At 40.2% G+C, this 61,137-nt stretch overlaps 3 protein-coding genes across 10 annotated transcripts in view; 1 reads left to right on the top strand and 2 right to left on the bottom strand.

The window, feature by feature from the left end:
* Nucleotides 1–408: 408 nt before the first annotated feature.
* LOC136675551 (protein strawberry notch homolog 2-like) lies at nucleotides 409–30,467 on the bottom strand. 8 transcript variants are annotated; one of them, XM_066652150.1, is made up of 32 exons: nucleotides 29,794–30,467; nucleotides 28,376–28,612; nucleotides 27,110–27,195; nucleotides 25,737–25,827; nucleotides 20,165–20,341; nucleotides 19,369–19,458; nucleotides 19,097–19,229; nucleotides 18,543–18,703; nucleotides 17,432–17,565; nucleotides 16,859–16,949; nucleotides 16,463–16,606; nucleotides 16,210–16,327; nucleotides 15,876–15,981; nucleotides 15,526–15,679; nucleotides 14,994–15,170; nucleotides 14,203–14,300; nucleotides 12,764–12,846; nucleotides 12,456–12,638; nucleotides 11,845–11,966; nucleotides 11,517–11,648; nucleotides 11,195–11,330; nucleotides 10,935–11,047; nucleotides 10,764–10,835; nucleotides 9,939–10,047; nucleotides 9,771–9,842; nucleotides 8,354–8,497; nucleotides 7,871–7,965; nucleotides 7,663–7,755; nucleotides 7,408–7,539; nucleotides 6,620–6,696; nucleotides 5,427–5,617; nucleotides 409–4,563 (listed from the first exon to the last, which is right to left on the bottom strand). In XM_066652150.1, exons 2-32 carry the CDS (start codon nucleotides 28,493–28,495, stop codon nucleotides 3,218–3,220), a joined length of 4,980 nt encoding a protein of 1,659 aa, XP_066508247.1. In that variant the 5' UTR covers nucleotides 28,496–28,612; nucleotides 29,794–30,467; the 3' UTR covers nucleotides 409–3,217. The 8 variants fall into 8 exon arrangements, with proteins under 8 accessions (XP_066508247.1, XP_066508251.1, XP_066508248.1 ...); XM_066652154.1 differs by having other exon boundaries at nucleotides 25,737–25,788; XM_066652151.1 differs by lacking the exon at nucleotides 29,794–30,467 and adding an exon at nucleotides 29,513–29,700.
* A 1,203-nt stretch (nucleotides 30,468–31,670) lies between these two features.
* LOC136676018 (transmembrane 6 superfamily member 2-like) lies at nucleotides 31,671–39,525 on the top strand. The gene is made up of 10 exons (XM_066652867.1): nucleotides 31,671–31,768; nucleotides 32,679–32,782; nucleotides 33,957–34,054; nucleotides 35,141–35,244; nucleotides 35,785–35,867; nucleotides 36,082–36,206; nucleotides 36,659–36,760; nucleotides 36,954–37,046; nucleotides 38,132–38,251; nucleotides 38,650–39,525. The coding sequence occupies exons 1-10, from the start codon at nucleotides 31,677–31,679 to the stop codon at nucleotides 38,857–38,859; spliced, it is 1,131 nt and encodes a 376-aa protein (XP_066508964.1). The 5' UTR covers nucleotides 31,671–31,676; the 3' UTR covers nucleotides 38,860–39,525.
* A 12,482-nt stretch (nucleotides 39,526–52,007) lies between these two features.
* The window catches only part of ncana (neurocan a), a 102,470-nt gene continuing 93,340 nt past the window's right edge, over nucleotides 52,008–61,137 (bottom strand). The window contains exons 11-15 of the mRNA XM_066652502.1: nucleotides 59,099–59,257; nucleotides 58,341–58,423; nucleotides 57,355–57,499; nucleotides 53,788–53,970; nucleotides 52,008–52,683 (exon numbers count right to left, since the gene is read on the bottom strand). Of these exons, the coding sequence (XP_066508599.1) occupies nucleotides 52,586–52,683; nucleotides 53,788–53,970; nucleotides 57,355–57,499; nucleotides 58,341–58,423; nucleotides 59,099–59,257 (668 nt within the window). The 3' untranslated portion in view covers nucleotides 52,008–52,585. The remainder of the gene's footprint in view (nucleotides 52,684–53,787; nucleotides 53,971–57,354; nucleotides 57,500–58,340; nucleotides 58,424–59,098; nucleotides 59,258–61,137) is intronic.

The following is a 61,137-nucleotide window of genomic DNA, read 5'->3' as shown; positions in this document are numbered from 1 at the left end:
ATTTATTACATTGAGAAGAAATATGCAAACTGAGAGAACAATTTAACAGACTTAAGGGATTAACTGAACCCCCAAACACACACAAAAAAATCATTTATTAACTTAAATCAAGTTTCTGAAAATCTGGTGCTAAAAACAAAACAACTTTTTAAAAACTTCCATTGAATAATTGGGTTTAAAAGTAAAGAACAGAGCGATGAAGGAAATAAATGGAGGATAAATTAAAAATAACACAAACAAGGAAAAAAATATATTGTGAATACAGCTACTACTCTAGAAGAGTAACTCAACAGTGTTCGACTGTTATTACCACAGAATGGATGTGCAGCAAGAGACACACTGTTTTATATTTTTATAAGAGTTACAGTCCACAGGTCATTTCAACAAACTCTTTAAACTTTTATTTTGTTTGTTAACAAAATTAATATTGCAGTACAATATATTCCTTCTGTTATGTTGTAGAAAATGTTCAGAATGAGTCAAAAGGCACAGTTGTTTACATTATGTACATTTCTTTCTAAATCATAAATATTCAGATAAAATAAAGAAGCCCAAAGTAAAAGTGCTTAAAATAACTGTAACCAGAAACAACATAATAATACACATACCATACATACAATCAGTAGCAGTTATAAGAAATGTTTTGGGTTTTATTTTGTGATTTCTTTTGTACTTGCCAAGATAGAAAAATGTGGGCAGAGAAAGGGAAGAGGGTTCTGACTATAGAAATGGAGCAGTTCTGTGTCTTACAGTGGGCTCATCTCTTGGACCAGAGACATGCATTCGGTTTAGTAGAAATGTAGAAAAATGTCAAGAAACCAATGACAATAATCCACAGTAAACAGTACAGTGACAGGAAGAAGGAAGATATTGACCGTCCCATCCGTGGACAAACATCTTGGGTAGCATCAAGAGTAACAATGTTTTTAATCCCTCTCAACATGAAACATCCGAATACCATTGATTAGCCTGTGAAGTTTTCTCTCTCTGAAAAACTGAAAAATTAAAGTCTAGAAATACAGTAGTCGGAAATGTACCGCAGCTGTCCGCTACGATACACTGCTTAAACAATTAGATTCCCTAACTTTTCCTGAGATTACACGAGACTGAGCACAGACTGGAGGAGAAAACTTTGGTGTAACTGGGTTCTATGGCCAAAGCCCAACAAGCGAAATTACACATATATTGGCTTAGTGTGATGGAAACACAGACAAAAATAACACGTCAATGGTGGACAGCAGTGCAAGGCAGTGCAAGAGATTTGGTGGCAGGTTAAAAGAAGCTTTCGACTACGTCTGCATTTGGGAATCAGGAAAAACAAAAGGAGAAATAAAACAGACCCTGACAAGACATTTAAAAGTGTTAAAATACCAAACAGGATTATAACCAAGACTACCCACTACTAAATGTCCCATGGATATAAATAACAATAATTATAGATATAATAACAGTAACACAAACATCAACAGCAACAATAACAACATCAAAGACAATAAATTGCTTCCATTCAATCTGTACAAGAACATGACCTCATAAGAAAGACCTCTTTAAAACACATCCTGGCTATTTATTTTTTAATAGAATATTTTTTTCTGAAGCATTTGAAAAGTATTGAATCAACAGAAATCAAAAGCCTAAGAGGAACTTCATCCATGCCATAGATCCATCCTCTTGTTCAAGGGGCAGTTTAATGTTTATTGCTGAATGTTACATGCCCTCTGAAAGGAGAGGTCCAGTAGTTCTGTCAAGTCTTTCACCATTCATAGGTAATATAGATAATAGTTTGAGCCTAGTTAGAAAAAAAAAAGAAAAAAAAAAGATATCCAACTTGCCTAATAAATAATTTGGTGTCCATCCCCCACAGCTCAAAAAGGTCCATCTTTAGGTGTTTCAGTGTTTCAGTTAAATAATAGTTGGTCTGAACAGTAATATATTTATACTATACCTGAGAAAGTACAAAAACAAGAAGTAAAGCAACTAAAGTACTTCATTTGCCTATGGCTGAAGTTTTTAGCTTTATTTTCATAGCCTAGATATTATCAACCAGTCTGTCCCTCTACTCAGGCTCAGGCCCACTGGATGATGGGAAACTAAATATAACAGGGTCAACAGGTAAAACAGCAGTTTTCAAATCGGTCAGTGATCCCCTCTGAAGAAGCAGAATAGTCTTCACAGTAGCGGGAGCAATGTGCTGGTCATAATAATAATAATAATAAATATCACTAATCTCTATAAAGCATATATTACTACTACCCACTCTCTCACATACTCAGTCACACATGCTGAAAAGACTGCATCTTAAAAATACAAAGGCACTGACTGAACTGAAGGCATTTATTTCAGGTCTGATTAAAGCTCCACCACAGAAACAACCACCGAGTTTGAGGAGAAGAAATGAACAAGTGACTAGCGGTCAGGTTAATAACTAAATGAACCATTTTCAAACTTGAAGCTGCTAAAGATGTATCAGTTGGGATCAATCATCCTTTTTCTGTTTGGTTGATGCACTCTAGGCATGTGTATCAAAGAGAAACACAAGAAAATTTGTCATATTCAGACAAAAGCTCTAAGAGCAACATCCTCCTGAAGCAGTATACGATGCGACCAATACACATGTCAGTTAGTTACTCCCTTTAACACTTACAGTGGATTTGAGATGAAAATAAAAGCATACTGAGACATGAATTACTTCTAAACCTTGTAACTAGTGTACCATGAACTCATTTTTTTGTATATGAAAAACAGACAGGCTTCATAAGGGATATAAAGCATAACAGCTCCTAAAGCAGTCATGGCTGTTTCTCTTGCTAGAGAACTCTTATCTCCAAAAGACCAAAACACCTTTGAAAAAAACTAGCTTATGGCCAGTGGATGACTGGGGGGGACAAACTGAACAAAAAGAGAAATACCACCTTCTACGTCTGAACAACTAACGTGAAACAGCTGCACAGACCGAGATCACAAAAAAAGTAAGGAGAGTCCTGTTCTGATCCTAGAGAAATCTTGTCCATTACTTTGTTGATTTCTGTGTTTAAAGACTTGTAATAAAATTGCTCATTTTAACTATAAGTATTTAAACAGTGAAATCAATAAACCTCTCTGGCCTGAGGTCCTCCTGGACAGGAGCTGAACATCCCTTCAAAAATGAGAACCGACAGTACTAACATGTGCGTGTACAGTGGTGTTGTAGATTCACAGACACTCTCCTGAGCGGCCATTAGCTGTCCCAGTCCTGCTGTTTGTACTGAATAACAGACTGGCGCCTGTCACCAGAAGTTCCGTGTGTCATGAGGTCTGGTGTCTCACGTGCGTCCAGGGCGTCCATGCTGCAGTGTCCGTTGACTAACTGAAGGGGAGGCCGCTCGGAGGAGGGTGCGAAGAGTGAGGAAGAAGAGATTGAAGAGTTTGAGAGTGAAGATGAGCTCAGTGTGGAGAAGAGGGGCAACGTGCGGGAAGAGGAGCAAGAAAACGACTGGGCAGAAGAGGATGTGGCTTGAGGAACTGGAGAGGTGAACGAATATGGAATGGCCGTATCGAAGTTGAAACTAATCTCGCTCTGTGCAGTTGTGGAACTTTCTAGTACAGACTGACTGCTGACCGCCTGCTGCGACTGCTGACATGTTTTTAGTGAAAGCGGTGTGTGTTCGTTAGCTGGGATCTGCCTTTCTAGCCCATGCGTGCATACGCTGGGTGTGTGTGTGTGCATCGATGCATGTTGATGACCACCTTGTTGTAAAGGTGACGGTAGCAGTGAGTGAGGTGCATGCGACATCCCATCCGTGCGCTGCTGCAGCTGGTGTCCATGCAAAGTATGGTTGGTTAGAGAGTTGGTGTGTGGCTTTAGCTGTGGGAGCGGCTTGTTCTCGTTCTGGAGCCTCATAATCTGAGGATTAAACCGGGCTGCTACTTGACTGGAAACCTGTGTGCTGAAAACACTGGGTGCAGGTGCCATGCTTTGTTGAAGCACTCCAAGTGCTGTGTGCTGTTGCTTCAGTGTGTGGACGGTGTGTGGATTGCTCTTCAGCTGCTGCTTTAGAGCAAGGAAGTTGCTGTGGGCCTGTGAGGGGCGTGGAAGATGTGTCATGTTCTGCTGTAATGGAGCTTGCATGTCCCTCTGCTGCTCCTGAGAAATCAGTTCTTCCAGATGAAGTGTCTCAGGAAACTTCGGGCCTCCTACACTTCCTCCTCTGTGTAATCCAAATACACCGTTTATCCCGGATGTTCCGTTAAGAACAGTGCCTCCATTTGCACCGTTGGCCAAAGGCTCTGGAGAAGGGCACGGGCTCAGCGTGAGGTCCAGCACCTCTTCCACAGCTTGGGTTTTTGGTGGAATGACCTGGCCAGGGTGGCTGCCAGGGTAGGGTGGAGGCTGTTTGAAAATTCTGCAGCCAAACAGAAGCTTCTGCTGCTCCAGCCGAAAGAGAAACTGCCGGGCACGCTGCTCCTGCAAAAGCTTTTCCCGCGCAATCTTCTCCTTCTCCTGTCGAGCCCGCTTCACCTCTCCATCCATCTGGGCAAGTTCGCTGCGTACACGCTCCACACAGTTTTCTGGGATCTTTATACCTGAGGGAATAACACCATTATTGTTATGAGAAAGTCACCATAAAAAACTGATATACATTATTTAAAACTTTATTATTTCTCACCATCAATTCTAAGAGACTCAAAAAAGGAAAGTAATAATACACCTTTTTAATTATGACACAATGTTCATATGTGGTAGTTTTTTATAGCAGATTGCATACTGCTTCTACTATTTTGGTCAAGTAAAAATGTTTTGTTTATAAGTAAAATTTATTATACATCCACCATCATGGGGTGGCACGGTGGCTTAGTAGTTAGCACGTTCGCCTCCCAGCGCTGGGATCTTGGGTTCAAGTCCCATCTGGGTGGAGTTTCCATGTTCTCCCCGTGTCTGCGTGGGTTTCCTCCGGGGTCTCCGGTTTCCTCCCACAGTCCAAAAACATGGAGGGTAGGTGAATTGGCTTCTGTCTAATAACTGTCCTGCTATGTGAGTGAATGAGTGTGAATGTGAGTGTGCCCAGATATGGATTGGCACTCTATCCTGGGTGAAACCCTAGTGCCCGATGCAGTCCTCCAGGTGGACGGTCGTTCCTGGTCGAGAGTACGCTGTGCGCATTTGGCTGCTGCTTCTCGCCAGTGTGTGGATTGAGCGTTCTGAGCAGTGTGAATTGTAAAGCGTCCTTGAGTATCTAGAAAAGCACTATATAAGTGTAACGATAGATAGATTATTCATTCTACTGTAGTAAAAGAAAAACAGTTTATCACACAGAGGGAGGGTTGCAGTTCAATGAAAGCGGCAAAGAGAAAAAAACTGAAGATATGCTTATAGTTTGTCTATTAGAAGCAAATATATTACTCGTATATAGAAATAATCGAAACCATGCCAGATTAATTATACCCACCAACTTGCTTGCTGTTCTGTTTGGTTTTGAGGCGCACAATCTGCAAGATGCTGGAATTGGTGATGTCAGAGACAACATCTGCGACTCGCTTCCACACTCTCAGCAAAGCTCCACACAGCATGTGATACTGCCGCAGACGCATGCCAAGCCAGCACTCCTGACCCTGCTCCACCTGCTTACACTTGCCCTTCCTATGAATACACAGAGTAAGAATACACAAATTCTCAGTTATATGCAAAGTTAACACTCCATACCTAGGGAAGGGCTGCAGGTTCTCATTCCAAACAAGCAGGGGCACCCCTGATTTGTTTTAATCAATGTGTCTCAGTCTTCAAACAACTGATAATGTGTGCATTTGTTTTCTTGAAACAAAAACCTGCAAAAACACTAGTCATTTGCAGAAGAGTTTGGACAGCCCTTCTCTAAGGTCACCTAAAATGTCATCAGATACACGCCAATCTAGTTCTTCTGCAACAGTTCATGTGCATACATTTAAACAGCAAACAAAAACAGACAGTTTTATGCTAACGTATGTTTATGTAAATTCTCATCAGGGACCACATTTTTAATTCACTTTTAAGACTTTTCATTAGAAATAAAGAAAATATAAATTGTGCCATAAAATGGCATTTTGTTTCATTTATTGCCATTATGTTAAATAATAAACAGCTAGTGTGCATTAAAGGACCTCTACATAATTTATTAACCTTAAAATTACAGCTTCTTAATAACTGTGGTGCTCCATTGACCTGTAATAGGAAACGCAGAGCCTCTTGTCATTGCTACTCTAGGCTCATCACTGAACAAACTGCACTATGTAAATTTTAGGAGGGTACAAAAACCACTTCCCATCCCTCTTTCTCCAAATTGATTTCAGTACAATGCTGTAAAAATGAATAACACTTGGGGGAGCCCCAGGAGCAAAAAAACAAAAAACAAAAAAAAAACAAAAAAAAAAAACAAACCCAAATCGTTCTTAGTGCTTTTTCAAAATATGATAGTATGTACGTTCCCTATAGCGGTTGTGTTAAATTCTTTTAAATTACTTTGTCAATAAATCATGTAAACTGACCATGTTGTCAACAATTCTGCTTACAGATGTGTGATGCAGTACACTTTCCTGACTAATTCCTAACGGAAAACTTGTTAGAGCGATACCATTCCTTTTTTTTTTACATTGTTTTGCCACTCACCAGTTGGCATGGCTGCACTTTTTGAATGAGAAAACAAACTGATTCTCCCAGCAATCCTTGGCTTCATCTGGAGTCACCTATAACAACACAAGACGGGCAAAAGCCCAACAGTTAAATCTCTCTATAAATACAAGTCTACAACAATCACCACTAGGCGTCACTGTGTAACCACTGATCTGCTGATCACCAAGGCTTTTAAGGTCAGGTGAAGTAAGACTGCTTTAACTTCAGTGTATTTATTATTAATTAGCTTCATTAATCATTTCACGCATGGGTTATCAATTCTGGTCCTAGAGGTCCAAAATCCAGCAGATTTTGGTCATGGCCCTGCTGAAGCGTGCCAACTAAAACTGGTAATTAACTTCAGAGTTTTTAATCAGGTGTATTTGGGCAGTGAAACCACTGAACTGTGCTGGACTCCGGCCTAAGAGTACAGAAATAGATGATCCCCAATTTGTATGACCCCATTTGCACTGTTCGCCTAGAGGGTTTAAGACCAGGTCACTGCAGATTTGTGGTAGTATCAACTGTATATACACTACAGTATTTTGTGTGAGGTGTGGATTTGCAAAAGGACAATCAGAGTACTAAGATCCTATGAGCATGACAGAGTAAGTATAAGAGTGAATGCTCTTGATAGCAGTTAGAATTATCTTGCTTTTGGAATAATCCACAATGGGAAAACCAGTATGAGAACACAGCTCTGATAATCATACCCAGGAGCAAGATGTTCCACAGAGATTACATAGTGGGAATGCGTGAATGCGGGTGTCTGGCTCATTTCTGACCTTGCGGTAGCGCAGCAGCAGGTTGTCCAAGTTCTCAGGATGGGCCTGCCTGCCGATGTTGGGCTTGTACAGAATGAGATTACGACCTCTGCCTTGCTCTGCCAACAGTACACATGGCTGGCTCCCTCGAAGCTGGGGACACGTACACACATACAACACTTCTATTCATCAGGTGTAAATGATTGCACAAATTAATAAATGAGTCAACAAGTGAAAAAAAATGTTCATAAAAAAAAAAACCAAAAAAAAAAGTACCTTGTTTGAGACATAGAAGCCCTCGTGTTCCATATTAAGTGTCTCTGCTTTCCTACAAGCCTCATCCCAGGGCATCCCCCTATCCACGCTGATCTGAAAACAGCAAAACAAAGTTCAACAGATAAAGACATAAACAAACACATTGCTGCTTTTGTTGTTTTTGAAAAATAACGCAAAAAAATAGGGGAAGTATGTGGGCAGTGTGTACCTTATAGAGGATGACTTGGCCTTCCTGGGGGTTTCCAGGAGTCAGAAACACTTCTTGCTTCTCCTCGTGGATCTCATCATTACCCGGTGCCAAATCTAACAACAGAAGCACAGGAACTTCAGAAAACATTCTCAAAAAAAATTAACATGGCTTTTACCAAGCCTTAAACCCAGGTAATTCACTTCCCCAGTGTCTTCTCTGTTCTTAGTTACCAGAGTCAATACAGTGCGAATAACGCTATTCATTTGTGAGTTGTGAGGTTTGAGAGCAGGGAAAAAAACAACTGCAATGCAGGGGCAACCCCTCTAGGGTGTGTAGAGCTGGAAAACACTGTTGTGTGTAGTACTTTCAGTTCCAGTATTTTACTAATAATGACTTTACATCAAAAGCCACAAGTGAATGAGAGCAGATGGAGAGAGAGGGATGGCCAATGAAGCAGTGTGTGAGTTCATATCAAAGTGTTCGGCTGTTGGAGCTACTTACCAAGGATGCCCAAGTCGTATTTGCCTTCCTTCTTATCCTTTTCTATCAAGTAGTCAAAGTTGTCAGTGAAGTACTGGAAGAGAGAATTCTGTTTGTGCACCTCCAGTCCCAAAATCCGGTTTAGGAACTTGGTGATGGTGCAGTCTGACATATGGGCAGAAACACAATTCACCACAATTAGGCTATACTCCGTAGGGGAAATCAGTCAGATACATTCTGACATCATCGTCCCACATAAATATAAATGCAGAACATAAAATGAACTCCAACTTGGACTTTTATTAAAGTTTAATTTGACAGCAACTGGCATTTTTAATCTTTAATGTTCTTGTCCACAGAGCTCTGTTTCTCACAGCACTTCACATTCTATGATGAAGCTAATTGAAGGAGTCACACAAGAAAAGGTTACAGAACTTGGACAAAAACACAGTACTGTGATACAGTAAATGACTGAATTGTAATATGTGCAAGATAATACAAACACAATGGTCATTTGACATTAAGACCTAAGACTGAATGCCTTAATTAATCAAAATTTCAACAGAAGCTATTAAGAATGACCATGATTTGTTTCTTTCACCCAGCAGGCAAACTGCATATTACAACCTTAAGAGATATCAATATTCTAAAGGCCAATATTGCAATAACATTAACAAGCTAATATACATCGAGACCTGTACATGCAACCTGTGAAATCTCAAAAATACAAACGTCCGTGCCCATTTGTTTACATTTTTTCCATATTGTTTAAATAAGTGCAAAATCCCAAACTGTGCAGGGCATACATTCAGTTTGTGTCTCTGTGGCTTGATGAACATTTTAGAACCATTAGCATGGACACATAAAAATGAAAAACATGACAGCATTGGTGCAGTGGTGATGGGGCTGGTAGTGCTAAGAAGTGCCAGGCTATTGCAATGGAAACTAAGGCTAAAATAATAAAGTGGCGTGAGGCATGACATCTTCCTCCTCCACCTCCAATGAGTAACTTGTTTCTCCTTGCCACACAAAGCTAGTTCATGTATGCCAGCTGCTCCACTTCTTTCAAGGGAAGATTACAGAGATTTATAATATATTTTATTTCATGTACAAGGCTCAATTTGTCCTGACAGAAAACGTTATTACCATACTGTGCTATTGACAGTACATTAACTACAATGATGGAGGTCTAGACTAAATTTGTTGGACTTGTGAACAAACGGAACTTTGCTAAAGCTCTCGGAACATAATTTGTTATTATGTAGAGGACTAAATGTGCAGCACATCCCTAGCAAAATAATTGAGCACCATGCTCTGCTTGAAAATACTCTTGGCAAGGTACATTAGAGAGTTTAACATGAAAACAGTTTTATGTTAAAATGCTAATTTGTATAAGGGTTGCAAACCTGAATGTCTATAGAGTAAACTAAATCTTTACCTTTCTCTGGATTAAGACCAAAGCGTGGCTCCCTACATAAAATACCCACATCAATCATGCCTTTCTTGATATCTGAAAGAGGCAAAAAAAAATTACATATATTATGTCTACATAACACTGCATGCATACATATATTTATGGATTGAAAAAGTTTGGAAGGTTGCTAACCTGCAAAGAACCTTGCTTCACCCCCTGGATAACCTTTTGGTGCTGGGACTTTGTTTTCAATTTGTCCCAAAATAGCTTTAGTGATCTTGTCCAATGCCTTGGTGCCATACTAAGAAAAACAGGAGAGGAAAAAGCATTCTCATGTTTGAAGAAAAAAAAAAAACTATATAATGAGTGGTAAATGAGGGTAAAATCGTGTCAGATATTTGATGCCAAAACTTTTTAAGTTTTTTAACTTAAATACTCATAACTCTGTACATGTAAAATGTTTGTAGTATACAAGTTACAGACCTAGACTATACCTTCTGTTACTCTATGGGAAAAGTATGCTTTAAAGGGTCCACATCTTGAAAAGTGATATTGTTTCTTGTAAAGTTCCAAAACTTTCATTTTCCAATCTGTACTTGCAACTATAAACTGCAAAAAGCTGTTTTGGACTAAATGATTTTGGGAAAAAAATAATCAAATTTATATATTTTCACATAGATGTCTGCCTATTCAGCTTACAGCAGTTAACACTGCACCTTAATACTGAATTTTAATAAGTGTTTCACCCCAGACACACACAAAAGACTGTTTAAAAAAAAAAAAAAAAAAGGTCATGTTACAAAATGGCAACTGACAAATCTTTTTTGGATAAAGATAATTAAGGTGTCTTAGGTGAAACGAAAATTGTCTCTTAAAAATTTAGACACCTTGCTGAAAACAGTATAAAATACATTGGCTTGCTATCATCTAATGTTTAATTCCACTTATAAAACATTCCTGACTACCAAAATATCATTATGGGACTGAAAATGCTAACGTCCATGTGTGTACACCTACTTTGTTTTCAAAGTTGTATTTGCTCAGGTCTCTAGACTCAGTGGCCCGTCTGTCTCCATGGGTAAGTGCACCCTGATGGGAAAAGATATGTTCATGAATACCTCTGAAACATTTAGCTTACACAAGTCTTTTGCAGTGTGCATGTGTAAAGTGGCTATTAAGCATCATTACCAAGCTCTCCAATCGCTTGGCCACAATGCAGGCAAATCTTCTTTCTCCTGCCAGCTCCGATATGAGAAATATGTATTCTGGAGCACTCACTTGATTGGATCGGTGAGTGCGTCCTACAGATGCAGAAACACTTTTAGTAAACAAAATATAGTATCTCTTTCAGTCTTCCAATGGCACACACTTGAAAAGATCTGCAATCTTAACATCACAGTAGGCACACACACACACACACACACACACAATCTCACTCTCATACTCACCGAACTGCTGGATGGCGCGGTCAGCACTCCAGGGCAACTCCAGGGTCATGTGCACTCTCCGCCTCTGGTTCTGCACTCGTTTATCCGCCTGCAGAGAGATCCCTGAACTTGCTGCCTCTGAGATGATTGCCACCAGCTGAAAGAGAAAGACATAAGAGGGAGAGAAAAGAGAACAGATACAGAAGGAGGAGGAGGGGAAGTTAATATAAGGATTGAGTGGTTTAAGTAAAAACTGAAGCATACTACACAAAAAAAGCAAAAGAATAGAACACAGCAGGCAAGTCTAAGACTGAAAAAGCAGTGAAAGATAGGCTCGCTTTACCTTCTCGCCTCCCATGAAACGCTCCTTCTCTTTTATGTTAACATGGTCTATCGTGAGCCCTTGCTCTGCCCGTGATTCATACTGCACCCTGCCATCCGGTCTCCGCACTACGCGACCTTTACGCCCTGTCATCTACAACCACACGCACATTCTAGTGATTATGATATATTTATATGACCATAACATACATAGCACTTTTAATAAAAATGTAATTTTTAATACATTCCCCGTTTATACACACTGATTTAACATTAAACAAGATACCATAAAAAAATTATGATTTTTCTTGAGAATAGTGTATTTGTTTTACAACTGTGTAAATATTCACCTCTGATACTCTTTCTGGCCCTCCAAACCTGTCAATCAGCTCGTCCAGTGTGTTGAGAGGAAGCTCCTTTCCTAGCTCAGCTATCTTAACCAGCAGCCCGTGTTTCAGTTCCTCTAGTTTCGCTGAGGGCAGGAGAAAAATCATAAGTTATACATACACACTCTTTGACAAGCTCAGTAGAGAGACAGGAAGAGAGCAGAATCGCTCCCATGTGATTTTGCAGTCTAGACTAGAAATTACCCTAAGATTTAATAAGCTTGCCAGAGCTGAAATCAACACAGAGTGAAACACTGGGTTTCAGCACACAGATGCCCAGAACAATCAGATGGAATGAGCTGCTATGAAGCAGCAGAAATAGTGATTACATGGAATGACTTGGCTACAAATCCAGTGCTTCTTCAAGGACTCCTGCATGCTTTTAAACCCTCTCAGTTCCCAGGCTATACAGGGACTGTTTCCAAACACAATTGCTTATCTAATAGATGACCATTAAACTCTAATAATGAACAATTATTACCTTGGTGAAAACTGTACACATTCAGAATATTACTCTTGTTATTTCTTACCAAACTAATTAAACTAAAAATCTGCCCTTACAGAGGTCAACCTACCAGAAGGTCCATTGATGTGGTTAACAAAGATAACATCATCATTATCCAGCAGGGACTCAGGGGAGGAGTTGGAATCACTGTCTATGTCCTCAGAGTCTGTATCAGAGTCATCACTGATTTTAATAACACCTCCCACCTCCACACAGTGCTTTGGAAATTTGGGTGGGCGACCTCTGGGCTTTCCTACAAAATCCCCAGCAGAAGAAATTACTATTAGTGACAACAAAACAAAAGCAAGTATAATGTAATTATATTGTCCAACAATACAAAAAAAGGCTAAACCATTGTCAGAGTGTAGGGGACCTTACGTTTTCTCTTACTCCCAGCAGTCTTCTCTCTCTTCGGTTTCTCTAATGGAAAATGCTTCTGAACTAAAGACTGAAACACACCCCTGAAGGAAAAAAAAATATATATAAATAAATGAATAAATAAATAAAAAATAATCAACCTTACCATGTTTCTTTTTTAATGCCATATAACCCTTCATATTTATAAGGTCTTCTTAATTATTTGTTCACATTTACAATTAATATCAGTTTGTTAATACTTTAAAATATATATATATATATATATGTTTCATTTAATTATACTCAATTACAAACAAGTTCTATTTATATTAGTCTAAGGCCTGTGTCTCTTATGATCCACTGGAGAATAAACTTTGTAAAAGTTTTGTACAAAAGATTGTAAAATACTGTACACATAATATCAGATTCAATAAAAGACCAACTGCAAGACAAATACAGTTTCACACTGAAAAATTAAAAGCACAAATGATCAATCAGGATTCAAACTATCAATGCACACTCTGTTCTACATATACTTAAAAAGGATTTCATGTATGACTTTCTAACATTAAACACCACTACACTGTGTTTAATACAGGGACATCAGCAACTGTGCGACCAATCTCTGTAAGGGGAAGTCTAAGAAGATATCATGCTGCGATTAAGTGATAATTCCTGACACCTTTTAGATTTCGTAACAAAACTGACAAGCAATGTACAGACAAGGTACTGTAATGAGAAGTTACAGGTTTATGAGCTTGATATTATGCTGTGAGAACATACAAAATCAAATACACAGTATGACCCCAGCCAAAATGTAAATCCATATTCTAATGGATAATATTCTATATTCCATGCCCCTCAAAGGTTTAATTTATATTTCCCTGTGCTTGCAATGGGAACTTAAAGTTGACTGGTTTTGGCCATCTCTCATGTGGCAGAGCAATGCACTGTAATAGTATGGTGACAGACACACATTTTGATTATATGGAGGGTATGGTGCTTATTAAATGATAATTCCTTTCAGCAGCTGTTCTGCTAAGACCTAGTAATGACCAGTTATCTGCCCTGTAGAATGGGCTCCTGAGAAGACATTGACACAACTGATTATTATAAAAGTAACCAGAATTCACCCAACAGACTTAAGAGTTTTGTTTCTTGAATACATATATCATTAATTGAAAAAAAAACATCTGTCTCTGTCCTGAAATGAGGCCAAGGCACAAGACCAGTGTAACAATTATAAATGATTAATACATCCATGACTCACTGATTTTAGGCATGTAAGCTTAACTTTGGAGGAACTATATCCTTGAATCCTGAGATTAAAACTACTCCATGTTACTAGCCTGGTTTATTTAAAATAATAAATATGCATTCTACCAAAGAATACAATTGGTGGAGAGCCAGCAGTGGAGGTAGTATAAGGACATAAAGAGGAATCAGAGAAAGATACTCACTCAGCTGCAGAGACAAATCGGTCTAGGTGTCCATCATTCTCATCTAGAACCTCTCGAGTACGGGCCTCGCCAGTCGACTGCAACCCAATCACAATACACTACACACACACACACACACACACACACACACACACACACAGAGTAAGGAAATTTTTCCTTTTTTCATATTTTTATACCCTTGTCTTTTTGTTGAACTTTCAATTACCAATTATGTCCAATTCCAACCCTTTAGACAAACTCTCCATTACACACATTCCCACCAACACAAGCACATGCTTCTTATGAGACACTTGATGTCAACCACAGTCTTCTTTTGGCACTGCTGCTAATGCAACATCACTGGACAGCTCAAGGTGCTAGAGTAGACAGCAGCCTGCCTAGGTATGTCACATCAGCTGACTGTGATAAAGCATGAGGGATGGGAAGGAACCATGCCAGCCACCCAGTGAGCAAAGTCAATTGTGTTTTCTTAAGGACTCCCAGCTACTCCCCGGGTATCACTTGGAATTGAACTGTGCTCTTGTAAGTACAGAGGCAGTTCTAGGACACTCAGGTGCCTGAAACACATTTACTTTTAACAAAAAGATGTAGTATTGAGGCAAAAGAGCTCATCAATACAAATGGGCTACAATATCTATCCATCTATCTATCTAGGCAGATTAACCCTTTTAAATTCCTCAATATACCCATTCATCCTGAAAGCTCTGGATTAGCTTTCCAAACATGTTATGATGTTATGTTTCAAAGATCTTATCAACAGAAAGAGTTAAGACAGTTTATCATTGTCTCACCTTGCCATGGTCCAGCTCAGTCTGAGCAAGCTCCACAAGGCGGCGCACTTTGGCGGCGATACAGAGATATTTAAAAAAGCGCTGGTGAGAGGACCAGAACTGGCCCCAGAGGGACTTCCGTGAAACCAGTCCCAGCATGTCTGCTGCTCTGGTGAAAATCTCCAGAGCCTCAGCCCACTGAGGAAAAAGCATGTTGAAGGAATGAGTTAGTTCACATAACATACTATATTGAGGGCATTTTAGTTTATAATGGCATAAAATGTTAGGATATAGTGTTAAATTCGCTTGAGAAAAAATTCTATACAAATTCAGAATATTAATGAATCACTGGTGTGCAGGAAAACGCAGTAACTGATTTTTCTTCTTATGAAAATATTAAATGGTCCAGATATATTTTATACAAATTTTAGCTTTGTTTCAGCACTGCTGTACTGGAAAGTCTGAAGACGTGTTAGCTCCGAAAAGCCTAGCCATATGTTCCTAGAGTATAAATATATCAATGTTTATGCTGTGTCAACTGAAAATCCCTCACCAGACGGGCAGCCTTGTTGTAGACCACCTTGAACTCCTCATCCAGGGTGATCTCCTCGATGCGGAACGACACACCAGAAAAGCTGAGCTGCCGGGCTATGTACATGCCACTGACTTTCATATCCATGGCAACTATCTCCATGGCACCTACGCCCCTGTAAGTAATAAGGAGGAATAGCTGTTGATTGGCACCAAACTTGCAATGGCAGCTGCTTGTAATGACTTATGCATAAGCGATTCAACTCTAGTAAACATAGAGACATCCAGCACTTAATTAACATGCATTTCCACATAACAGAATACATGTCATGTCTAATTAAAGTAACTTGAGTTATTTTAAATAGGACAAACCTTTTTTCAATGGCATGCAGGAAGTCCTCAAATGTCTTGAAGGGTGTGCCCTGTCCCCAGATACCCAACCGGCTCATATAGATCATGTTCTTTGGCTCAGAGGCACCTGAACAACCACAGAGAAGATGAAGATAGGACTGACATGAACCAATAACTTAGTAAACATGTTATTACTGTATATTGTGTTTAATATATAGTCTTTAACAAACAAAGGCTTGTCTTGATGTGTCTTTCTGATTCAAAACTGAAAGAAGCAATGGCTGATAATTCCCCATATATATGTGTGTGGTGCCATATTTTGTATTAGATAGGAACCAAGAGTCCAATTACACACCTGTGGCACTAGCATAGACAACCCTGGCCAAGGGCAATTTGTTCTGCAGGTCCAGTACAGCTTTGCCCATCTTAGTGGACGTTGCATTTTTGGCTTTATGGCATTCATCAAACACAATCTGAGAGGGGTCAAATGTCAAGGCAAAAGTTTTATTCATGCAGGCTCAAGTGGCACAGCAAGGATTGGCTCCGTCATCAGGAGTTAAAAACACGCATTATCTCAATACTTTAGGATTACAAGCCAGCAAGGATACGACTCCATCAAAATCAGATTTACACCAGTCTAGTATCTGTTTGAGTCTGGTGCGGTGTTGTCCCCCAGCCTGACTCTCTCCAATCAGTGCTGAGTATGTGGCAAACAGGACGCCCTCTGAGGTAGCTGTATCTCCATATTTAATCTAACACAAATAAAAAAACAAAAAAACAACAACACAAATTTACTACAAAAAAGACGATAAAGACAGCACATGATAATTCTGCCAAGTAATACATATTTTCTCATTTGGTACAAAACCTCATCTCCGAAGAAGAGTTTACAGGACCAGAAAAAAATTCAGTATAATCTAATTTAATATTATTCATTTTATCATTTGTTTAATTCTATTCAATTATATTTAAAGCAAGCATTATTTAATAAAAATGCACGGCACCTTGTTTAAAGCAAAAACAGGAATATTAGGGGCCTCTATGTCCTTGAGGTCTCTTTCTGCATCATATTTCAGGTCATTAGACACACTGAACCTAAAAGAAGGAAAACAGTTTATAGATTATATTTACAGACAGCTCTATAAAAACGTGTTTCATACAATCAGCTGTACAAATCCTTTGAGTTTCATTATATTTTCACATTTGATTTTAACAAGAGGTGAATTCTGACCCAGAGCCCTGGACTCTTTCAGTTACTTTTCAGCCCTGGACTCTTTTCAGTTTCTGCTTTGGTTAGTTGATTATTTTATTTTACAGTGACAGTGTTTGTTTTGAAAACAACAGTATTGTAATAATGCTGAATAAATCTGAAAGAGCGAAATATTAGTGAAAGTTAAATACAAAAATTAGAAGTTACTTTAAGGACATTCACGTATTCTGTAGCATTGATTTTCCAAAGTGGAAGTTACCAGGAGAGTTGTGTGTGTGTGTGTGTGTGTGTGTGTGTGTGTGTGTGTGTGTTATGGGGGAGGGGCATAGTTTTGCAATGAGGATTTAAATAATATGAAAGGCCTTACCATAGGGCTCTCTTTCTTCCCTTTAAATAGTTCTCCAGTATGATCCCAGCCACAGTCCGGCCCTTCCCCACACCAGCTCCATCCCCAATCAGAAAACCTGCCCTCTGGTTGTTCTGCAGGATCACTTCATGTTGCTGAGAGAGGAACGAGACATCAAAACACTGTTTGTACATGACTATGGTTGGACCATTATGCTAAACTTCATTTTAGATACAAAAATGTGTTTTACATTCTCGATGTAGCTCTTACACAACTTGGCATGAGGAAAAGCCAGCCATTCTTAACTTTTATATACCAGCTTTTGTAGGAACCAAAGGATGAATCTTAAGGCCAGTTCACAAGTATTAATACACAGTGAATTGTTCTCAGGGGCAAATGTTTACACATAAAAATGTTCTCCAAATAGACTGAATTCATTCACATTATTGATCAAGATTAAGGTGTTTACCTGTACACTCTACTCACAAATCTGATAAAATTCTCCATTTAGTTGCACGCTATTAAGCAATGTGATTCAAAATGAAGACCATGAGCAAAGTACCACTCATTATACACGTTACCAGAACAACAGGACTGTGTACGAATACAGTCTCAATGAGACTGAGAGGAGTTTTTAGTTGCTTATTTTATTTTATAGACTGGTGTCGTGCACACACATCTGGCACCCAACAGTTTCATATTTTTCTGTGTTCAACTGCCCTAAAATAAAATTTCCCTCCTCTGGAATAAGGTTACATAGCTTTATTACACCTCAGCAACTTTCTACAAAACCCCTTCACAAAAAAGGTGACAAGAGAGAGAGTGGTACTGAAGGCATGTCATGGCAGTCATTCATAATGCTTAATTCATATATGCAAGTTGATGAAAGATTACCTTGCACCTGCAGAACACATCTTTAGAGGCCCTATTCTAGTAAAAGTGTGTGTTGCCTTGTACAAGTTTGGCTCATGTGCAGAAAATACATAAACTTTCCAACTGAGGAATTTAATCAGATAAAAGGTGTGTACGTGGCTATTATTCTTCAATTTAACAGATTATTGAAAGGATAAATAATTAATAGATTTAAAAATGGCTAGTGTGGTGTATGAACTGTTGTGGCTGGTCTGTGTACCTGGCAAGCATAGATGATGGCCTCAAGCTGCAAAGCAGACAGCAGACCAGTCTGGATGACGTTTTCTGGGATGGAAAGAGTATATGTGACGTCTGGGGGAGGTACACTAGAGAGTGTGCTAGTCTCCACTACAATGTCCGGGTGAGAGATTCCAATGGTAGCTGCAAATATACAGAGAAAGACATGATAAACATAAGCATGTAGTATTTACTTCATACGCGAAACATCTTGAAAAGAGTAAACAAGTAAATATAAATTAGCTAAAAGTGACAGAGGTCACATTATTTTTGCAACAGAGATTATCCATGAGAAGTCTTTTCAATAGTAAACATGGCCTTGTCCATATATTCATATTATAAATGTTGTTATTTGTCTTTGTATTGTATTTGTTATATTCAATTATATTTACTCTAGTACAAATGATGAAAAACTGGCCATGGCTGAGAAAGTTCTGAATACAAAAATAATTATCTCTTGTAATCTGCCCAGTGTGTTGTTGTACAACTTAAAATTTGTTTTAATTCGGCATTAAAAATGATCAAATGCATTCATACACTTGGATGGCTTGTATTCAGAGTACGTGTCCATGTGACCAAGCTCTTCTGCCTCTTCCACGTCTGCATCCTCTTCCTCTTCAGGTGGTGGAGGTGGTGGTGGTTGTGGTGGTGGTGGAAAAACTTCAGGGAGCTACACAAAGTACCACAAAGTGGGAGTGAGTGAATGAGCATTAGAGAAACAGGAGAGATTTCTTGTAATCTGACGAGAGGAAAGAAAAAAAAAGCGCCTAGAAATCAAAGATGCGGTGAAATGAAGGCTTCTAAGCTACCTTATACTGTGTGCTGTTCAGGATGGCACTGATTTCGTCCAGATTGCTCAAACCTGAAAACCTGGTGAAGTGTGGAATTGATGGGACCAACTAATGGAAAAATGGATGAAACACACACATAACAAATACAAAAAATTAACTGGATGAAAGCCTCTCAACAAATAACCAATTACTAACCACTGTGGATTGCCTGGATTCCAATTATAAGGTACACATAGGTGCAATGTATAAATATGCACTGACAGCAATGCAATCAATTGATCAATCAATCAATCAATGTGAAACAGAACCCAAGTCTGTAGTCAATAAAGAACACTGAGATTCCAATGGTGGCATGAAACAACAGACAATAACAACAGTCACTTGAATTCAAAGCAGATGACCAAAAAAAGTCATATTAATGAAATGTTCATAGGAAAATATGTTCTGAACATTTGGAAAGAGTTGATTTTTTTTTTCCATTGATGGCTGCTTACAATGGTCCAAAACAGTAAACATTCCTGGCTATACAGATTTTAGACTGAATCTACAATCTAATAATCTGTATAGCCTTGAATGTTTACTGCTTTTGTTTACTGCAGCCACCAATTATATATATATATTTATTTATTTTCGACTCTTATCACATAGTGCTGCCAAACTGCCAAATATTCAGAACTGAGTTGACATGCACAATCTTTGTATTTTAGTTTTTCACTCTTTAAACACAACAGCATGGACTGTAAGAGATCCGGGTGTATGGTGATAGATTCTTCTTAATAAGTAAGTGATAGAGGGTCTGTGCATTTGTGTCTACCTCTTTCTGACTGTGCCCAGGCGTCTCCCACAATGATGGTGTTGAAATGGAGCCTTGACTTGTCAAAGGGGGCTGGCTATTAAGTTCTAAACCAGAAGGGTCATTATACTCCGACAGGGAGTCCGGTGGAGAGGAGAAGAGAGATGTGTTGGACAGTTCATCTATACACGATAGATCCTGTAGGTGGGGCACAAAAGAGAGAGTGTGAAAGAATAGCAAAGAAAAGAAACTTATTTTGCTGAGTACACCATGAGTAAAATGAACACACAGTAAGAACCAAAATGCCTTTATGGAAAACTAAGTTACTCTGACAAATTAAGCTAAAACTGTATTTTAAAAATCTCTTTTAATAGTGAAATTAAAGTTAAATCTGGTCCAGATCATTTTGAGGACTTGCTTTCTAAGTTAAAAGTGCTCACACACCCATATATTTGCACCATAAAAACAAAACTGGTGGTTCATTCAAATAAACACAGACATGAAAGATGACTTCAGACATGGCTGGCATCCAAAGTATTTGCTGTAAATCTCAAGGAATGATTTTTCTTCCTGGAATCTCTGATGGCGATTCACATTCTCTTTCCCTTTGCTTCTCCTGACAGAACGGCATTAAGCCACAGATGAATCTGGGTACATTGGCAATGTCTCAACTATAAAACTGAACTTTTTTTGAGCAGTCAAAAGAAAACAAATAAATACAATCTCTAAACAGGTCTTTATGGTCACATAAAATAAAATAATATACCCAATCAAAATACTTTTCTACAAATGTGGGCTTACAAGATAACTAGAGACAGCACTGCTGTACTGATTATTACATAGAAAATATGGTGTGTAGTGTGAGTAATGTGAATCACAATAAGGCCATAAATGGGTATTGCTATGGTTCTGAATTATTGTATCAGTGCATTCTTGTAACCTAATGACCTGAGAAAGTAAAAGCAAAAAAAATAAATAAATAAAATAAATAAATAAATAAATAAATGCAGACCACTTTGCTGTGAAAAAGTCAGAAATCACCCTTCATTTATTTAAGTCATATTTGTCATACTTATTTATCAGAAGAAAATCTACTTCTAAATGTAGTAAATGGAAATGCGACACAAAATAATATCTAGGAAAGCACCTTCCAAAACTGGAATAAAATCACACCAAAGCATTCATCTTTGAAAGGTGAAAGACTTATGTCTATTCTTCCAGTGTAAGAAGGCAGATAGATCAACAATATGGGTCTGAAGGCATGTGTTTTGCAATTAATGTTACAATGGCTTGGCCACAGCTAGAATCCTCACTTCAATATCACTAAATATGTTTGGGATTACTTGGATTTTGAGAAGCAGAAAATGTAACCAATATCTCAGAATTAACTTTGGAGGTTCAAAAGAATATTCCCTGAGAATTTCTTTTAAAAAGCACAAAGCAAGTTTACTGATTAAAAAGAAAATAGAGGCAGCTGTATTAAAAGCAATACTTATTAAATACTGTAAGATATCATACAGAGAGAGGCTACTGTGTTTTTTCCATTAAATTCCATTAGGTTCCTGCTTCATCTGTTGATTAAAATATAATAACTTGTACTTAATAGCAATTTGAAACAGAAAAAAGTAAATATTAAAGCACCTCATTATAAACATATTCAGGGCACAAAGATAAGCACAAATCAACACCATAATCACAGTGCACTCTCTCTGAATAATAATAAATCCTGCAGTGTAATTTAAAGGGCATGTGATTGGACTGTGTATGTTTGTGCGGTGGTCCCTGAGACTAAACCAAACTGGATATGGGTCTGCATGAAGGAGATAAGGCATGCTGCCTGGGTGACATTAGCCCTTCTCTCCCTATAGCCATGGTTAACATCCAGCAGCAATCGCTCTCTGACTCATGCTAATGGAAGACACTTCCTCTTCAATCCGGTCACCCTAATCCACAATTTGCAGGTGTTAAAGGATTTATAAAACTGCTCAAACTCACATTTTAGCACAGAAAGAAAAAAAAATCATGACAAACGATGGTGACGTAAATAGAAAAAAAAAAGACTTCCTTTGTAAAAATCCAATAACATACATTTCCCATTTACAAGAAAGCGGTGAGCTATTTGGCAGAGATGAAACATGTTCAGGGCTAAATTACGGGGAAATAACACCTGCCTGTCTGCAGTGGCTAAGTGTGAAATGCTGACAGAAAGAATTGTATTTAACTATCAGAACGCATACAAAGTGTAGATTAAAAACTAATCAATATCCTATCTTGAAGCTGCAGTACATTTCAACTGGAATATGAACATTTGTCACAATATCTAGAATCGATCACCATTATGTGGCAATAGGCTGTGTACAACAGGAGTGCACACAAAAGACTAAATTCTGGAAGGGACATCATCTGATAAATGACCACTGGCTTTCTCTACAAAAATGAAAACACCATTTAAATACCTCTCCCTTAGAATACAAAAATCTACAGACTTGTTCATTATTGTATGTGTCTAGAAGTGATTAATACAGGATTAAAACTACATTAGAACTTACAAGTTTTCATGGTTGATATACTGCTCTGGAAAAGGTTTGGTTATCACTACAATTTTATTATCAAATGAGAAACAAAACAATTTTCTCTCTGCAGGAAAACAAATAAGATTTTGTTGGATCTGGTATCTTGTAGCATCAATCAAGCTTCACCATTAATCATAAGCATCTTCTATGCAATGGAGTAATAAACAACTGATGCAATACCTTAGGCAGTGGACGTCCCACCTCTGTAAAGTATTTAATCCAAAAGTGCAGTCTAGGCATTACACCAAACATCCCAATGGGAAATGAACTCAAAAGACCAAATGATACCTTAATGCATAAGCTAAACACAGCCACTGAAAAACAGCTAATTAACTCTGAATAATTCCATTACTGCTATTCACTACAGAGGCCTCAGCTATGCATAGCAATGTCTCAAATCTAAACTAAAATAATCAACCTGGTATCCTGGTGCAGTTGCACAACTCAGCCCTAATACGCAACTGGAACCACAGGTAAGAGTTTCAGAAGGAAACTATCAGATACAGATAACTCCGTGTGTGCGTGTGTGTGTGAGAGAGAGAAAGAGAGTGTTGGGGGTGGGTCTCCTTTCAGGAAATGATGCTTTTGTTGGAGGGTGATCAAGATTACTGGCAGTCAGACCCTAATTTTACCGTATGTGCTTTACTAAGAATCGACCACTGCCCTGGAGGATATTTTATGTACTTCTGACAAGGTACAAATAGGCAGTTTCTCCAAATTAAGGTTTGGGCCTAAAAGCAGTTTGAGTAAAGGCTGTTTATCAGTTATAAAGGGTTGGTTTAAAAACGGGGGTGAGGTGAAAGATTCAACAAACAACACCGTCTCCATAGCTATCAGTGCTGAGTCCAGTATGTGATGAAGTATGCCACAACTTCTACAGAATGTTATTTTCTCCATCATAACACACCATTTGATTTTCTTTTTTTTGTTTAACCTGGAAATGCAAGCAATGTTTTCAAGTGGTCATAACCTTAGACATGAAGTATGAGGTTACCTGAACGTTTTGATTCATCGATCAGAAGCTACGAATGCTCAGTGATTTTGTGATTTTGCAGTTACGTTGTTGTTTTTAACTTATACAATGTAAAAATGTTTTATATATTAATTAAAATGACAATCATAAAAATTATATGAAGCAAGGAATGTAAATAGATTTTATCCACCCAACAGTTATGCATATGAAGCATCCTGTTTATGTACTTAGTAAAACATGTTGAAAGACTATAGTATCTCATATTTCATGTTTGATTTACTCTGCTAAAATATCCAATATGAAAATATAAAACATAAGTGCTTTTATCAGCAGTGTCACGCAATATTTCCATGGCCATGATGTTTTACTTCCAACAATGCAAATATTTGCCTTACAGGTTTTAAAAAAAAAGCTCTTTATCACAGTTAACTTACATAAATCAATGAAAGGAAAGCGGAAAAATCAACTTTCAAAATGATGAGCTGATTAACAGGAAGTTAAACTTCTCTCACCTATCGGACCTATCTATAAATCTTATTAGTGTTACGGTAATTATTAAAGCCCCCCCATTCAGTAAAAAATTAGGTGTTCAAATTGTTAATGTAACTGTGTGATGCTGTTAATACACTACTATGAAAATTATGGGTGAAGTAAGCAGATAATGTTATGACTGAGCATTTCCACTTTAAAGCTGCAGTGTTCCAAAAACTGTCTCTCAAACAAGCACATTCAAACATTCAAACAGCCAGGATTTCCTACATCAAGAATGAGTGCATTCGATTCAGGAACTCTTGACGTTTGAATAATGATTCACCTATGAAAGGACTTTATGCCCACTTGTCTCTCAGCTTTGTTAGCCACCTTAAGAGCTGCAAACCATTGCATTACAAATACAGAGTTCAGAAGAATAATTTTACTATGCAACATTGAAAGCAGGAATGATAACATTCAAAAGGAAAGTGAAACTGGAAGCCTTTATTTTGTGCTACTTCAGAAAGCAATATTGAAGGCTCCAGATCACATATTAATCTTACATTAAAAGCTGAGTTTTTTTCCCTTTATAAAACGCAACCAATGACCGAGTGAATGGTTTGCATATCCTAAACAGAGTCTACATTCTACAAAGTATTCAAGCAACTACCCCTTGTTTAATAACTTCAATACTGAGTAAAACTATTCCTGTCTAAGTGAGATATAGTTAACAGCCTAAAACTGAAACTGCACATAACTGGTTATTCGTGAATTTTTAGTATACCACAAAATACGTGTCATGCGTAAACATTACTGAACACTTTGAAGAAATATGCCATATTAAAATGTGTCCAGCATTAAAGAAAGAAACTGAATATGCACCAATTCCACACAGTGGAAAAAAGCACTATAATTGGCTGATAAAAACCTGGGTTCATTTTCTTGAACCTGTTTCATGAGAGAAAAAGCAAGATCTGGTATTTATTTCAAATATTCTATGAGGACAACAGAGAACCACGCTGCCCAAATACTGATGATTACCCATATTTCCCAAACAACAAGTTGGTGTGATCAGCCACTGACCATAGTCCAAGCGAGATTTGTTGCTGAAATAAACATTTTAGTAGGTTTAACTGTCCCACAGGGTAAAGACTATCTGCTTTGACTAGTATTCAATTTTTTTTTGTAGGACCAGTAACAGCATGTTAAACCTAAAATAAAAAGAGCCCCTTGATAAACACAGAGGTATCAAGTGGTTCGACTGCTGCTAAGAAAATTTTTTGTTGGTAACACAAAGTGTGGGAGAATATTCTGACTACACCTCACTCCTTAAGGCTCACTGCTCTGATGCTGCACAAAACAGGAAACTGATGTTTGATAATTATAACTTTGCATCTCACCAGACTGATAAACAATAGTAAAAAAAAGTGCATGTACAGTGCTGTGGACAGCAAATTAGAGTGTAACTGGCAAGATTACAATAGTTGTGGTGATCTAATTTTGGAACATACATCAGACGGTCAATCTAAGCCTAAATCTTAAGCCAGTGACTGTGTTGGATCAGACAGAAACTTACCGGTGCAAAGTCTCCATTTCTGATGGATGTGAGGTCTGAGAAGTCCATGTCGCTGAAAAAATCCACAGGTGTAGAGTTAGGCTGGTACTGCCTAAAAGTCATAGGTAAAAATGTTGAGTACAATGATAAAAATGTAAACTAATTTTGCTTTCCTGAAAAAAAAATAAAAGTATTATAACTTATCACCACCATGTAGTTACACACAAGACACACAGGAATTACACAAATTCATAGACAATAAATAAATGTGGCTAATAAGATTCAAACCAGGAGGAAAAATAAGCCTGTAGGTGGAATTATTCTATGACCTATTCTGGTTTCCTTTTTCAGTGTCTGTGGTTTGTCATTTCCAATAACTTGCTAAATTAATTGAAGAAACATATACCATCATGAAAATAATAGGAATGCACAGATGAGATAAATATATTTATATAAAATGTAAATGAGAAATAAAGAAAAGCAAGTAAAAAAAAATAAATAAATAAAAATCAACAAAACTATGCTTAGACAGGTGTAAGGTGACTATTACAATGTTATGACACTACTGGATAAGCTGTACAGTAAGTTATAGCTGTGATTGACAACACAAATTCACAAAGCCTGGTACTAGCACCATATTTGCAAAGTTGAGTTTGAGTGAAGTGTTTCGATATTAAAATAAAATTATAAAAAGCTTAGTAGCATTGAAAAGAAAACAAACAAATAAAAAAAACTCTGTTTTGGCTGATGCTTGTGGTTCTAATGCAAGTATCAGAAAAGATAACTGGATAGGAGTAAACTACTAAGGCTTTACATACGGCTTACATACTTTTGTACGGCTAACGAAGCAGGTATTTCTTTACCATGCTGTTTTGCAGCAGCAGCAAAAATTTTGCAGACACAGACCTAAAGCTAAATGTATATGAAAAAAGTGGCTTTTAAAACTTCTCTGCTTTATGTACTAACTTTTACTAAGAGAAGTACTGAAAATGCCTTAGTGTTTCTGCACATGGCGTCTCAGTGAGGGAGAGCAGCCACGGAGCTCTTAAACAAAAGATCCATGTCAGACAGAAGCACGTAATTATGTGCATGTCTGTGCACGTTCAGAAGTCAAGCTCTTTGAACGCTAAACTCCACAAACTGCATTGTTATACCACAATGACTCATTATGAACAACACATTTTGAACAATATTGTGTGTCCACAAACATTACTAATTAGCTAATACAGGGTATTCTAATCTGTAATAGTGAAATAACAAAAATCCTATTTTTTTTATTCCATATTCAATATATTTTTTTTTTGCATGTCTAAGATACTTATCTTACATCAGACTGGATGTCTGAAAGAGAGAGTGAAAACGAGATGAGAAAGAAGTGTTTAGTCATCCCTCACCTCCCAGTTTGTTGCATAGTATAGTGCTGGTTGTACTGAGGCTGCTGGGAGAAGGGCTGCCACGAGTTAGCGGAAAGCATCTGACTCTGGAGAAGAAAAAGGAAACAAACATCACGTTTTTCATAAACTCTTTGGGAATGGAGTCAAACAACTGAGATAGCACCTCATACCATTCAAACGTTAGTTGAAATGGGGTGCTATTTCACAAAAACATGGAAATACCCATGAACAAACAACTTATGTCAAAAACACCCAGTGTGGCCTTGGGCCGTGATTATTTTCACTTCACATGTGCACAATGTTCAGTGAATCCCTGAAGCTGGTTTACCAACTAACCAACCAAAATGCCACAAAGTGAGGGAAGTCACCACGCAATGTTACCATTACTGGCAGAGTAGATACACGACTCTACTCTGAAAGCTGAAAGTAACTGCAACATCTAAAAAAAAAAAAAAAGAAAAAAAAAAGAAAGAAAGACAAAAGGACTAAAGACATTTTGTGGAAAACAGGCAATGATAAGAAAAGACACCTGGGAGCATCTTGTGAAAATTATAATTGACTGGGGCTAAAGAAAGTTGTGTGGGCCTGAGACGTCTGCTCTGAATGATGCCAGCGTGACCCTGGAATGGATCGAGGGGATAAGGAAATACGATGAGGCTTATGATCTATGGTTTTTTTTTTTTTTTTTAATTTCACTCACACAGACATACACACACACACACACATTATCATATATATATATATATATAACCTATAACAGGATGAACCAATTCAACTAGAGAATTGAAAGTGACATTTGCACTACATTTAAATGCTGTTTGCACATGTCCCGCACGTAAGGTGAACCAGCCTGTATGCCTTACAGCTGCATATTCATTTAGGACACAGTGTGTGCTTCAGGAAAGCAATGGAACCATGGAACAGTTTTACTTTCTGTTTTTAAAAGAAATTGGCTAATAAATGTTGAAATCAGTCATAAAAATGTTGCATTTCAAAAAGACTGAAACTATTCTACACTAAGACACGGATGGTCCAGCTTAAATAGAGAATGCAGAGGAAGGCCATGTTTCGAAATTCATCTGTTTTTTCAGCAAGCTTAAAAAAATCTGTGCAAGTGTTGTGAAACAGTATTTTATCTCTTTCAATTATCTTGAGATTCAACACATTAGACCTTTTTTATAAGGTGGCTAGTCCCTGCATTTTTATCAGTCGTTCAGTTTGAAAACATCTAGGAAAATCATGAAGAAGGGGGAAGGTATGCGGTACCTCCATGGTGTTGAGTAGTGGAGGACTGGGCACACTGTACTTGGGGCTGCCCAGCTGAGGACCCTCTGGGTGCAGGAAGTCCTCCGGGTCCATAACAGCAGATGTGACGAGAATGGGCATCAGGCTCTCTGCAGCAGCATGGTGACTGAACCAGTCAACATGCCTACGAGAGCTAAAAGTTTCATCATTTCCCAATCTTCTCTGAGGAGAGGGACAAGAATGAAAAAGAGACAGACTCTGAGAGAGTGAGAAAGAGAGAGGGGGAGAGAGAGAGAGAGAGAATATTATAAACCAAAACTGAGAAGGCTATGTTTTACAACTATTTGCACTGATGTGAAACCAGATACAGCCATTCCATTGTCTAGGCAAATACCAACACAGAGATTAAATTCACACAGAAACAAAACACAAATTTATGAGAACTTGAGTTATATTCATGTTATTCTAATGTAGTAAACAATATATATGGCAGGTGAGAAAAAGAGTGGTGAGTGGATCAGAGTGCTAGGAGAAACAGTAAAGATAAACTTAACCAACAAGCAAACCCATTAAAACCTAAAATGTGTGTTAATCCTCTGCAGTCCATATTTAACAGTTAGGTCATGTTATGTGCAGTTTTGATTTTCCATTTCCAGCTATTTTATTAATCTCTTGGCAGGTTTGGTTACTGTTCCTGAAAGCCTGGTGTGTGTACGTAAGTTCTCTTACGACTGCTTTGTAGTAGTCCTTGTTCAGAAAGCAACTCTTATCTGAAACACTCTATATAGCATAAATGTAGACGGGCGGAGGATTGCTGTAAGCACGAATAAGGTTACGTGTAAATGATTGGGATGTGTTTTGGTTGCTCATAAAACATTATTAATTAAAAATTGTCAGTTTCTATAGTGTTGTTATATGAAACTATCTGTAAAAATGTAACTGTTATTCAAAAAAAATTATATCAAATTAATCCATTACATAAAATGTGGGGACATTTTGGTGGTCCACGGTACGGGCCCTTTAACTCTTAACGGTGACAATAAAGTTAGTTTTTTTAACCCGTGTAGCGAGCCGAGGAATCCGACGTTTAACAGATATACTGGATATTAAGTTTGCTGGATTTTAAACGCCACCGGTTTAAAGAAAAAACGAGCTCACCCGTGAAACATGAAACCTCGAATGTTTTACCTAGTGTCTCCACAGTCGCTTCATTGCCTTAACTTAACGATATAAGACGTTTATAACACACCAAAAAGCCCTAAACGAACCGTCTATATTGTCACCCGCTGTTTTTCACCGTAAACCGAGCCGGTTTATTAAAGAGGCCGTAATCTATTGTTTGTTCGGCTAGCTGCTAGTTGGTCGTTAGCTCTATCGCTAACGGCATTCGCTCGAGCTACACCGTCTCTGAGTCTCGCGCACATAAAGAGAACACTCACCACGCGCAGCTCACTCTCATTTTCCCGCCATTCTTTGTCCCGCGGGCCGGGTCTCTTCTCACTCCACGATAATCGGTCCGTGTAAAACTACAGCTTTTACGCCATTATAATTTTCTCTTATTTTTCTTGGCACGGTTGTTTATCTCACTTCCTGGTCGACGTCGCCATCTTAATTTAGGAAGGAGGAATCTTCCGCTGGCGTTGGCGACGTCACGAGCTCGACGGCCGCCGTTCAGCTGAGCTTCGGTTTCAGTTAAACTCGACTGACAGTAAAGAAACTGGACTGGGTTAAAAAGTACTTTCCAGAGTTCGTACAAAGAATAACCGTTTTACCCCTGTTCTCTGTATGATTCCCTGAGTATGTTCGAATTATACTATTTGTATTCTATTCTAATGAATTCTTTTCGGAACTACTGGGCTGAGGGGAAAGGGGCCCACACACTCCTGGTGACTGCGACCCCTCATCCCCCTGTTGGGAGTATTTCCTCAATCCTGCTCTTCACTACTGCCCACGTAACAATGATCTGACTGCTCCCCACGAGATTCCAGTTACTCTATAAGTTTATTTTTTGGTTAAAAATAACCAAAAAACATAGGTGGTGTGGCCGGATCTTGGATCAATCTTTCTGAAGATCAATGTTTTCCCCGTGACTGTATTGGTTTCCTCATTAGTATCATTACCACTGTCATCATCATTCCTACCAACAGCACAACTGTGTTATTTATCCGTGTAATTTCACATTTTAATAAAACACAGCTGCAAACACCTACATGGACTTTGTGTGTTTCACTCCTGTTGTACACTTAACTCATAATCTATATATGTAAAGCATAACTGAATGTAAATCCATGTTGTTCTTAATATATTTTCTGTTTAAATATATAGTTAATTACTAGAGTAATAGAATACTGTTTCTTTGACTGTCCTTTAGCTACTACATATACTTTGTGTATTTTTGTATTAACTTATATATAGGTAATATTCACTGTACTTTGTCACATTTTTGCACATTGATAACTAGTTTGTTGCCTTGTACTAATATACATTTAGGCTCCTTTATAATGTTTCTGCTAGTAAGCAATGCAATTAATTTGAATCTTTTCATATGAATTAAACTGAAAAAAAATATGCAATGTAAACAATATAGACACCTGGATTTGTTAAGACAATAGCCCATACAAATATATGCCGCTGTGATTTACAGCTTGTAGTGTTACTTCTCATTATTTAAGATATAACACCCCCTTCACTTCAGTAATATTTGCTATAGTGAGGTTTGTTTTGTAGTGAAGTGTGCAACACAAAAGACTTTCTCTCTGCTTTATTTGTGAAGGCTGCAAAGCTGCTCCATGTAAAACACACAAATCGAATACAATGTGCTATTCTGAGCATAAAATAATGAATGAATTCCAGTGGTGTATTACATATGTAATAACATAAGTTAGAACTATGCTTTAGTCAAATGTGAGGCGACTAATCTGCAATTAATGGTGTAAGCTGATGTGCTCCTTCACCACAGTGGCCCATGGGCACAAGACAGCAGAAAAGGCCTTGTGAGAAAAAAAAAAAAAGAAAAGAATGTGGCTGTGCTTTTATATTAGCGCCCCCCTCTGGATACTCTTCGTAATTACACAAGCTTATTATCAATAAAATGTATTGGAGTTCCACAGTTCATGGACTTTGAAAGGCTTTATAACCCCCATCTTCATGCCTCACACATCAGTGTGTTAACAGCTCGTCAGGACTCTTTCTACAGGTGCCCTCCGCGTTAAATGCACAAGGCGCCCTACATGACTCCAGTCTCAATTCCCACCGTCTGACTCCGAGTCTCTCTCCGTGACAGAATCCCCCGCTGCTTTTATTTTAACGGATTTGGAGGACGATGGAGCTCCCTTTGGAGATACGAGTTTTTGTCCTGTCTATGACAGCGCCGTTTGTGCTTTATGCAGTGAACAATTTCTCTTCATTGCTAACGTAAGTCATCCTCTTCAATATCTTTGCAATAGACTTAAAGACCCTTTGTAATGGACCAACGTATTCCAAGCATATTCCAGATTCCACGCATCTGAAACCTCATTGGCTAATTATTGTTTTATTAGGGGTCCACACACTGATGCTTTAAATGTTATCTCACATGGCATGAGTTTCCTTTTCCTATGTTGTCCTATTTTGCCTTGTCATTTCTTGTTCTGTCCCACCGTCCTCAGAACTGAGGTTCTTAAAAAAGGGCCTCGGCAAACAACTTCTTCATTCAGATTCTTGAGGATAACAGATTACTCAATGTTCAGTTTGTTTACTAATATTTTATAGCACAATTATTAAATATTCCTCTGTTTGTTATTAAAAAAAAACATGTTACCCATGATGCATTGTGTCAAATAGCCTTTTTTTCAGTTTCTTGCAAATGTAACCTTTAGGTCAGTTCCTGGTTCAGTGTGATTAGTAAATTAACCAAAATGTTTTACAGAGTGTTCTCGCATTTTTATTTATTTTTAATGTATGTATAATTTAAAAAAATGTGTTGCAAGCAGTCTTTCTGAAGGATTAAATCTGAAATTGTGCATGTTTTTGTGAGGTGAGAACAACCCAGCACCTCTTACCAACTCTGAACAACTCTGACTCAGTGGGTTTCTCTAAACTACAGCATTCCACAGCAGACCTTTTTGAATGATTTGCTGACACTTTAATCACTCCATAATGCAGACATTGTAAAGAGAAACTTTAAAAAAGACAGATAATTAGAGGGGCTGACCTCTGCACGCAATTCTGACAAAATGCTCTCTGTTCTCAAAGATAAGTTGGGTACAGTTATCTGCGGGCCTGATGTTCTAGACATCATCACTAACTGTTTTGTGTGTGTATGTGTGTGTGTGTGTTTACTCAGGCCGCTGCTTATACTGGGAATTGAAGGAGCTATTCTTATTACTGTTTTCTTCATGGCCTACCTGTGTGTTCGAAATGAAAAGACAGTGGATCCTCTGTTCTACGGTAAGTGGGTAGATAGTGTTGGCTAAATAGTAGAGTTTTTTTGCTCAGTGGTAACTGATAACACCGGAAAAAGGATTTGCTTATGACTTATATTGCACTGTATAGTTCTATTACGGCAGTGTATTCCAAAATATGAAAACCGAAAGCTGGAACATTTAGTTTATGTAAAGGAACACTAGGTAACGTTTGGTATTTTTGCTCCTGGGCTCCCCCTACTGTTGCACAATGTAATTCACTTTTACAACACTGGCCTGAAATCAAGTTTGCAGGGATGGTGCAGAGGGGTGGTTTCCTACCCTCCTCCAAAAGTTACATAGTGCATTTTCTGCAGTGCCGAGCCCAGAGTAGAAATAATAGAAGCGCTGTTCTCTCTTTTACAGGTCAGTGAAGCATCTCAGTGATTTTGATCTGTAATTTTAAAGTAAAAATACTACCTACTGTTCCTATAAAAGTAAGCTGCACCCTGTAACTAGTGCACTGTTACTCTGCCTTCAATATAATACTTCTTTGTATTATTTAAACAAACGAAACTATGAACCACAACACATTGATCATACTGAGATACTGTTATCTGTGTGTGTTTGTGTGCTTGTGAGTGTGTGTGTGTGGGGGGTGGGGGTGGGGTTGGGGGGGGGGGGGGGGGTTGACTATTCATGCCCAAAAATGAACTTTAAGCTCAGCTTTAATCCTGGACCTATAGCTGTAATGGAGTCTGCTCACCTCTTGTTGGACCATCCCTGAAACAACACACAGTAATCAATCAGCATCCAGGCCTCAGGCTCTCTCAGGCCTTCTCCTCTGTTTGTCTGGCTGTCAGTCCTAATCCATGTCCCTCTGCCAACCTTACTGGGCAACGAGGGCCTGCTGAGGCTATTCTTAAACATTAGGAAGTGCCCTTTCCAGCACTGTGGGGCGGACATTCAGGAAAAGCAGCCCTATTTCTTCATGATAAAAATCTAGCCTCAACTACATAGCCACGGGCCATCATAAACTCCTGTAGAGAGAGAAATCAATAGCTGGAGAGGAAAGGAAAGAGAGAAAAATGTACAGCACCGAGAGAGAAGAGAGCAAGGGGAGAGGTTGGTCTGATGGAAAGATCGTAGAGGGAAAAAAAAGCTCATGCCTAAGGCCTAATTGTGGTCATTTTCTCACCATGGCTTTATCTCTATTTCAGTATTTGCGGTATTTTCTTTCACCTCCGTGGCTGACCTCACGACTGCGCTCGAGCAGGATGGCTACATCAAAGGCTTTATAGCCTTCTACATTAATAAGGTTAATACACAGAACACTTTCATAAATGCTGTCATGATAAGTTCACTAAAATGCATTAGCTAAAATGAAAAACAAATAATAATAATATTAGTAATAATAGTAGGAATAATAATAAATGACATTTATAAAGCACTTTTTAATGGCTCAAAGATGCTGTTTACAATGGGAATGACATCTGACAGTCAAACAAAATGAAAGGAACATAGAACACAGTACAAAACACGAGGTGTAATAACATGGATCGGCCTGTTATAGGTTTCAGGAAAGAGAGTGGTTATATGCAACAGAAAACAGACGTGGTTTAAGGTTGAATGTGAATAGTGATAGAGAGTTTGTGGAGGGAGAGAGTTCCAGAGGCTTGGAGCAAGTCTGATCGGCCTCCAGAAGATGCATGTTGCAATAATCAATGTGGTTGCAGATGAATGTAGGGATGAGGCTTTCAGTAGCAGACTGGGAAAGAGATGGACAGATTTCTGCAATGGTGAGAAGGTCAAAAGGGTTTTTATTATGGAGTCAACATGAAAATCAGATGTGAGAGTAGAGTCAAGGATGACACACATCAGTTTCTGTAAATGCTTGATCATGCAAACATGTTTACGACATACATCACATACTTTTCTTACGTTGTATTTTTTGCCATGAATCCTTGTGTTGATTTATGTAAATCATTTTATTATTTTTTTTTTGTTCTTTCTCTGCCTTTAAATTTATTTAAAAGATCTCTGTCTTAATTAGCGCTGCAAGATTAATCAGTTTGTATATCAAAATCACATTTTGAAAATGTGCAATAATCACATAGCAAAAGCTGCAATTTTAGTCATGGCCCACTTTATCAAGAACTATGTCTGAGCAATTTTAAATAGTGATATATTTTAGTTTATAGATAACATTCAGTGCCAAAAATTAAAGCCAGATTTTATTTGTTATAATACCATTACTGGACCTTAATTTATAATATATAACTGTATTTTAAATTGCATATGTCTTATGATGCATCTTGACTCCCTCCCAGCACAGGTACTATAAGCTATCAAAATGCTAAAAGAAATGATATCATATTCTCACTGTTTTTTTTTTATGGCACAGGGCGAACCATATTTAAACACAGCTTATTGCATCATGATGAACTACTGGAACGGAGTGGTGCACTTTGTTCTTCTCCTAGCAGCTGTCCGTTGCATGAGGAAAGGGTGAATATCTCATTTACACACAGCGCTAATGGGAACACAGAGAGAGAGAGAGAGAGAGAATGGCTGTACATTAGTGAATATTTATGTTCACTATAGTGTATAAGTATTCTGTACTGTTTGATATTAAAATATATTTCTTAATTTAAACTAAAGGCATGCTTCTTAAGTTTCATGGAACTAATGCTAATGTAATTAAGTAAGCCAAGCTTGTAGCCAACAATTAACATCATGCTACATTGCTACATGCTACATTACTACCTTAACTACTAGCCGTAGTTGTGTGGTTTCTAACACTGAATTACATTCTGTTATCAATAAAATATGTCAAAGTAAGAAACCACAACTCAAGTCTAAATGAGGGCATCCGTTTTATGTTAGCCACATTATCATAACACCAGTGCAAGACTAAAAACAACAAACATGTCTTGGCTAATTGTCTACATTTGGGACAAGGGGAAGGGTGTTTAAATGGGAGTTTTGGGCCAGTACTTCAGGATAATACATTTCACTCACTCTTTCTTTCTCTTTGTTGCTGTGTAGGACGCCATATCGGCGTATAGGTCTGCTTTGGGCTGGTTCTGTGATAACCACTCACATTGTCTTTATCCCAGGTGTCATCATAGGTGAGATACTTGAGCACTCCTGGAGCAAGTGAAACACATTCTATCTGAGAATAATGAACATATTTTTTAGAACGGCGCTATGCTAGTTAAAGAATTAGCTTATGTTTGTAGTCAAGTCTACTCTGTAATGTCTCAGCGAAAGATGACACATTTCTTAAAGCAGTAAAGCAATTTATTAACAGTGATTTGTGTTGTTTACCTGTTTTAATTCAAGGGAAACACGGCAAGTCCATCTATCCAGCCTTTTGGAACAATATCCTTTCCTTGATTCTGTCTGTGTGTGCTGCTCTACAGCTTTATAACAGACCGAGGGATCTGCCAATCATCCCAGCAGACAAGGTGACTTTTCTTTGTATTGACTCCAGCTAAAAACAGATTCTAGTCAGGGCTACTGTTCAATTCTGAAACTGATGTGTAGGGCATGGACTTGAATCTAACAAATATTCAAATCACGGATGCGACATGTAAGTAAACTATGCACAGTGGAAATGTAAGAAACCATTCTTCATTTACTTAATTTTGTAAGAAAATAAATAAATACATGTAATTATATATTAATTTAAAACATTGGTGTCATTTTTTCTAGCACCTACTCTGTATACCCAGCCTTTATCACATTTTCCATTCTTACTCAGGGGTTTGACTTCATCAGAGAAACCCTGCAGGGATATTTTTTCAGCACCTCCAGAGTTCAGTCTTAAATGCCATTCAATAAATAAATCAAGGATGCTCCCTGGCTTTTGCAGAGAACTGAATGAGTAAAGCATTTGAAATGTTCTCTCTGTCTGTAGGTTGCAGAGGAGCAGAAGAAAGGACTACTGTCACGTCCCAGAGAACTTTTCCTCACACTCTGTCTGTTAGGGGCCATGGCCTTCACTGTGTTCAGAGGCTTTGTAAATACATTTATTTATTTATTCAGGCTTCACTCAATACTTAATAATTTCACTCTCTTAATAATTTCACTTTCAAAAACTATAATAACAACATGTAGCAGTTCCATAGAAATAAGTAAATAATATCCCTTAAGATGAATAGGGTTTAAAGTGTAAGCATTAAATATGAACATTATGTTGTTCCTTTTTACAGGTTGTTCTTGAATGTGCGCTGGATATCTGCTTCACCTACATTTACCAGTATGAGCCTTATCTGAAGGACAATGTGGCTTTCCCCAAAGTTATGGTAATGACATTATTAAATCTACAATCTGAGTCTAAGGCGGCACGATGCTCTGGGTGACTGTCTGTGAGGAGTGTGGTGTGTTCTCCCTGTGTCTGTGTGGGTTTCCTCCGGGTGACTGTCTGTGAGAAGTGTGGTGTGTTCTCCCTGTGTCTGTGTGGGTTTCCTCCGGGTGACTGTCTGTGAGGAGTGTGGTGTGTTCTCCCTGTGTCTGTGTGGGTTTCCTCCGGGTGACTGTCTGTGAGGAGTTGTTGTGTTCTCCCTGTGTCTGCGTGGGTTTCCTCCGGGTGACTGTCTGTGAGGAGTGTGGTGTGTTCTTCCTGTGTCTGCGTGGGTTTCCTCCGGGTGACTGTCTGTGAGGAGTGTGGTGTGTTCTCCCTGTGTCTGCGTGGATTTCCTCCGGGTGACTGTCTGTGAGGAGTGTGGTGTGTTCTCCCTGTGTCTGCGTGGGTTTCCTCCGGGTGACTGTTTGTGAGGAGTGTGGTGTGTTCTCCCTGTGTCTGCGTGGGTTTCCTCCGGGTGACTGTCTGTGAGGAGTGTGGTGTGTTCTCCCTGTGTCTGCGTGGGTTTCCTCCGGGTGACTGTCTGTGAGGAGTGTGGTGTGTTCTCCCTGTGTCTGCGTGGGTTTCCTCCGGGTGACTGTCTGTGAGGAGTGTGGTGTGTTCTCCCTGTGTCCTGCTCCGGTTTCCTCCCACAGTCCAAAAACACACGTTGGTAGGTGGATTGGCGACTCAAAAGTGTCGGAATGTGTGAGTGTGTGTGTTGCCCTGTGAAGGACTGGCGCTCCCTCCAGGGTGTAGTCTAATTTTCTGGTCTAAATCAAACACCTTCTGATTATTTATGTTGAAAGTTGGATGAACTCTTGAGTTTAAAATGTTTGAAATGACTTTTCTGCCGGCATTGCCAAAGCAAAGACCTAAAATGATTGTTTAAAAGCTGAATATTTTGTCTGTACTTATCGTTCTCTATATGGATGTTTAAGCTAATACGTTTCAACAGTGCCTGCTAGGTGTTGTAGTGAGGGAAAGCACACTAAATTGTGACAACAACTAAACAAACTGATATTGTCATGTTCCAATCTGCTGTAGATGCTGGTTGTCCTCTTCTATGCGTTACCCATGCTAATGGCATGTATTTATGGGCTGAATATCCCAGGATGCACATGGATGCTGGACTGGACTTTGCTCCTTGCAGGGGCCTTAGCTCAGGTAAATAAACCAAGCCACACACGTTCATACAGTACTGTGCAAAAAGTCCAAAGTAAATACAGATAAAAAATATTAACAGATCAGATAAAGATGCTGGTTATGTTCCTAGAACTAAGGACTGACCAATCCAGAGCCCAGACTCAAAACCGTTAAATGTGATCGATTCGTTTGGGAGTTTTGGACACATCCATTTCTGGGAATTTGAAGCAAGTCTCTGGGAAATAATGGCAGCTGTAATAAATGGATAAAAACATGTTAAATACTGATGAAAGTTGTATGTTTTGACTGTGACATTTGCAAATAACTTTATATACAATGCTCAGAAATTGAAAATGGTAGCATTAATTAGTCAGCACCTTATTGAATATGTTGTACAAACAAATATCACGTTCTTCCAGACACAGTGGGCCCACATTGGAGCATCTGTGCATTCCAGAACTCCCTTCACCTACCGCATCCCTAAAGATGAATGGAGGCTGGTCATGACTCTCAATATGCTGTTTATGGCTGTCCCTCTGCTGCTGGCTCTGCACATCTACAGACAGCCAGCCTTCTTCATGAAGACAGTGAAACCAGGACATACAGACAATGACAAAAAACGAAAGTAAACGTGATACAAGTGCAGAAACGTCAATGCAAAGGCTCGTGAACCTATGGACCCAAACACTAGTGACAACAAAGCCCTGGTGGTCATGTAATGGATGAACAAGAGCCTTTAAAATGAAAGCCATATGGCAAAACCCCAAAATACTGTATGTTATTGTACACAAGAACCGAGACTACTGAGTTCTGAACATGGTGGACCTTGCTTTCCAACCATTGCTTCTAAGAGTAAGTGCTAAAACCACACCCTTATCGGGTTTTCCTGGAGCCTCTTGGCCAAGTGACCCTTGACTCTGCCTGGTGTTCAGACTATTGGACTCGGATAAGCTTCACTCTTCTGGAGCAAACGCTTATCGTTGAGGGTTGAGCCACTGAGAGTGAGTCATTTGATGAAATCCATATTCTGAAAGACTCTGGACTCTGACACACGTTTCTGCCACACAACATCAAGTGTAGAATTACTACATAGAGTAGTTTGGAGATGGTTTGCGAAAGTGCGCTGGGTTCCGACAACAGTAACTACTACAAAGATGCCTTATGAACCCACAGATCTACTCTTATCTAAACAAGCCACAGTAATGTACAGGCAACAGGATTACTCCATTAAAAGATGCTCTGCTTTTAGGTTAAATTATCTTTGTACGGACTTGTTCTTGCTTGTTGTTGTTTGCTAAGATCTAGAATCATTTCAATCTCTTGCTGTAGTGGGTGCAGTTAACCTTGACATATTTCAGCGATTAAAAACAAAGGCTTACAACAAAACTCTTATTCTTTTAATGTTTCTTCCAAAGGAAGCAGGCTGTATTCGTCTGTGGGAGTGATGTTCCCTGATATGAACCCGCTCTTGTGAAATTCCCTGTTTGTTATTCACCCGACTTTAAAGGTTCCATTTCCCTTACAGAAGTGTGACTTCAACTTATGCCATTAAGAGCTTGGGCAGCACACGCATTCCACCCATTACACATCCCCCTCCTCTTCACTTCACTTCCCTTGCCAAGCCTCTGCCCCTTGGCTGTGCGCCTCATTGATGATATCATGGAGGCCGTGGGCTGAATGAAGCTACAGCTGGCCTAGTGAACTCTGACCCGCTTGCTTGCTATTTTGCAAAGATAATCCCCGAATGTCTATGGGCTGTTGCAACAGTGCTGTTAATCAGAAACAGGCTTGTCACTGAGTGGCTTTTGGCAGACACAGAGATTAATGAAGTCATCTTGGTGAATTTAGAGATAAGAAATTAGGAGGTTATGCGGTGTCAAAATCAAGTGTCTGATTGAAGATTGTTATTAATTGTGTGTGAACTCCTAAGAAAAAACTGTTTTCTTCGCTGTTTTTTAGTTTTTTTAGATCCTTTGGCTGTTGCTAAGCTAAAGCTAAGCCCGTCAAAAGGTTCAGCAATCTCATAGTAGAGTTTTGAAGCAGTGACTATAATAGGGTGACCAGATCTGAGATGGTGAAAAAGAGGACACTTCTCTTGAGGGTGGGGTGGAGGGGGGTAACAAGGACGTAAACAAGGACTACTGATGTGCAGACTGACCAATTAAATGTTTACAGAGAAGGTTATCGACCAATAACGGTAGCTCTACAGTCAGACCGTCCAATCAGAAGATTTTAGGCTACTTCACCACGCCCCCTTCTCACTCCTGCGAACCAATCAGAGTAGGGGAGGGCGGGACTAGTTTGTGAACGAAACTCTTCTCAAAGTTCTATGTAAGCTCTAGAAAAACAAAATCCCGGTTTGTGAAATTCCGCCCGGACATTTTTGTAAGTCTAAAAAAGAGGACATGTCCGGGTAAAAGAGGACGTCTGGTCACCGTAGTCTATAAGGAATACAGTTCAGCTGCCTTTAGACCTCAGGCTCTTAGATCACCTCACTTTATTAAAAGCAGTGGCAGCAGAGCATATTACCTGATTGAAAACAACTAACTTTTTGCAAATTTGATTATATTTCTACTAAGCAGCGCCAGTCGTGGTCATTCTAGTGGGAAAAATAAATGCAGTTTTTTATACATGGGTTAAACAACCGACCTCCAAACCTGATACATATAGCTCTGTTTACAGTTTCCCTCAGAGTGTCACCACCACCTCTGTGGGGGTTAGATGCCTTACTCATGGCACATCAGCTGTGGATATTGAGGGAGAATACCACACTGTTCTTCACTCCCCAGTTTCCTGCCTGGAGGGGGCATCAGGGCTTCACAGGGCGACACACACTCACACATTCACTCACACCTGTGAACAACTTATGAGTCACCAATCCACCGAACATCGTGGGTTTTTGGACCATGGGAGGAAACCCATGTGGACACAGGGAAAACACACCACACTCCTCACAGACAGTCACCAGGTCCCGGGAGCCATGTGACTAGGACACTACCTGCTGTGGGTTGAATTCAGAAAGAATGAAAAAGCTACAATATCAATATGTGCAAGTGACTGTAGATGAACAGTGCAGTTACCTACACACTTCGGTAGTAAACACACTGTGCTGTATGTAAAGCAGCTCATACACACAGAGACCAGGTCTGTCCTGCTGTGTCATAAAACAAATGAATAAACACATGTTGGTGTATTTTGACTGTGTTTAGAGCATGTCTCTAAGGGAGTCCATGGATTCCCGCTCCGGGTGACTGTCTGTGAGGAGTTCTCCCCGTGTCCGCGTGGGTTTCCTCCGGGTGCTCCGGTTTCCTCCCACAGGCCAAAAACACACGTTGCAGGTGGATTGGCGACTCGAAGGTGTCCGTGGGTGTGAGTGAATGTGTGTGTGTCTGTGTTGCCCTGTGGAGGACTGGCGTCCCCTCCGGGGTGTGTGCCCGCCTGGCGCCCAGTGATTCCAGGTGGGCTCTGGACCCCCCGCGACCCTGAATTGGATAAGTGCTTACAGATAATGGATGGATGGATGGATGGATGGGTACAGCCTCATGAAGAATGAATGAGAGACACTGTGTACTGTAAATAGAGTAAAATATTATTTCTGTATTATATGCTGGTTTATTAGTATATATTAGCACTTATGTTTTCATGAAAGCAAATATATGCAAAACGCCAGAGTGCAGTGTTTTGTACTGTTTTGTGTAGTGTGTAGTGACTGCTGTGCAGTGGTTATGCATTGACCAGCTTTGTGTGCCTTCAGACAGCAGTGTTTGGTTTTGAACAAAGGTAAAATAGTTTTGACGGATTGAAAATAGATTGTTTGATGTTGCAAGACTGGTCAAAAGTTTGTGAATGTTATTGTAAGATCTTTGTTCACTGCAACTCCATACGATGAAGCATTCACTGTGTGTTTTTGTGTATGAGAAGGCAGGAGACAGTAGAAAGAATTTATCTGCTACAAGTTCTGTTCACTTTCTCCGAAAAAACACATTCATCAGTTCCATAAAACGATATACAGTTTACTGCTTAAATAAAACACTCAGTATCGATGTTTTCTTGGGAGCATTGATTCTCAACTCAGCATTGATCTGCCCACCCCTACACATTCAGCTAAGATTGAACTAGCTTTAGCAGGGTCAAAATGGCCCTAGAATTCAATATGGTGTTATTAATGTTTGGAAAACAGAGTGAATTCACATATCAAGATAAGCACATACAACTACAGTCTAATAAAAACTGGGCTAAGCTAACACCTGAGGGTCTTAGACATGAAAGTTCAGGGGCTGCAGGATGTGTAGAAAGATGCCCACCCACTGGAATGAAATGCAATGTTGACATTAAGGCCACTATGCTCAATGCCATCAGTCCTCTTCCAGGATAAAAAGGTGGAGCAGTGGAATTGCATTCTCTGGAGAGATGGAGCACCATTCTGTACTTTGGGATGCATATGTAATCCAGAGCTTGACCTAACTAATGTTCTCTAGGATGAATTCCATCAAACCCTCAGTGATCCACCATCTACTCTAGAGCCTTCCCAGAAGACAAGCTGCAACTGCAGCAAAACTGGAGATGAGCACACATTCAGAAACATCTGGTCATGTAGCGTATGCAGGAACAATGAGGTCTGGAAGCTTTAATATCAGCACCACTTTCAACACTCGCTGCTTCGTGAGCACTGTCCCTCCCTGTGTTCAGAGATAGGAGACCACCTGCTGTAGACATGAAACGCTGATCCTTTGAAATCACAAAGTGATTAAAAGAAATGGTACATAATGGACTGAAGTAGGGGTCATCAAATAGCTTTTAGACCTCAGAACACACTGTAGCTACATGAAACACACAGCTAGGCCTCCACTGTAGAGAAACGTCTGAATGTAATTCATTGGTGAACCAAAATCCCAAAACATCTCTGTGAGAGACTCTGATAGCGTTTCGTTTGTTTGGTAAGGCATGCAGTAGACACTGTCTGATGTGATTTTAATTATAACCTTAATGAAAGTTGCTTAGTTGGGAAATGGATCCTGGGGATTATGACAATTAGATCAAGCCATGTGTCAAATCTTATAAAAAAAGAAAACGAATAGTGCTAGCAAACACATGAGATTTTGAAAGGATTGTTAGCACCAAACTGTAATGAAACATGGACATCTAAATGTGTAAAAGGCATCCTAGCGGAATACTGGAATGCCTAGCATCTTCTCCACTTAGTCCACCTGTGCAAGTGAACACACACACACACTAATGCACTAGGGGCTGTGAACACACCCACCCAGAGCGTTACTGTCGCTCCCACCACCCCCAACCCCTTGTGGGAATTGAACCAATGACCTTTCAGTCCTAAGCCCTCTTCTCTAACCATTAGGCCATAGCTGCTAACAACAGTGAGCCCTGGTGTTTATTTTGATAGTAGGCCTTCCGTCCAGTTTCTTAAGTCCTAACTAACAGGAGATCCCACTTGCTGGACTGGATAACGTTCCCTGGACTGTTTCAGAATCTGCGTTCTTTAGTTTCCTACCAAACCTTGTTTAAATACAAGCAGCAGACTGTTTCTGTTTTATAAAATGAACTTAAAATGACCAACATGAATTTGGTCTCTCTGATGATCCTCCCCCTTCCAAGAGTGTTGATTTCTACTTTAAATAAAAATAAATAAATTATACATATATATATATTATACAGGGTGGCACGGTGGCGCAGCAGGTAGTGTCTCAGTCACACAGCTCCAGGGACCTGGAGGTTGTGGGTTCGATTCCCGCTCCGGGTGACTGTCTGTGAGGAGTGTGGTGTGTTCTCCCTGTGTCTGCGTGGGTTTCCTCCGGGTGACTGTCTGTGAGAAGTGTGGTGTGTTCTCCCTGTGTCTGTGTGGGTTTCCTCCGGGTGACTGTCTGTGAGAAGTGTGGTGTGTTCTCCCTGTGTCTGTGTGGGTTTCCTCCGGGTGCTCCGGTTTCCTCCCACAGTCCAAAAACACACGTTAGTAGATGGATTGGCGACTCAAAAGTGTCCGTAGGTCTGAGTGTGTGAGTGAATGTGTGTGTGTGTCTGTGTTGCCCTGTGAAGGACTGGCGCCCCCTCCAGGGTGTATTCCTGCCTTGCGCCCAATGATTCCAGGTAGGCTCTGGACTCACTGCGACCCTGAACTGGATAAGGGTTACAGATAATGAATGAATGAATATATATTATACATGTACATAATGTATATATGGTTCATTAATTTTGAAACTTTCACACAATGTGAAGGACAGCTACTGTGTTCACACACACACACACACACACACACACCTGAATTCTCATTAGAGTGATAAGACAAGACAGAGTGTGCACTTATAGGACTCTCAGCATTGGATGGCTGAGACATCTCCGTGGACCAGCCGGGATTCAGAGACCACTGGATCACTCTGGAGCTGCAAAGTGTGTCATGTTTTCCTGATGCACTAGAGATGACCGATTAATTGCAAGTCTGCTCTGCTTTTACATCTGATCACTTTCTCACTGGAAAACAGATGTAAGGATTTCAGAACAGTTTGTTGTGTCGTTTGGGTTTTAAACATGCAGTTTCAGGCTGAAAGCCTTTTCATGGTAAGCAGCAATATTTAATCAGTGATCATACAAGCGTGCTAAGATAATTTTAGGCTGCCATTCGCTTGAAAGGAATAATGGCAGGAAATAATTAAAGGGGGTGTAAAGGAGAGCAGGTGGGGAGAGAAAGGGAGTTGAACACTAGATGAGAGACGAGAGTGTGTACGTATATATGTAGGAGGCGGATCTTGTGCAAGGGGAGACACAGAGAAGGTATTATGAATCGTATTTCTGTGTGTGTGTGTGTGTGTGTGTGTGTGTGTGTGTGTGTGTGTGTGCACTCTAAGCCATAATGGAATGGGTTCAGATGTGACTGGATGAGCTGTGGTTGTGACTGAAATACACCCCCCACACACACACAATTGCAGCAGAACAGCCGGCGCTGCGAATGTGAAAATTGCCTTTTTTAGGGAACTGATTGGGGAGGGGAGGGGGGGTGGTGCCTGGAATAGAGCACTTTTCCCCAAGCAGCAAATGAAATAAAGGCCACAATGGAGGGTGACGACTTGAGTAAATTCAACACCATCAAATCACAAAGGCTTTCAATACGGCCTCCTTTATTGAATGAGTCGGAGATGAATAGGTCCCCCTTCAGCCGAGGAGAGAGGATGTAGGACCTGGACTCCGATACCGAACGAACTGCTGCAGGACATACGGTCACGACCCCCCCCCACAGTCGAGCAGGAGATTAGACCTGATCACAGCCTCCAGGCCTCATTCATCTATTTCGGAGAGATTTCCTTTTACTTGGTCAGGAATAAATGACCTCGTTCCAGAGACCCGCAGCACTCCTCCTCCTCTGCACAAATCTAATCGAACCGAGTGTCCGGCTAATAAAGGTCCCCAGCAGCATCTGAATAGAAGAACAAGGTGTGTTAGATTAAAGCTGGAGCTCAGGTCCACGGGAGGCCAGATGGGTCTCCAGCAGGAAGAGAGACCTGCCATACAGCATCAAGGTGACTGAATTCAGAATGAAACCACCAGTGCACTTCATTTCAGATTCACTGACCTTCAGTGGAATTGCAGAGACTAGGGCTTCTGTGGGATGTTTTTTTTTTCGATTTGTTAGGACACCTTTCAATGCAGAGGAAAGTCAGAGATTTGGATGTTTTATTTTACACTGAATTTCTTTTATTATTATATTTTGCACACGATTAATGTCTGAATTATTGTTTGGATTTTATTAATTAATTAATTCATTCACACCTGAGGTCACACACATTCATCCATTATCTGTAACCCGTATCCAGTTCAGGGTCACGGTGGGTCCAGAGCCTACCTGGAATCATTGGCCGCAAGGCGGGAATACACCCTGGAGGGGGCGCCAGTCCTTCACAGGGCAACACAGACACACACTCACACATTCACTCTCACACTCACACCTACGGACACTTTTGAGTCGCCAATCCACCTACCAACGTGTGTTTTTGCACCATGGGAGAAAACCGGAGCACCTGGAGGAAACCCCCGCGGACACAGGGAGAACACCACTCACATACATCTGTGGGCAATTTCATACACTCACCCAGTCACTCACACATGTGGAGGACTTCACACTCACATCTGTTAATAATGTCAAAAAGCCAATCCACCTACCAGCATGTGTTTTTGGACTGTGGGAGGAATCTGATGCACACTGCACTCTGAGGAAACTCTGGATCCCCTTCAAGACCCGAAAACACCCCAAATTCCACCCACAATATGTGACAGAGTTGAGAGAATGAAGTTCAACATGTGATTCCTCAGATATGAGAGGCCAGCGAGCACTTCGACTAAAACTGCTCCGAACAGAGCTCCACATAATTCAGGTGAACATTTATTGCTTGCTCATTTACATTTGCCAGTACATAAACATACCTCCATTTGCTGAATTAAAAGGGAAAGGTGAGTGGCCGTAGAGTCCACTCAGATAGAGTGAGGCTAATAATGTTCTCATGGACTCCTAGCCCCTGATGGATATGGCTCTTAAATCATTTCTCACCACAGGAATATCCCAAGATGTGAAATTCCTCATAGATACACAGATCATTATGGAATATTACACAGCACTAAAGTTTTACATTTTTTCTCATAAAGCCACCTGCTTTGTGTCTCCACAGCGATTGAATCCTTTGGCTAGCCCGCGGCGCTGCTTTCACATGAGCGACAGCATCAGAATTTGGGATTAGCAAATGGTGTTGACTGGCGAGCAGCTCCGGAGCGATAGGCCGAGAAGACAGACGCCTGGAGGAGAACAGCTTGGCTCCACTGTGGAGCCACAAGAGGTGACACGGGCCAATTCCGGCCCATTAGCCAATGAGAGGAGAGAGCGGCTGAGCGCTTAGCCACCCGGGAGGACGCTTCCAACTGGGAGAAAATCTGCTCGCAGTAAACACCGTAAATGACAGCTAGACTCAGTGAGCGTCAGGACACAGAAGCTAAGTGATCAGTTTGGAGTTTATGGTGGAGGACGTGGCATCAGGCACGAGGTGGGAACAGTGGAACGCCGCCCTTCTGTAAACATATGTGTCAGTCTCTGGAGATATGCTAACAAATGCTAACAGCTGTTTTCTTTCCAGCTAGACAGTAATATCAGAGTCTTACAGGGGAAACATTCTAACATTTTGTTTTTCCCACAAGTTAACACGGTTCTTTCATTAGTTGCCTTATGTGAGCTTGAGACAATGTCTGATTTACAGGTGTGTGCTGTTATGAAGGATTCTATTCAGGGGTTAAATAATTCTGAGACTGCAGTAGTCATTAAAATGGCATTTTATGTTGAATTTGGTGAAACCATTTATTTTAGTTGTGTTAAGCTAGTTATTGTTTCTGTTTTATTGATTTATTACAAAGAGCTGTGCATTTGTGAGTAACTTTGGCTAATGCACCTAATTTGCAATTGCAACTGTATACATTATGTGTATTGGGCTAATTAGCAAGCCAACTGATGTTGTCTGGTCAAAACAGCAGAGCCGGGTGTGTATGCGTGTGTTGTGTTTGGATGAGTAAGTGCGTGTATGTGTGGCTGACCAGGTGGTTGCCCAGGTAGCGCAGCTGAGCGCTGACACCTCATAATAAATCTGGAGAGGCGTCCTTCCAAAGGGACAAAGCCTAATGGAGGGATAATGAACAACAAAACACTCCGGTGTGTTAAAGTCAGCCACAGAGACAAGGGCATCCTGCAGCGTCCTTCACTCATCTGTCTGTCCATCTGAACAGAGTAAATGCATCTTTAAAATCTATAAACAACCATGAGGATACCTGTAGGACAGTGCACTGTGTGTTCAAAGTCATGCTCGCACACAGCTGTAGTAACAGTGAATGTATTTAACAAAGCAAAAGTCTGGAAGTAACACCCATTCTGACTGATCGCTCAGAGACCTTTAAAGGAACACTAGGTAAGATTTGGTATACTTGCTCCTGGACTCCCCTACGGTTGCAAAGTGTAATTCACATTTACAGCACTGTGCTGAACTCAAGGGGGAGGGAGGAATGATGGTTTCCTACCCTCCTCCAAAAGTTTCATAGTGCAGTTTCTGCAGTGCTGAGCACCTAGTAGCAATGATGGAGGCACTACCCTCTCTATTACATGTCAGAAAAGCATCACATTGATTTTGAAGCTCAAATTTTAAGGTAAAAATACTACCTAGTGTTACTTTAAAGGCTCCTACTCAGTGTAAAGAACGATGGCAAAAAGACACTGGTCAGATGCCGGTAGTGTGCTTTAAATAAAACTATGTTTTGTAGCAGTTCTTTCAGACAGAATGACATGAGTTTTTATTTTGCGATGTGCACTACCCCTCCTCATGACTGTGATTGGGCCTTATACACTCTGTGTATTCTGAAATCTCTCCCTAACTGTGTTTTGTCCTACTCACTGACTTGTTTGTTTAGAGTCATCTCCCTGGCTATGACTGGTCCGCTTTGTAGAGTGAGCGTCTACCTGTCCTCAGGTGTCTGAGTTCTTCTTAAGCAGCTACAAGAATGCTTTTTCTGGGGAATAAAAATGGCATTTACTTTTACACTGTTTTTAAAATGGCTAATTCAAAAACTTTCTCCAATAATTACCCATGAAGTGGACTCTAGGTTAGTGAACAGTACGTAGTTTGATGATCCTCTGTGTAAATCAGAACTGATATACTGTATCTTTGCCTGGCCCTGCAAAAAACGCATTGTACAAACTCAGCTTCATATAAACCAGCGTCCGTAAGAAGGTCTCGTAAACAGTGGTGGTACCGATCCAATCAGTTTTATTGTTGGTCTGTTTCCAGCTTAATAAAGAACAAAACACAGCAACGAGAAGTCATAAGAACACCAAAAAGAAGACACATTAATATCTCAATCACCAAATCCATCACGCTCCATACCCACACATGCTGTAACCCAGTCTCTCTCATTGGCTGACACTGCCCCAGATTAGAGAGAAGTCCTCCAAGTGGTCTGCTGAAAAGATTTGATGCAATAGATCCATCACTGAAGATCTCCCAGAAGTTTCTTTAATTAATATATCTGAGGAATGTTACAGAGAGCAAAGCTACTAAGGTCCCAAGTATAGGTTTTTATATTAATATCTAATCTCATGGAGCTTAACACTGGCCTTTTTAACACTGTGAAGACTTCTTCACAAAGTTGGGCTGGTTGTGACAACATTTTTCTTTTTAAAGTTGTCAAAAAAAGCATAACAACCATGGAAAGTCCACCATGTTTTCCCAAATTTTGGATAGCTCCATTGTTGTAAACAGAGGTGTAAAAAATGACATTCAGAGGGATCTGATGCAAAAAAAGGGGTATTTGGATTTCTTTTCATTGGTGGTTGAATATAAATATGTCTTGGAGGTTTATATCTAATGCTGATGGTGATAACATTATTTTAACTTTGAGGGCATATTTAAAAATGGGAAATTTTGTCAGAAATTGCCCTCTAAGACAAGAATCTAATTTAAAAAAGAACATTGATTTAAAATGCTACACCTACAAAGGCTCAAAAGCAATATGACTGGTAATGGTGCCCCCTTGTGGAGATTTTGTATTAGCCTGCAAAACACGAGTGAGTGAATATGTTAAAAAAAGCAATTTCCAACAGGTGCTTCCCATAATCCTGTGTCTTAGATATAGCAAAGGTAAGAACAGCACTAAAGAAATCACCACATCCAAGTACTTAATACCACAATATTCTCACATGCCACAGAACCACACTGTAGTGCACACCTGTCTGTAACACACAGTCTGTAAAACCGGTTTACACGAAACAGAAACTTCCTTTAGTTTTAATCTCAGCCCTGTGTCTGTGCTTTAAAGCAGCCCTTGATAACAGCCTACATTCATTACTTTTGTCCAAAACACATCTGAATGCTCTCCTTGAAGAGAGGAACGTCCTGGGAGGAAACTCAATTTAAACCATATTTACACGACTCACTATGAAATACAGCTCAGCCACAACTCACCTTTAAAAATGAATTCAAACAATCTCTGCAAACTGAGAGGTAAATACTACAGCAGCGCATGCTAACATGCTAACATATAGCATCCAGTTCTCTACAGGAATAACTCATCTTTCCCACGCAATTTCTGCTTTATCTGTAGGTTTCATCATACTATTCCTTTAAAGGCTTATTTTTTTTACAAGCCCTTAAGCAAATGCAGTGAATATTTTTTTCTTTCTTGAGCTTTTACAACACAGTACATGTGTGTGGATAAACATTTATCAACTCACAATGTCAAAATCCTATAGACATCAGTTAGATGACCAATATTTGACAGATTTTTGACTGATATTTGAAGATTTCAAAACAAATTTTTATTATATTGAATTCAAATTCCTGTTTGTGCCAAAATATCTGTATTTGTAACTATAAATATAATTTGTAAGTTTAATTTTTTCCTCTGTGCCTGAACAGTGAAAATCTGCCCCCTCACCACCTCCGATACGATATTTGTTAGCATGTTAGCCCCTGCTGCTGCAGTACTTTCCTGTTAGCATAGTGTAGCATATGTATTACTTTGTTTAATGCTCTCGTTAATACATTTTGAAGTTATTTATGGGGCAGAGATTTTCTTTCTGTCTTCTGAGGCAGGGACCAGGGATCCACTCAGTTACAAAGTTAGTTTTAAAGAATGAACACCATGTTCCTACAGCCCAGTAGCCTCTTTTACTACAAACCCAAACCCTCAGACATGTGCAGGGCCAGCCAATCCAACAATCACTTCTCAAATCAAAACTCCATCTATTAATTAAAAATATTAATGAACAAATCTGCAAAGAAATATATGAATTAGTTCCACTACGCTAATCAGACATTCAATAAGAGATCATTTTCAGTCAGAGGTGTTTAATTAATGCTAAGTTTGAGATGGAGAGTGCTAAATAGTTTTACTGACACCAGAAAAGTCTGGATCTCAGTTTATTAAAGTGTTTTTATGTCCCCTCTTTAAAATACTGAAATCTATCATGTCCCTGTATGCGCGCTGTTCAATTTCATTTTTATGGCTCTGAGTCAAAAGCACCTACAGCACCTTGAGAAATGGTTACACCGATAAAGTGTGACATATAAAAGTTTTTACCTCTCATGGAAAAGCTGCTGAGAGATGTGCTGCAGAACACCGACATAAACATGCCAAGGCAGAATTTGTTCAAGACTCTATAATGTTACCATTACTGATACACGTCAGGCCACAACAGGACTAATGTCACATGCTAATTTTGTAGCATTTGAAGTAACATTATACAGAAAGGCGGTGTAAGGCAGCACGTTACCTACATAAAACTTGCAAGACAACTGAAATAAACCTCATATCAAATTTCCTTTAAGGCTGATTAAAAGTTAAGTTAAGATAATTAGTTAAGGCTAATTATCAATAGTGGTACAGTAACATCTACTGTAACGTACTTGTGTCACAGTTATGCTAGTGCTACACGCGAGGTTTCCATGTTATATTTTGTGTAAAAGTGATATCTCTTATGAAAAAATCCCACAACTGCACAACAGCAAACTTTCTATGAGAGTTTAAAACACTTTAATATAGATATAAATTCTGCCATGACGTGTTTATGAAGTCAGTGTTATGAAGCAAGGTTCTCAAAGTGTCCATTTATAAACAAACAAAGGGTTAAAACCTTATATTCTTTGCATTAATAAGGATTTTTAAAAGCACGGAGTGGGTGTGGTTTTTTTTGTTGTTGTTTTTTTGGGGTCTGGGCCACATTCGTTAAAGCATTATTGCACTACAAAAAGGATTTACATAACACTAACCAAAGAGATACTCTGCAAGACCTAGGAGAACATTCAGCCACTACAACAAAAATCAATACAAACATTCCTACCAAGGGCGTTCGGAGTGAATAAAACAGCTGCAAACACACAGGTCAAATCAATCAATCAATCAATCAATCACTCAGGAGAACCCGCCCTCCAATCCCAGCCTAGCCGATCACATTAATTAGGTTAATGTCAAGTCTGAATACATTAAACTAGGTTGTATATTAGTGGCAACGTCAGAAGAGTCAGTCTCCCACCTTGGGGAGATAGAAATCCACATTGTGACTAAATCCAAGAGGAAAGGGAGGGAGGAAGGGAGGAATAGAGAGTGGGACAGAGAAAGAGAGGACAATCCAAAACACAAAAGAAAGAACCTCTAAAAAGAGAAAAGAGTGAGGGGAAAAAAGAACACTATCATTTCTGTCCTTGGAGGCCCTTTCGCTCTCCTCTGCTTTGGAATCAGAGCAGAGGAAGTGACATCACGCAGGGGTCTGCAGGGTGTAGGGTTGGGTAGGGGTGGTGGTGGTGGTAGTGGTGAAAACAGGCGGCTCTAGTCCCGCCCTCTGTGGCCACCCCCGTGTTTCCGGTGTCGTCGGAACTCGCGGTGGGATCTGTGGTGTTGCCGACGATAACGGTGGGACCTCCGTGCTGCTGGACGAATTTGAAAGAAATATGGCTTCAGCACTGCATCAGCAAACAATGTAATGCAAATGAAACATATGTACCCTTTTCTTCCATATTTCTACAAACACAATTGCCAAAAATAGGGCACTGATTTAAACCCTATATTTATTAATTCATGCATTCATTCATTGCCTGTAACCACTTATTCAGTTCAGGGTCGCGGTGAGTCCGGAGCCTACCTGGAATCACTGGGCGCAAGGCAAGAACACATCCTGAAGGGGGCGCCAGTCCTTCACTCATTCATCCTATATATATTTTTGAAAATTACATTTTTTTGTTCAATTAATAATGTTCAATATAATTAGGATTCAAAACGTTCCCAGTAAGGGGCGGCACTGTGGTGCAGCAGGTGGTGTCGCAGTCACACAGCTCCAGGGACCTGGTGGTTGTGGGTTCGATTCCCACTCCGGGTGACTGTGAGGAGTTGGTGTGTTCTCCCCGTGTCTGCGTGGGTTTCCTCCAGGTGCTCCGGTTTCCTCCCACAGTCCAAAAACACACGTTGCAGGTGGATTGGCGACTCAAAAGTGTCTGTAGGTGTGAGTGAATGTGTGTCTTTGTCGCCCTGTGAAGGACTGGCGCCCCCTCCAGGGTGTGTTCCCGCCTTGCGCCCAATGATTCCAGGTAGTTCCTGGACCCACCGTGACCCTGAATTGGATAACGGTTACAGATAATGAATGAATGAATGATTGAAAACATTCCCAGTAAAGGTACTCTAAGAAGTTTTCATCACATGCTGTGGTGATCTCATTATCAAATTGCTAAGTAATGGTAAACATGCATGTCCTGTATTTAGGAAGATATCTGATTATTGAATGTGGACTCAGTACTTTCTCATGATCTAGTTACTGTCAGAGTTTGAGTTTCTGAAGTTATCAGATTAATGTGTGCTTGTAAACACACTCACTGAAAAAACGCACAGATAATCCAGTCCCAGCCTTGGCAGCCCATTAATCTAGACACTTCAGGGTTTCCCTGCTCTAATACAAACTGGCAAAACCCTTCTGTAGTGCTTGAAAAAATATACATTATTAGGACTCAAAGCTTTCATCTACAGCAGATTGTACTCACACTTGGTGCAGACGATTTTGGGTCTCTCCCAAGTGCCGTTGGGCCGGCAGCGGGCCGTGGGGATGTGTCTCTGGAAGAATCCATCAGCGCATTGGTAACGGACCACCGAGTGGATGTCGTAATGAGACCGTCTGCGACCCACCAGGTAAGCATTCTCCACAGCAGGAGGGGTTCCACACATCACTAATGCAGCGAGAGTGGACACAGAGGAATTGGACTCAATGACTACGCTAGGAATACAAGCCTGAGGTTATAAAAATTTAAGAGAGTAACAGGAAATGTGGTTATTGTTTTCTGTCACTGTGTGACATACTGTTATCTCCAGTAGTGGATAATGTTCTATGTGATTTACAGTCAGGACACGTAATAAAGTTTTTTGGGGGGTTCCTTAAAGGGGACGTATTATACCCCTTTTGTAAGTTAACGTATTTGACTGGTGTCTTAATGTTGAGGAGCGAGGAACAGAAACTCTGGATCTTAACCATTTGTTCTCTTACTTCTCCATTCTTGTTTTCTCCATATTTAATCAGTGCCCTTTTTTTTCCGGGCTGTTTGTGTTTGCTCTTACATCAATATAGGTCCTGCGCTGTGATTGGAGAGACTTAAATGAGGAGGCGGGTCAACTCTGAAGTAACTTATGAAGTCGGTACAGTCAACAGGACAATAAAAGAAGAACAGTTATGAGGTTGTCTGCTAATTTAATGTTACTTAGCTAGGAACACACACACAATAAGAGAGAGAGAGAGAGAGAGAGAGCGAGTGAGAGTGAGAGCGAGAGAGAGAGAGAGGGAGAGAGAGCGAGTGAGAGAGGGAGAGAGAGCGAGTGAGAGCGAGAGCGAGAGAGAGTGAGAGAGAGAGTAAGAGAGAGAGAGAGAGAGTGAGAGAGCAAGAGAGAGCGAGAGAGCGAGCGAGAGAGAGAGAGCGAGAGAGAGAGAAAGAGTGAGAGAGAGAGAGAGAAAGAAAGAGAGAGAGAGAGAGAGAGAGAGAGAGAGAGAGAGAGAAAGAGAGAGAGAGAGAGAGAGAGAGAGAGAAACATGGCATAAATGTAGACAAGTTGTTAGAGAAGCAGACTTAACACCTCACACACACACACTCCTCAGGGACAATGTCCCAGTGCTACGTGCTGGTGGCAGTCGTCCAGGGCCTCTATATCCTCCTGTCCGGCTCCAGTCATGATAACTAAAGTTTTACTGCTGGCCCACTAAAGCTTCAATGCCTTCAAGCCCCCCTCTCCGTCTTGGAGGCAGTAGACTGGACTGTAAATCCAGCCCCATTCTCCATTCTCAGGCACACAGGAGGTGTGTGTGAGAGAGAGAGAGAGAGAGAGAGAGAGAGAGAGAGAGAGCACCTAGGATACGCCACAAAAGACGACACGGTGGGACTAGAGTCTACAGCTTAGAGCTGAGACTGACAGCCCCTGAGCCCCTCAAGGAACGTGTGAATGCTTCCTCAGAGACTAGGCTAAGACTGAGGCTTCCCACTGCTGGAATCTCAATGAGGGAGGAAGAGAGAGTGCATACAACACTTAGCCGTGCTAGTTGGGACAGCGGAGCTCTGTGCACTACAGGGGGTCTGAGGCGTCACTTCAATAGCATGGATTTGAACACCACAGTCAGGTCTGAGAACTAGAGATTAATTGGGCCACATAGAAAATAGCCCCACAGAAACCTGACCTCCACCCACCTGAGACTGAAAGATGGCGCCTTATAGTTTCCATCTGTGACCCATTCCAGAGGGATACACTGGCACAATGGAAATCAACTTGGGTGGTTTTAATTTGATTTGGCACATACAGCTCTAAACCTGTCAGATTAACACAGACGGGTCCCTGTGTGTTAAATGCTTTAACCAATGAGCTGCTAGCGAGCAATCAGGGAGGTAACAGGAGGCTTGGTAACATTAAAAAGGTACATATTCAACCCCACTTTCACAATTTAAAACAGTTCTGGGCCTTAATGAAACATCTGTCACATGCTTTGGTCAAAATGGCACAAGGATCAAACACCACAGCCCCATTCTCCCCCTGTCTAAACAGCCCTATTCAGAGCAGCCGGTTTCAGTGCCTGTCCCTTTAAATGAGAATGAGCCACAGCTCAGTTCAGTGCGAGAGCCCATGTGTGAGGAGCGGAAGCTTGTATTGTTTGTTTTGCTCTTTGTTTGTTTAACCTTTTATTTGCACCTTTTTAACATAAGCACAGGTCTAGCTCTGTGATTGGAGAGTCTCAGACAAGGGGGCGGGGCAATTCGAAAGTCGTCTACATAAGAAGCAGGAAATAAAAGTAGAACGACTAGTTTTATCCTATGTTTCTGACTCAGGCAGCCCACAAAAAAAGATTGGGTGGGTATTTTTCATAGTGTGCATGTTGGAAGGCTCCAGATCCCTAAATTAATGTGCACACGCACTAAACAATCATTCATTTATTCATTGTCTATAAGCGCTTATCCCGGAGCCTACCTGGAATCACCAGGCGCAGGAACACACCCTGGAGGGGGCGCCAGTCCTTCACAGGGCGACACACACTCACACATTCACTCAGACCTACTGACATTTTGAGTCACCAATCCAAGCACTTAACAGGAGATTTATATTATAAAATGTACTGTTTAAAAATGATAAAATATTTTTTTAATATAAAGCCTTATCAGCTTCAAAAAAATGCTTGTTTGAAGTTTTTTAGTCTCAGTTTTACACAAAAACTTAATTTTTTGGACATCAATATTTGAGAAATAATGTCCAAACTACATCTGACACCAGGCCTTTTCAGGTTCAGATATCTCAGGGTGAACCATTCCACCTGGGCCTGGTTCCGCTCGGCTCTGGCTCCTCCCAGGCTCCACCTGACCTTGCTGTTACTTTGTTGCTGAACTTTTGAATGTTAGCAAGTCCCAGCAAAGACATTCTGTGCATTCCTCCTGCCACTGCCAGCATGTTTCCTGTATTACAAGATATTACAGGCTCCAGTGTCGCAGAGTCTGGGACTTGAGCTGTAGGCTGTAGGAACAGAAGTGCTTATATTTCTTGTTTTAAAAACTATAGCAAAACTGCTTCACCTTTGATCAGTGAGCAGAGAATAATCAAAACAGAGCCTACAGTGTGAGCTTCACAGCAGAGAAATATAAAAAAACAAAACAGCAATAAGCACCCGTTTTTTTGGCCTGTGTCTGCCATTGATTGACAGTCGACATGAAACTGAGATCTTCATGAAGCTGATGAAGTGTGCGGTGCGGTGAGGTGGGCAAAAACACGATCAATAACCACTTAAAACTGAAATCCGAGACCATTCACAGGGAAGCGTGTGTGCTTGCCTTTGATAATACGGTGATGTCAAGGCCATGTAAAATACTCCCAAACTTTCAAACCATAGGTAACTGCTGTTACAGTCAGTGGATTTCCAAATAAGAGAACGGCAAAGGGCCAGTCCCTATAAATCACAAAGACCTGTTTGTTCCAAATAAGCCCTGTTCCACCTGGAGGAACTTAATGGAACTCTTAAGAAGAAACTAGTTCAGCATCATTAGACCCTTCCAGCAAGTGCTGCGTTCAGAGCCGGACTTCCTCGATCTCACCTGTGCCCTTCTTGCAGATGTAGGGCAGGTTGTAGTTACAGGGAACATCGTTCCACTTGCCGTCCTCTCGAGAGATCATCACCACGCAGTCTTCCCCGCCAGCAAAGAAGTTATCCGGCTGGTTCTCCCGCCAGTTCTCATACACCTGTAACAGCACAGAGAATCTTCCACTGTGACTGGACAGACTCAGGAGAGGTGACACTCTGGACGGTCAGAGTAGCTTAACTGACCTCACGATCAGCAGAGACGTCGCTGTGGAGGATCTAGCCTTGCTCTGCGCATGCATGTCAGCTCCACTCACCACACAAGTCTGCATTTCTACAATTACACACCGTTGTTCATCTGTTGCCCTCTTCAATAATCAGGACCCCCACTGTGGCCACTAAAGAGCAAGTATAATTTGGGTGGTGGTCATTCTCAATGCAGTGACAGTGACGTAGTGGTGTTGTGTTAGTGTGTGTTGTTCTGGTACAAGTGGCTCAGACACAGCAGTACTGCTGGAGTTTTAAACACTCACTGTCCACTCTGTAAGACACACCCACTTCGTAGATGTTAAGTCAGAGACTGTAGCTGATTTGTCACGGCACAGTTTGTGTTGGTTGTTCACAGGATTCTCAGGTCAGCAGTGACATTCAGGGCTTTAGAAACTCTAGCAGCACTGCTGTGTCTGATCCACCTGTACCAGCACAACACACAGTAACACACCACCATCACGTCAGTATCGCTGCAGCACTGAGAATGACCCAACCCAAATAATAACTGCTGTGTGGTGGCACTGTGGAGGTCTAAACCACTGAAAAACATGGTGAAAGAGAGCAAACGTAGAACTACAAAGTGCTCTTGTATGGTCAGTGGAGCTGATAAAATGGACAATGAGGATATTGTAGTGTGTCTTTATTTCGGACAGCGTTTGACTCACTTCCCTGTCACTGAAGATGGATTTGTGTGTGTGTGTGTCTGTCATAGATCTTTCATTCAGCACTCACCAGGTCCATGTTGTCTGTCCACTGGAAGTCTTCCTCTACTGTTCGGTCATTCAGCCCGATCCACACGTTCTCATGGCCCAGACCTGACAGATGGACAGGGAAGCTTCAGTGTAGCTCACAGCTTCTCATGACGCACCAACACAGCGCCGAGCCTCATGACCACTGACATCCACACAGTGTGTATATCGGTCATGTTGTAATAAAAAATCTTTTCTATTCGCTTTATACATCATACTTTAACAGGACGGGACCTCAATATTATTTTAAGGTAGATAAGTCTAAATAGTAAAGCTTCACTTTAAAGGTGCGAAAGTTCATGACTGCAATGTGTTAATGTGTTTACAAAGCCCCAATGTCTCTAAACGGGTAAAAAATGTTGAAAAGCATGAACTGAAATAAAGATGTAGCTCTGTATCTGCTCCATACGTGTGTAATATTGACGTATTTTTGCTGTTTTGATCACTTAAGGTGGAAATGTCTCCAAACTCCAGAGGCCGTTAACTGCATTATCAAATGTGCTACAAAACTAAACAACTCCATTTACGAATGAGTTTCTGTGATCAATCAAACGGTGAATAAAAACATACACACAAGTTACATATCAGCCACGTACAAACAACGTATAAACATACTGTTCCACCTTAAAAAGACTCAGAGTTTCCCAACAATCGTAGACGTTGCCTTTAATACGTTCGATACTACTGCACTTAGACTCAAAGGAACATCAGCAGAGGTGTGGTCAGTAGTATTTCACTGACCGTTGAGGAAGTCCTGCTCCATAGTGGAGGTGACACTTGTGAGGTGACCGCTGTGCTCTCTGCAGTCCTTCTCTGCGTCCTCCCAGGTGTGTCGCCGTGGGAACAGCCTGTAACAGTGGCCATGAAATTTCTTCCAGCCGTGATCACAGCCCTCAGTATCTAGAGAGAGAGAGAGAGAGAAAGAGAGGAAGAGAGAAAGTGAGAAAGAGAGAGAAAGAAAGAGAGAGAGAGAGAAAGAGAGAGAGAGAGAGAAAGAGAGAGAGAGAGAGAGAGAGAGAGAGAGAGAAAGAGAGAGAGAGAGAAAGAGAGAGAGAGAGAGAGGGAGAGAGAAAGTGAGAAAGAGAGAGAAAGAGATAGAGAGAGTGAGAGAGAGAAAGAGAGAGAGAGAGAGAGAGAAAGAGAGGGAGAGAGAAAGTGAGAAAGAGAGAAAGAGATAGAGAGAGTGAGAGAGTGAGAGAGAGAGAGAGAGAGAGAGAGAGAGAAAGAGAGAGAGAGAGAAACATTAGGCATAACTGTTTTTCACAGGTTACGATTCTATCTATAATGTAGTACAAATTTCACAAATGCACTCTGAGTGGGAGAAGACTGCACTCCAGAGAAATGCAGTGGCGCAACCTTTATACTTCCCTAGCCGATGCTTTGCATTGAGAATGTTAACCTTAAACAAGTTGCATGTAAAACTGAACGTCTGAGTCCAAACTTAGTGCTTCTATCGATTCCAGAATACTGGCACAGGCATGCCAACCACTCCGAGACATGATGGATGCCCTTGACATTCAAAACTTTTCTAGCCACTCTTCAGCATTAACCTTTGGGGAGGTGGATTTAAAAGCACTGGGCACAATGCATTCTGGTGCACTGCAGTGTAATAAATATATTTTTTAAATTCCCCAAATTTCAGCACAAAAAGGATCAAAATCTTGCCTTGTTCACATTTTCTGTTACGAAAGACAGAACAGAACAGTTTTCGTAAAGCTGCATTTTTTTCTCAAACAAAAAAAGAACAGAACTTGTAATGATTACACTTTAAAGTAATCACTTTATTTAGTTTTTTTCCAGAAGTAGCTGCGGTTTTGTATGATTTACAGTGTTTATAATAGACCCTGAGTTTGGAAGCAAAAGACATGTACGTTAAAATATTCTCGTCTATAAAAGGGGGGCTGCAGAGTGAGTTTAAGAGCCATTGCTATAAGCAGTAACCCCATTGCTAATATTACTACAAAGTGGTTCTGAGAACATTATCAATCTCCAATAGAATCAGCCCTTAGAGCCAGATTTCGGAACATTTTTATCCGTGTTCTACTTAAAGCAATAAATCCAGCCATAAATGCGCTGACATTGATCAGCTGAGCGACTACACTAACACGATTAGCATTGACAAAAATGTTTTGGCCGTGTTCAGCACGCTTTGCAAACGTCATGTAATCAGTTTCCAGCCGTGGAGAGATTACAGTGTGATGAAATTTTTATATGAGTGAAATTTGATGTGTGTGTGTGTGTGTGTGTCCTGTCAGACTGTATCCCTGGTAGCTGCTTTCTGCTTCTCAGCAGATGAGTGGAGTGAGGGAGTGGCTATTAGAAGCGTGCATTCTACTAATTAATACCCCATCAGTACCAAGCCTTTAGAGAGATATCGGGAATTCAAATGCGGTTCAAATGCATAACTCCCTCTCTTTGGTCCCCGGTCCTCAGCGCACTTCAAAGGCTACACACTGCTAATTCACATCAGCTGACTCCCAGTGCACTTAAGTGTTTCCGATAACGTCGCCATTAGCTCAGAGAATGTTGCTGACATAAAAATGTGAAATATTGTCTGAGACATAAAGAGACCACATCCTCAGGAGGAAAAGAAATGTATGACTCAGAAAAAAATAAAAACCCACACCATATAACCATAGGACCATTCATTCATACATTCATTATCTGTAACCGCTTATCCAGTTCAGGGTCATGGTGGGTCCAGAGCCTACCTGGAATCATTGAGTGCAAGACAGGAATACACCCTGGAGGGGGCGCCAGTCCTTCACAGGGCAACACAG

This window comes from Hoplias malabaricus, chromosome X1, assembly GCF_029633855.1.
Source record: "Hoplias malabaricus isolate fHopMal1 chromosome X1, fHopMal1.hap1, whole genome shotgun sequence".
NCBI classification, from domain to species: domain Eukaryota; kingdom Metazoa; phylum Chordata; class Actinopteri; order Characiformes; family Erythrinidae; genus Hoplias; species Hoplias malabaricus.
This window is presented reverse-complemented; position numbering and strand designations above follow the sequence as displayed.

Bases quoted from the DNA above. Each gene is read 5' to 3' on its own strand.
- LOC136676018 (XM_066652867.1), top strand. From the start codon at position 31,677: ATGGAGCTCCCTTTGGAGATACGAGTTTTTGTCCTGTCTATGACAGCG. The intron at 35,868-36,081 runs GTGAGATACTTG...TTTTAATTCAAG, and splicing joins TATCCCAGGTGTCATCATAG to GGAAACACGGCAAGTCCATC. The intron at 38,252-38,649 runs GTAAATAAACCA...ACGTTCTTCCAG, and splicing joins TTGCAGGGGCCTTAGCTCAG to ACACAGTGGGCCCACATTGG.
- LOC136675551 (XM_066652150.1), bottom strand. From the start codon at position 28,495: ATGCCCATTCTCGTCACATCTGCTGTTATGGACCCGGAGGACTTCCTG. The intron at 14,301-14,993 runs GTGAGACAATGA...GTGTGTGTGTAG, and splicing joins CTGAGCTGGACCATGGCAAG to TGTATTGTGATTGGGTTGCA. The intron at 12,639-12,763 runs GTAAGGTCCCCT...GGGATTTTGTAG, and splicing joins TGCTGGGAGTAAGAGAAAAC to GAAAGCCCAGAGGTCGCCCA.